Source organism: Antechinus flavipes, chromosome 2 (assembly GCF_016432865.1).
Source record: "Antechinus flavipes isolate AdamAnt ecotype Samford, QLD, Australia chromosome 2, AdamAnt_v2, whole genome shotgun sequence".
In the NCBI taxonomy this organism is placed as follows: Eukaryota; Metazoa; Chordata; class Mammalia; order Dasyuromorphia; family Dasyuridae; genus Antechinus; species Antechinus flavipes.
Window position 1 is genome coordinate 375,811,654 of NC_067399.1, and position 72,089 is coordinate 375,883,742.

The 72,089-nt window shown below is 35.3% G+C and overlaps 1 protein-coding gene across 2 annotated transcripts; it reads right to left on the reverse strand.

Annotated features, from left to right (window-relative positions):
* Positions 1-3,143: 3,143 nt before the first annotated feature.
* On the reverse strand, positions 3,144-47,996 carry DLK1 (delta like non-canonical Notch ligand 1). 2 transcript variants are annotated; one of them, XM_051978362.1, is made up of 7 exons: positions 47,875-47,996; positions 47,281-47,369; positions 46,767-46,868; positions 45,560-45,620; positions 43,109-43,239; positions 20,130-20,271; positions 3,144-4,266 (listed from the first exon to the last, which is right to left on the reverse strand). In XM_051978362.1, the coding sequence occupies exons 3-7, from the start codon at positions 46,834-46,836 to the stop codon at positions 3,516-3,518; spliced, it is 1,155 nt and encodes a 384-aa protein (XP_051834322.1). In that variant the 5' UTR covers positions 46,837-46,868; positions 47,281-47,369; positions 47,875-47,996; the 3' UTR covers positions 3,144-3,515. The 2 variants fall into 2 exon arrangements, with proteins under 2 accessions (XP_051834322.1, XP_051834321.1); XM_051978361.1 differs by lacking the exons at positions 47,281-47,369; positions 47,875-47,996 and adding an exon at positions 46,961-47,197.
* Between the last annotated feature and the right edge of the window lie 24,093 nt (positions 47,997-72,089).

A 72,089-nucleotide genomic window follows, 5' to 3' on the forward strand; every position in this document is an offset into this window, starting at 1 on the left:
TGCAGAAATTCCCTTGGAAGGGCCCGGCACTAGAAATCTCACTGCCCTGGGAAAAGGGACCACACACTGTGGAAGTACTACTGCCCTGAGAAGAGCCCCACTGTGTGGATCAGCAGCTGGGACTAGCAGCTGAGAAGCGAAAGTGTCACTGCCCCTGGCAGAACCCTGCTGCCCGGATCAATGGCTGTCCTGGGAAGAGCTCCACACCAGAAGTGTTTCTGTCTTGGGAAGCACAGCTGTGCTGCTGCAGAAGTTCTATTGCCCCAGGCAGAGTCCTTCTGCTGTGCAGATTTGTGGCTGCTCTGGTCAGAGCCCTCCTGGTGATCAGAAGTGTGATTGCCCTGGGCAAAAGCCCCGTGCAGAATGCAATTGCACAGCTGTGCTGTGGTCTGTGCTGAATCACTTCCAGTGTTGGGTTAGCCAGATCCTGTTGGATTCCAGTGTTTTTTGGAGTACACCCTACCTTTGGCTTTAACTTATCTACTGATCTATAGCTTTGCAACTAAAGCAGAGCAGCCAACCTGTGGTAGAGTCCTCCCTGCAAATTCCCCATCTGCACAAAGACCATCCCTGTCCCTGGCTGCTCAGTGTGCGAACCTCTGATTCTGCCTCCCTGCCTATGCTGGCCTCCTACTGGTGATCAGGACAAACCTTTTCTGGCCATTATCTTCCAGATTATCTTCAGCTGGTAATCTGTTCTACTTCCAATATTTGTGGATTTCACCAGTCAAACACTATTTCTGAGGCTGAATATGGTAATTAGTAGTGAGGGTAGAAGGGAAGCCTAAAATGACACATGTGTCTTATCTGCCATGTTGGCTTTGCCCCCCCACTATTTTTAATGATACTAATTTTTCCCTATCATGTTCAGAAATGTATTTAATAACATAAATATTTAGATGTTTTAGAAATATTTAGGAATATTTCGATGACCTTAGGAAAACATTTATTTTTCATCAGATTAGAGGCAGCATGTGTTATACCAAGAGTAAGTGTGCAACAGGAAACCTCGATTGGAATTTTGTCTCCAACATTTATTTATGCAACCTGAAACAAGTTGTATTAGATCTCATTTTCCTCAATTGCAAAATAAATTGCACTGCTTCCTTCTGAGGGCTTTTGTGAGTAAAGCAGTCTGTAAATCTTGGTGCACTCTATTATTATAATTACTTCTTTAGAGCTAGATTTTGTCTTATGTAAAGTTGATCTTTCAGAAAATTCTCTTTTCTTCCTATTGAGGATTTTTTGAATGATGATGAGCCTTTTGGAAAATAGCCTCACGATTTTTAAAATAGTTTTTCTGCTGAGATTTAAATCTCAAATTTTGGATAAAGATGAAGTAATTTGTCACTAAAGGGAGAGAGAATTGGCACTGTTCTAGCCTATGGGAAATGCAGGAAGGCTTAATCCAAGTGAAAAGAGTGAAGGAGAATTCCAAGATGAACTGACTCCTTTATCATAGTATGTATTTTACTAAAACAATAAGACTTTATAGCCAGACCGCCATAATCTAATCCCTGCATTTGACAGGTAAGGCAATCAGTTCAGCTCAGTAGAGCTAGCATGCCTCATCCAAGGTCACAAAACTTGTGGTATTATGCTGGACTTGGATTTCATATCTTCTAATTCCTTAACCACCCCTATCTCTAGACCTACTTATTCAAATATTCCATGAATTTTTAGATAACAGAGACTTGAGCTACAGAGATTATTAGCACAGAAAAAAAAAGTGCATGGAAAAAATTTAACCAATAAAACTAAATCTTCATATTCAAACTTGTCTTGGAAATGAAATATTTATATCTGATCACAAGTAATTCTTCTACTAGCCACCTTAATGGGAGATCTGAAATAGATGCAGATTAGATAATTTCTTTTATTTTAACAAAAAGATGTTTTAAAATATAATTAGTTCTTTTAAAACAAATTAAGAATTGATTTTTCTCAAATAAGTAAATGATCATCTTGTTCAATGGAAGTGTCTTTTGAACTTTCAAATTTGGACTCAAAAGGTTGCTTGGCAATACATATACATATTATTTGTTACACAACAAGAAATAAGGGGGAGAGTCCATATAACCCCAAAAACAAAGGCATTGAATCCATTCATCATATTCTAAAAGGACCTTAGTAGAATTGGTAAGAGCTGCAGATTTCATGTATGCATTTCCTTGAGGTACTCTGTATGTTAAATGTCCATTGAGATCTTACCACAGTTTGTTCCAGTGATCATCATTTAGTAATATCTCCTCATACCTCCTCTATATGATTATAAAAGGATACTATGACTCTGTTCAGATAAAAACTCATCTTACTATTTTAACCCCCTGTAACATCATTTCACTCACTATATATATGTGTGTGTGTGTGTGTGTGTGTGTGTGTGTGTGTGTGTGTGTGTGTATGTGTGAATGTATTTCTAAGGAAGTTATAAAGCAGTGGGATGATATGGCTATAGATTATAAATAAGTTCTCCCATTTTATTTTCTGAATAACATGTCTACTGCAACAGTTGCTGACAAAATTCACATGTTCTGATACAAGTAGAATAATTTGTCTCTTAGGAGAGGGCCAAACTTATGTGACAGCTAATGTTACTCAGTTTGATTAAAAATTAGGAAGGATTAATTCAATTGACAAGAGTTATATCTAATTCTCATGTCGACTAAGTCTATTGTCATCAGAAATACTTTTGTCCATTTAAAGAAAAATTGCAAAATTATGGGATTTTCTAATTTGAGTGTTTTTTATCTAAATTCCTTAAATTTCCAAGTGAAGAGATAAAGGTCCCAAAAAGATGACCTGGTTCATGAAAGTTAGCTGCAGAGCTGAAAGTAGAACCAAAGCCTTCAGAGCTCAAGGTTAATCTTTTCATTATTCTAAGCTCTCAAATGTACTTTTACATACTCCTATATATTTAGATCATAAATACATTAATTATTGAAATTATAAGCACGGGAAAAAACATTTGCCCAGAATAAGATTACCAGGTATATTCTCCTCAATGGACTCTTAGTACTTATGGAGTAATTCTTCATTCTGAATTAGCAGATCTACTTCACTAACCAATCAACTAAATGGTGAACTGGAAAGGATGTAAAAGAAGCAAGAATAGGGGTATGAACTAAAAGAGGCCATAAAGATCATCTAATCCAATTCCTTTTATTTTAAAAATAAGGGAATTAAAGCTCAGAGAGAGGAAATAATTTATCTGAGATGACAGAGGCAGTAATTAGTAGAGCAATAATTTGTCAATGTATCATTTCCCTTTTGGTCAGAAAGGAATAATTTAAATTTTTTGCAAAATTCCATTGATAGCCTCTCTGTTAGATTCAGATCACTCTCTGAGCATCTCTGTTTGGGTCTAAAACTTTCCCTTACAATATAAATACAATATATACACAGATACAAAGCTATTCTCCTAATTACATAGCACACAAGATAGTAAGATCAATCACAAGCTTTAAAATAAACCATATGTCCTAGACTCCACAGAGGAAGGCTTTGGGGAGGGCTCATATCTCATTCAGGCACTGACTGTATGATTTCAGATTCATCTTCTCAGGTAAGATGATGTTAATGGTGTGCTCATCACCATTGCTGTACCTGAGAAGTGAGTTCTTTTTTTTACGAAGGAGACGGCTGTATTTGGCATTTGAGAGCCATATCTCACACTTGTTGAAGAACACGATGCTGATGGTACCCAGGACAACCAGACATGTCAGAACGCCCAGAATGGTGAAGCAGATGGCTTGGCTTTCATTAAGCAGAGGTTTACTGTTCTTAGTCAACTCCCTCATGGTGATTTTCAGCATTCTGTGGCTGGGCTGATGGGTGGCAAGCCTACCCTGAGTCTCAGGGGAAAATTGATCAGGAAGCCCAGGACCCCTCTTGGTCTTGGTTCCTGGATGGCTATGGTTCGGGTGGCCATGGTTACAAGTGGGGCCAGAGAATTCTGGTCTACAGAGGCATTCAAAACCTCCTCTGGCATGAGGGACACAGGTACCCCCATGCTCACAGGGGCCACTGGCACAGTGGTCCACCACATGTCGGCTGCAGGTCTTGTCCATGAACCCCAGCGGGCAGCGACAGCGAAAGTCCCCACCGATGTCTGTGCATACACCTCCATTCTCACATGGATTAGGGACACAGCTGTTCATGTCCAATTCACAAAAGTTGCCAGAGAAGCCCTCCGGACACAAGCAGGAAGTATAGGAGGCAAGGCCATTGTCATCAATGCAAGCTCCTCCATTCTGGCAAGGAGAACTAGAGCACAAAATGAACAGGTGAGAAAAGAAGCTACAAGATGCTAAGGAAAAGTAAATCTTGTATATTTTAATAACAATCACATAGAAAGTTGATAAAGTTCTTTTCAGGGCAGCTAGATGGTTAGTTAATAGAGCACCTGGTCTGAAGTTGAGAAGACCTGCATCAAATATGACCTCAGATATTTAGTAGCTGTGTGACCCTGGACAATCACTTGCCTCATTTTCTTCATGTGTAAAATGAGCTGGAACTCCTTTGCTAATATAAATAAATAAATAAAACTAAAACAAAACAAATGAAGTCACAGTCTGAAATGACTAAACAACAACAAATAGTTCTTTTCATTTTTTCAGAGAGTCCCCTGAATCACATAATCATAAAATGTCAGAATGAGAAATTATTCAACCCTTTAATAATTCCCCAACAATTCCCTCTGCAACAATTCCTTACAAGTAGTCTTTATCTCTGTTGGAAAACCTCCAGGAAAGGAAGAACTCACTGTCCCAGAAGCAGACCAGTTCTCTATGATAAAGATGTCCTTATATCAAGTTTGAATCTGCCTTTCTGCAACATCTATCCATTATTCCTCATTTTGTCCACTGGGGCCAAACTGAAGAAATATAATCCTCCTTTTACAGGGTGGTACTTTAAATGTTTGCAGAAAACTATCATGTCCTCTCTAAGTCTTCTCCATTCTAAATATCTTTAGTTTCTTTAATCACCTTATGGCCTGGTTACATGTTCTCCAAGAGACATATAGGGCAGATATTTTTGAGGGGGGAGAAAAGAAAGAATTTGGCATGATTTATTTAGAGTTCTCTTCTGCAATATATTAGAATTTTATTTTTATATTGCCTACATTTCCCAATATATTCCTCAGCCCTTAGTTTTCCAGAAAGCCATCATTTATAACAAAGAACCAAAACGTAAGAAGGGGGAAAATAGCACAGCAAACCTTACCAACAGGTCCAAAAATATCTGATGTTATATTCAGTGTTCCATAATCATAGTCAATCAAGTGTATTCTAGTAAATGTTTAACAACCAGGTCTCTTGAGGGGGGAAATGCACAACACACTTCTAAGTTTAACCTGCATCATTACCATTTTTTCTATCACATTTTTAATTCTAAACAAAACAATATATCAAATTCTGATTAGTAGCATTTGCTGATTTCTGAGGTTCAAATGCCCCCTCCAAAGATTTAATAATCAGATTTCCAGAGTTGATATGAGATGATTTCAACACACTCTTTCCACATTCTGCTATCTCTATAATAAAGAAGGAGGGAACTGAAGCAGGTAGCATTGCCTACAAATAGATGAAAGGCTTAGAGGGATTAATCAATTTCTTCTAAGGTCGAAAAGCAATAAGTGACACAACCAGGATTAAAATCCAGATCTCCCATCATATTGGATTCTGTTTTCTCTTTCCCCTATCTTTTTTTTTAAGCACAGTAAAAGAGTTAGCACAAAAGTAATCATACTAAACATAGACATGTGCCTATGAGAGAAATTTAATATGTTCAGTCTCTTCAGTATTTAGATGTTTCTCTCCAAGGGAATGGAGGGGAAATATGGGTCTGTGGTAGACAGGCAATGTTGTTCTTTGAGTTTTGGAAAATGGATGAGCAGAACAGAACTATAAGTTTAGTATGAGCAGAGTCATGAGGAATGAGAATATCCAACCCAAATCACCATCATGAATGGGAAATGGCTTAATTAACAACATACAGGGAGAGAATGTTAGAGTCAAAATGCAAACACAGAGAATTTAGCCACAGACCTAAAGACTGGATTGATGACTGCAGCTCCAAATTCTGAGCAATATGACAGTTGTACTGCAAGACTGTAGACTTCCTCCTCATTCTAGTAGTGATCTCTCTCTCTCCTTTCTTTCCTCTCTCTCTCTCTCTCTCTCTCTCTCTCTCTCTCTCTCTCTCTCTCCTCTCCTCTCCTCTCCTCTCCTCTCCTCTCCTCTCCTCTCCTCTCCTCTCCTCTCCTCTCCTCTCCTCTCCTCTCCTCTCCTCTCTTCTCCTCTCCCCTCTTCTCCTCTCCTTCCTCTTCTCTCTCTCTCTCTCTCTCTCTCTCTCTCTCTCTCTCTCCCCTCTTCCTGTCCTCCCTCCCTACTCTCTCTCCCCTCTCTTTCTCCTTCTCCCTTTCCCTCTCCCCCTCTCTCCCTGTGTATCTGTGTGTGTGTCTTTCTCTTTTTTTTCTCATGATAAATAAGGCTTCAGAGGGGAATGACAAATGACCAATATTATCCTGGCTTGATCAGAATTTTATCACAGAAGCCAGCTGTTTTTTACTAAATGCTTAAATAAGACTAGTCCTCCCATAGCTCTGTCTGCCAAAGTTCTCCTGTCTTTCTTCAAATTCAAATTTAAAAGCCTCCTGCTCAGGATACTCTTTCCTGATACTTATTACTTACCTCTCCCCTGGGTAAAAGAGATCTCTCCCCAAATTTATCATCATTCTTTGGTTATTTCTGCTATGATTTTATTATATTATTCTAATTATTAACATAGAAAGTTGTGTACCTGTCATTTTCCCAACCATTAAAGTATAAGCTTCTTTTTTAAATAAAAAGCTTTTTATTTTCAATATATATGCAAAGATAGTATTCAGCATTCATCCTTGTAAAATCTTGTGTTCCAAATGTTTCTCCCTCCCTTCCCTCAAACCTTCTCTTAGACAGCAGGTAATCCAACACATGTTAAAAATGTGCAATTCTTCTATACATATTTCCACAATTATCTGCTGCACAAGAAAAATCAGATTAAAAAAGGAAAAAAATGAGAAAGAAAACAAAAAGCAAGCAAATAACAACAAAAAAGGTGAGAATACTATGTTGTGATTCACATTCAGTGCCCACAATCCTCTTTCTAGCTACAGATGGCTCTCTCTATCAAGTGTCTATTGGAACTACCCTGAATCACCTTACTATTGAAAAGACCCAAATCTATCACAGTTGATTATCACATAATTTTGTTATTGCTGTGTACAATGTTATTTTGTTTCTGCTCATTTCACTCAGCATCAGTTCATACAAGTCTCTCCAAGCCTCTCTGAAATCATCCTGCTGATCATTTCTTATAGAACAATAATATTCCATGACGTTTATGTACCATAATTTATTCATCTATTCCCCAAGTGATGGGCATCCACTCAGTTTCTGGTTCTTTGACAAAGTATAAGTTTCTTGGGGAGAATTATGTTGTAATAATATAAACTTAAGTACAAATTACAGGGGTAGAAGGAATCAACATGTATAGTACTTTAATCTTTACAAGGTATTTTAATAAATATTTACATATATTTGATACTTATATCAACCTTTTGAGGTAGGTCGCATGACTATCACTCTCCTTATCTGACAGATAGACTCACTGAACTACAATTTCTTTAAGTGATTTTTCCATAATTATCCATTTAGCAAGTGTTAGGATTTGGATCCAAATCTAACACAGTTCAACCCTCTTTTCACTCTCTTGAGCAGAAAGCATACATTCATTGAATTATAACTATCTATATTTTTATAATACCTTATGATTAGATCCCTATGAGGCAAGTATTGAATGTTTATATTATCCCTATTTTTCAGATGAAGAAGCTGAGGCTCACAGTGTACATAGTCCCACAGTCAACAAGTGTCAGTCAGGATCTGAGCCCAAGTTTTAACTGTCCATCTTGTATTTCTTCCTCTATACCACATAGCTTTTTAATGTTTCATCTTTTTATCTTGAGTACTGAAGCCAGTGAACTTCATTTTGTTCAATTTGTTTTTTAGTCATGTCCAACTTTTCATGATCCAATTTGAGATTTTCTTGGTAAAAATACTATACTGGTTTACCATTTCTTTCTCCAACTCACTTTACAGATGAGGAAACTGAGGCAAACGGGATTAAGTGACTTGTCCAGGGTCATATAGAATGTAGCATCTGAGGTCATATTTGAACTAAGGGACATGAGTCTTCCTAACTCCTGGCCCAGAACTCTATGAATTATGGCACCATCTAGCTACCCCAGTAGATATTTAATAATTATGTGTTGGACTGAATAGTAAGTATATTATATTATGACCACTGTTTGGGGGTGGGTAGTAGTAGATTTGCTGTTAGCAGTAGTACTGGCATTATTATAGCTGTGGTTATGTTTTTTTTTTTTGGGGGGGGGGTTGTTTTTGCCTGGACAAGTCACTTTGTTTCTCAATGCTCTAGGCAAATCTCAAAGACTATAAATTGTAGAGAGCTGCCAACCTACACCAGTACAGAAAGTTTTCCCATCTGGCATTTCCATATACCAGTGAAATCACAGTCTAGTTCCTATCCCTATGGGGATGGAGGAAGCACTTATTATTACTATACATTAATGAACATATTGCTAAGGCTCTTAAGGAATTACAAGCCAAAAATCCTTTTTAAAAAAATGCTCTCTATGTGAATTCATGTGATACTGAATCTCTTTGAGGGTACTTATTAAAGAAGATCCAATGAGAGAAATGTGCTGTTTTAAAGTGAAATTGTTTTCTCAAAAAGAACCCAAATAGTGTCTAACATAACTGCTTTAAAAGACATCCTGCCTTTGTTATCTATTCAGTCCTTTAAGCTCTGTAAAAGAAAGGAACTGTACACATATAGGACAAGAGAATTGTTGTTAAAGGAAAGGAATATGATTTCTGCATAAGAATTATCCTTTTAAAGAATTTCAAGCATCCTAGGCTATATTTTGACAAATTAGTTCATACTAATGTCTGTGTCTGTGTGTGTGTGTACATATACATATATATATACACACACACATACATACATATGTGTATATGTATATATACACACACACATACATAAACACTTATATACATATATTATATATACATACACACATATGCATATATACATAACAATAGAAATAACATATTTCTACGCCACTTGAAGTCTTACAAAATATATTCCTCATAGCAACACCAGTAAGGAAGGGAGAACAGGAGTTATTATCTCTAATTTACAAATGAGGAAACTGAGAACAAGGGAAGAGACGTAGCCACAGAGGAAATCAATGACATGATCACTATTGCTGGTTAAATGTGAACTAAATGGATGGAATATGCATTTTCCCTCATTTCCAGACTATCATTTACTCAGCACAGTGAAAAAGAGGGAAAAGCAAGGAGAGCTGGGAAAGAACTGGATATATAACAATTCACATTTTTATAGTCACGTCTACTAGCATTTACTAAGCATTTACTATGTGTCAGGCATTGGCCTAACTATCAGCGATAGAAAAATTAAAAATGAAATAAAAACAATCCCATAAGATTCATAAAATATTTTCCTCACAGCAAACCTTGTTATCCTCACTTAATTGAAAAAATAAGTAAGATTTCAGAGAGGTGATTTCTCCTGATACATTTATCTAATTAAAATCAGAACATAGAGCTTGTGAGTCCAGAACCAGTCCTGGTCCTGCTGTGTTATATGGCAAGATCATTTTTTTGGTCCTTTCTTCTGTATTATTGACACATCTGGAAGATGCTAAGTCAACAAGGATTGATCATGGGGAAAATAGAATTTTTTTCCTCAGGAAGAAACTCTTTCTCATGGTAGCTGTTCAGCAGAAAAGAAGTAAGAATGGAAAGGAAAAACCTAGGGAAGAGAGAAAGCGCTCTACACCCTTCATGAAAATATCCTTTACTAAGCATCAGCCAGTTTTGGGATGGTTATCATAACTTGGACTCTAAATTCAATAGGTTAAGGATCCATGTAGCCAGGTGCCTTAACCTAGTTGACGAATAATATAATTAAAAGTCATGCTTTCTGTAATTATCATTTATAAAGAACCCTGCTTGACAGGTAGTATCCCCATTTTGCAGATAAAGAACAAGAGTTTCAGAGAATTAGAATACAAAACAAAATTGGATTTGAAATTAGGAGACCTGTGTTCAAGTTCTATCTATGTTTTGTAATTCTGCATGAATCAGTTTTCCTTTTGGCTTTATTTTTTCCATCAAAAAATCAGTGAGTTGTGTAACAAGATCTCTATCATCCCTTCTACTTTGATACTTTGATGAATATCATAGAGTAAGAGACCCTCAGAAGTTAGTCTAGTCCTAGTCCACCTAGTCATCTAATCCACCTCCTCATTTTAAAGATGGTCCAGGGAGGTTAAATGCTTAGGCCATATGCATAAGTATTGAGACAAGATTTATACCTAGATCATATAATCCTGGACTATTACAAAGCTGTACTCTTTCCCAGTATATCTACTGCCTCTGTATGTATGATTTTACTGGTAATATTCAAGCCAGTAGCCACAGGTAATTCACCAGTTATGGATGGACATGCAAGAGGACAGAAAAATACACATGCAACAATCCTACTAGAAATCCTTCCTTAGAGGGGAACACATTGAAAGCACAAAGAGGCAAGAGCCTACTCATGTAGCTCTATCCCAACCTTAGAGTCATTTGGAATAGACCCTCCCTCATTCCCCACTCTTCACCAGTTCCCTAGTCTTGCTGAGTCTATGTTCTTCACATTCTCTTCTGATTTTCTCCATCCACAGCATGATGATCCTTGTTCAAGACCATAGAATTGGGGCTGGAAAGAACCTCAAATGCCATCTAACTTAATCCTTCATAAGGAAATGGAGGCCCAGGAAAGTTTACTTTTTTGCCCAAGGTTACACTGGGAGTAGCTGTTAACCCTCAACGCTTCTTACCAGCCTCCTATTTAAATAGCCTCCTACTTTTCTTGCATCCTCACCTTCTATCTCCCAATCCATTCTGCACATGAAGGCCAACTTCAAGACCAAATCTAACCACGTAATGCTCCTCCTCAAGAAGTTCCAGTGGCTTCACATTGCCTTAGAACAAAATACAAAATCCCCTGTTTTATTTCATAACCTTTCCTAATCCTGTCTCTAGCATACTATTCCAGGCTGATTACAAATCATTCCCTCTCACATGCATTCCAGACAAAATATCTTATTTGATGTTCTCTATATAAATCAATCTTTTTCTTATCTCTATGCCTTTGCATAGGTTTTTTCTTATGAAATGAGCTCTCTTCTCACTCCCTCCTCAGCTCTAGTTCTACAACCTTCAAGAGGCCTTTCATGACTTACCAGAGTTTGTATACCTACCCCTGAAATTATTGTATATACTCTACATACATCCAATTACCAAATATATCCATTATTCACTTAGCTGTGAACATGTTGTATCCTTTCGATATGTTAATTTCTTGATGGTGGCACTATTCTTTCACATTGGTCTTTGCATCTGAAGCTCCTAGAAGTACCTTGAACAAAGCAAGGGATTAATAAATTCACTTTGATTAACTAAATGATGTTTTACTGCCCCTGATAGTCCAGTTTTACTCCTCCTTTGTCCTTATTCACTATTTAATGATAAAGTTGTGAGGGTCCTTCAAAGGGCCAATGCCAAGAATAAAGACTCTATTTTCTTTTTTTAATAAAACTTTTTATTTTCAAAACATATGCATGGATATTTGATAACACTGATCCTTGCATAGCTTTGTGTTTCAGATTTTCTCCTTCTTCTTCCCACCCTCTCCCCTAGATAGCAAGCAAGTTGTCAAACATGTTAAAATATATGTTAAATAAAATATGTATAAACATATTTGTACAATTCTCTTGCTGGACAAGAGAAATCAGATAAAAAAGAAAGTAAATGAGTAAGAAAACAAAATGCAAGCAGACAACAGCAAAAAGAGTGAGAATATTATGTTATGATCCACATTCAGTTCCTACCGTTCTCTCTCTGAATGTAGATGGCTCTCTTCATCACAAGATCATTTAAACTGACATCAATTATCTCATTGTTAGAGTCACGTTCATCAGAATTGATTGTCGTATAATATTGATGTTGTCATGTACGATGATCTCCTGGTTCTTCTCATTTCACTTAGCATCAGTTCATGTAAGTTTCTTCAGGTCTCTTTAAAATCATCCTCCTAATCATTTCTTATAGAACAATAATATTCCATAATATTCATAAACCATAAATTATTCAGCCATTCTCCAACTGATGGATATCCACTCAAAATGGATTTCCAGTTTCTTGCAACTACGAAAAGGGCTGCCACAAACATTTTTGCACATATGGCTCTTAAAGGTTCTACTTCTTTGCTTCTTTGTACTGACTGTGGAATGCCCTAAAGTGAGAAAGAAGTTAATGGCTTTCTCAGTACCAGTGGTCTTCTTGCCTCCTAGACTCCTTGTTTTAATACCACCAGTTTGTACAACACTCAGATTAATTATAAAAGTATTCATCTATAAAGAAAAGTGGGAATGGGGAATGGACATCTGTCTAGGAAATAACATGTAAGGGCTATAAGGACCACTTTCAAATATGACTTTTTGTAAATGTACTTTAAATGCTATCTCTAGAATTTAAGAATGAGACCAGGTGGTGCTGATACTTAAACCAGGTATGGTCACAACAGAAAAAGACAATTATCAGATGAAAAAATTAAAACCATTTCTAGTCATATGAAAAAATTCTCTAAATCACTATTGTTCAAATAAATACAAATTAAGACAACTCTGAGGTACCACTACACACCTCTCAGATTGGCTTAGATGACAGGAAAAGATAATGATAAATGTTGGAGGGGATGTGGGAAAACTAGAACACTGATACATTGTTGGTGGAGTAGTGAACTGATCCAAACATTCTGGAGAGCAATTTGGAACTCTACTCAAAAGGCTATCAAAATGTGCATGCCTTTTGATCCACCAATGTCTTTACTGGTTCTGTATCCCAAAGAGATCATGAAAAAAGAAAGGGACCCACATGTGCAAGAATGTTGTAGCAGCCCTTTTTGTGGTGGTAAGGAACTGGAAACTAAGAGGCTGTCCATCAGTTGAAGAATGGCTGAATAAGCTATGATATATGAATGTTATGGAATATTATTGTTCTATAAGAAACAATCAGCAGGATCATTTCAGAAAGACCTGGAGAGACTTACATGAATTATGCTAAATGAAGTGAGTAGAATCAAGAGAATATTGTACACAGTTACAAGATTATATGATGATCAATTCAGATGGACGTGGTACTTTTCAATAATGAGGTGATTTAGGCCAATTCCAATAGTTGTGAGATGGAGAAAGCCAAAAGCATCCAGAAAGAGGTGTATGAGGACTACCTGTGGATCACAATCACTTTTTTGATGTTTGCTCGCTTTTTGTTTTCTTTCTCATTTTTTTTCTTTTTGATCTGATTTTTCTTGTGCAGCATGATAATTGTTGAAAATATGTATAGAAAAATTGTATATGTTTAACATATGTTGAATTAATTGCTGTACAAGGAAAGGGGTAAAAAAATAGAATGAAAAATTTGGAACATAAGGTTTTGCAAGGGTGAATGTTGAAAACCATGCATATATTTTGAAAATAAAAAGATTAAAAAAAACCGAATGAGGTTATGGGAACATTTTAATTGCCTCCATACTCCCATTTAGGGGATAAAGCTTGGAAGTTCAATTTTCTTTTTAATTTCATACAATCTATTTTTGTTCCATTTTAAAAAAAAATGTTATTGATATCTTTTGCTTTAGCATCGCCTTTTTATCCAAATAGATTCCTTTCTTTCCTCAAACCAATGAGTCTTCCCTTTAAATAGAAAAGGAGGGGAAAAAGCAATTTAGCAGAACTAAACAACTTATCACCCAAGACTGATAAGATACTATTCTAATCCCACAGTCTGCAGAGAAGACAAGAAAACATTTTTCAAACAATCTAGGACATAGAGATGCCTTTTTCCTAGTCCTATCAAAAACATCTTCAATAGCGAGCTCTTCCTTTCCACATTGGCGAAAAACTTAGGGTGGGTTACAGTCATTTGCATGTAATAACAATTGTTTCAGTCATTCCAAGAGCAGTCACTAGTGGAGTTAGCAAGACTCTTTGATTAGAAAAGGAGAACAAGGTCTTGATTTGATTAAACCCTTACAACTACATATAGAAGGCAGTATGCTCTATAGAAGTCCAAAACTAAAAATCAGGAGACCTTGATTCTTATATTGGCTTTATTATTGACAAGCTGTGTCACTTTGTACAAATAACTTTTATTCCCTTAGTTTCATCTGCAAAAAGAAGCTATATTAAGTTGAAGTTCCTCATCCTAAAACAAGCAAACAAATAAAGAATAAAACAATTGATTAGTCTCCATTAGCTATAAGTCAATATCTCTCCACTCCTTATCTAAATTTGAAAAAATCCTCTATACTGGGTACCTGCTTTTCTTCTCCTCCCTCTATATACCCTTTTCAATCTGTTTTTTTCATGATTAAACTGCAACACTTTCACCAAAATTACAAGGGATTTTTTAATTGACATCATTTTTTTAAAATAATCTTTTTTAAAATTCCCATCCCAGAAGTATCCTATATACTCTTCCTTTCTGGGTTTTGATATATTACTTTCTCCTGCTTGTCTTCCTCTTGCTTCTTCTTAGTCTCCCTAACTGGGTTTTCATCTAGAACATGTCGACTAATTGTGAATGTACTTTCAACTTCTATTCTGGAACCATCTTCTTTTTTCTCTGTAAATTCTCTCATTTGGTGATCTCTCAGCTTTTAAAGATTTAATTAGCTCCATAAAGATGACTTCTAATATATATATATATATATATATATATATATATATATATATATATATATATATATATATATATGTTTACTTTAACTTAGGTACCAGATCATCAACTGATTCTTGGATATGTAGAAGTAGATGTCCTGCAGGCATCTCCAACTCAATAGATGTCAAACAGACCACATTATCTTCTCCCCAAAAAAAATCTTCCTCTTTTGAACTTTTGAACTTTCTTGTTACCCTTGAGGGCATTGCCTTCATTTTCTCACTCACCCTACATATAACACTTGTTAATGAATCTTGTGATTTTTATTTCTATCATATCTCTCACCTTTGTCCCCTTCCATCCATTCACAAAGTCATAACCTCAGCTATTCATCCCATCTCACCTGGATTATTGCAATAGCCTCCAAATTAATCTCTCAATCTCACATTTCTCCAATCCATTTTTTATAAAGTTGCCAATGTGATTTTCTTCTAGTGTACATCTGACCATACTGTCCCCCTATTCAAAAAATTTGTCACTCCCTAATATAATGCTTTTTAAAAGCTTTCTTTCTTTCTAGTTTTTTTTTTTCACTCCATGATTCACCCATACTTGCTATACATAAGTTTCCATCTTCTGTCTCCCTGCCTGGGCACTGACTGTGATCTCCTTATCCCCTTTTCTGAGAAACTATAGCTTCCTTTAAAGATTCACTCAATCACTACCTTCTGCAAAAGGCCTTTTCTGTCTACTCTAGCTGTTCATGTAAGCATGAACTACTCTAGGATGAATGACCTTGTCACTCAGTCATAAATTAAAATTTCCTAAGTACTTGTTCTGTGTCAGGCATTGTACAAAAATAAGCAAAACCTAATCTATGATCTCAAGAAGTTCACATTCTAATGGTGGAAACAATATGCAATTAACCAGGTACCAACAAGCTATATAAAGGACAAATAAGAAATGATGAACACAGGAAAAGCACCAGAATTAAAAAAGATCAAGAAATATTTCTTGTAGAAGGTAGAATGTTAGACTAGACTTGAAGAAAGACGGATGCCGACTTTTTGATGTATCTTGTATATTCTTACACATGTGCATATTCTCTCCCCAATTAGAATAAAAGCTCCTTGAGGGTAGGATTGTAGAAATTATATTTCATTCTTTTTTATATCCCCAAAATTTAGCACCATTCTGGTACATAGTAAGGTGTTGAAAAATATTTGTTGATTGATTGATTGACTGACTGGCTGATTGATGTGAACAGTTATAATTTGTTCATCTTGACATTGTGCTGTTGTTTAGTTTGGGTGCTTGGGAGCTGGAATAGGATATGGCCAAAACATCTCTGGGGGAAAGTGTGGTGACTTTCCCATTTCTTAGGTATTCAAAGAAGTCCATATCCCTATAATTTATACAACTAATTATTATTATTAAAATTCCCAGGGAGTTCTCATGGTATGATGACAAAAGTCTAGATTTGGTCTCAAAGGACATAGCGTTGAATCCTAGGACCTATGTGACACTGAGGAAGTTATTTAATTTCTCTGGACCTACCTTAGGGTCATAGTTACAAAATGAAAGGTGGGATTATATAATCTCTAAGATTCCTTCTGGCTCACAATCTATGGTCCTACGACATATACGGTTTTTTTTTGTGTGTTTGACCCAACTCATTCATCTATTATATCCAGTTTCTTTTGATCAGAGAGATGATCCTAAATTGTCCCCATCCTCCTTTTTGGAAAAGTTTTCTGCTTTGATTTTTTGAAATTATGGAGATTGAATGTAGATTAAAGCATAGTACTTTTATTCTTTTTTGTTGTTTGCTTTTTCTTTCTTAAGAAGTTTTTTTTTCTTTTAATATGATTTTCCTTGCGCAGCATGACAAATATGAAATATGGAAGAATTGCACATATTTAACCTGTATCAGATTGCTTGTTGCCTTGGGGGGGAAGAGAGAGAAAAAAATTGAAACACAAGGTTTTGCAAAGTGAGTGTTGAAAACTAATTTTGCATGTAGTTGAAAAAAATAAAATACTATTTTTTTTAAAAAAAGAGTAATATTCCTAAATAGTTATAACTTTTTTTTCCTACAGTTCTTTCTATTGTAATGCACACTCTTAGTGCCTCTGGTGTAAGGGCTTACTTAGCTCTCCTAAGGGCTGCTCATCCATCTTTGGTATCCACCACCCAACTTTCACTTATAACTCCAAGAATCTGTAACATACTCAGTAGCCTCACCATGATAAAACCATTATAGATGGGTAAATCAGGCTGAGGGTACCTGGCAAGTCTCAAAGCAGTTGGTGAATTAGAGGGATGTCTAAGTCAGTACATGAAGAGTTTCCCTAATAAAATGGGTCAGGTGAGAACAATTTATTCCAGTGATCATGAAGCAGCTGAAGCAGGCTCTCTGGTATATATAGAGCTTAGTCAGACAATAAAGAGACCAAAGTCATCCATAGTATCCCAGCACCTTTACTTTTGTTCTACCACTGGTCTTTAATGACTCAGGAAGAGAGAGTAAAGATGGAAACTTTGTATAATTCTGCCTTGCTCAAATCCAATTCACCCACAAGTCAAAAATGTCATCTGTGATATCATTGGTCCTCTTTAAAAATAAAGGAAAAAGATAAAACTACAGCAACAACTATACCTTATGTGTTCATTCATGATGACTGAAGATAATAATTATTCTGTTTCAGTATGGTTGCTCTATTAGTGAGATACCAAGTACAATTGGAAAAGCACTGGATGTGGTTTCAATTCATTTAACTTTTCTTGACTTCACCTTTAAAATGAGGGGGTTGGACTCCTATTTTAAATCTTTTCAAAAATTGCATTATAAGTATATCCATTCAAAATCATTAAAGTCACCAGAACTCTATTAGCCATCCATTTCAGTATTAGGTAGATTTTTAATGTCTTCAAGTTTTTCATCTTTTTACTCTTTTGATATTAAATAACTCCTAAACTCTCAATCTTCTTTGATTTAATCTGTGTTCATGAATGAAATAATTTCTCACAATTATCTTACAGTGATATGTAGTATTATTGTATAATCTGGAGCTAACAAAAAGTAATATGAAGTCCTTGCCTAGAGCTGGAAAGATCTGCTTCCAGTTTTATTATGATGTAGTATTAGTGTCTAATAAAAGCACTCATAGCTTCAGTTCATTTCACATACATTCAGAATTTGTTCACTTTAGCTAGTTTTAAGTTAGTCAACACCATCTGCCCCTAAGCATTAACCAGCAGATGGAATAGTATCATTTTTAATTTGTTCTGATATGTCTTATCTACTTGAGGACACAAAACAAGAAATAACACTCACTCCACTGTCAACCACATTAAGCTGATCACAACAATGGTTTTGAATAGGATAAAATATTCTGACCAACTATTGTTATTGTTGCTTTTTGGTCATTTTAGTTGTATATACATATATATCTAACTCTTTGGGATCTCAGATTGAGGTTTCTCAGAAAAGATACTGGAGTAGTTTGCCATTTCCTTTTCCAGCTCATTTTACAGATAAGGAAACTGAGGCTAACAGGGTTGAGTAATTTGCTTAGAGTCACACAGCTGGTAAATGTCTGAGGTCAGATCTGAACTCATGAAGATAAGTTTTCCCAACATCAGACCCAGCACTCTATCCACTGTACCACTTACTGACAAACTACAGGTGTGCCCACATACCATATGCCAGTGTTGCATCATAACAAAATTGGAAATTTATTTAATCCCTCCTTTATATATTATTATGTGCCCCATTTCCAAAATTTTCTTCTTCAAGCTAAATATCCCAATTCCTTTAACCAGCATCCAAAATATGACCTTGGATATCCATATATCTAATCCCCTGTCATCCCTCTTTTGCATTCATTTCACTTGGTCAATGTCCTTTCTAAAACATGGCACCAGAGCTAAGCACAATTTGTGCTCTACAATTTATTCCTTTCAATCTTGTACACCATAGCTTAAAAGATAAAGAATTTAAAGAAACATCACTAGCTTCACCACTTTCATGGCATTAACTAGTCTGGCAAAAACTATAGTCTTTAAAATCCACTTCTTACATTTTAAATGGCAGTTTAAAAGGTAAATACCTTACCAATATTATGTAAATAATTGAGAAATATACTTTGATTCACTGGCCCCAATTTACTTCTATTCATACACATCAGAATTTTAAAGCATATCAAGAATATTAATATCAAATTACTTTGGGCTGTGTCATAGCAAGGCAAAATTCACCTGGGTTGTGTGTGTGTGTGTGTGTGTGTGTGTGTGTGTGTGTGTGTGTGTTTAAAGGCAATTGGATGTCATCCAGAAGCATTGTGAATTACAGTGAACTTGGAATCAGGACACCTGGTTTCTAGCATCTGTTTTTCATTAACTAACAATGTGACTTTTGACAAATTAGTCCCCCTCTTTGGTCTTCAAGTTTGTTAACTTACAATGAAAGTGAAATTGTTCTCACTCTAAAACATATGATTCTGTGATTATGAGGAAATTTCCATCTTAAAAATTCTATAGTTCTGAGGCCTCTCACACTCCAGGTACTATGATGTTATCTACATTTAAGAGTTTATAATTCAAAGCCTCTTTTTGTTCTAACAGTTTATGAGCTATCCTCTAAATGAGTGGTTCTTAACCATTTTGTGCAGTATGAATGTCTTTGACACCTTGGTAAAGTCAATAGATGATGTCTCAGATCAATGTTTTTAAATGCACAAAATAAAGTACTTAGAATTACAAAGAAAACCAACTATATTGGTAAAGATGTAAACATTTTCCATACAAATTCATGGATCTCTTAAAATCTATATGTGGAACGTTGCAATCTATAGGCCCCAAGTTAAGAACCACTGTTCTAAATTCCCTTCCAACTCTAACATTCTATGTTTTGTGACTTTAAGGCTCCTTCTGGCTATAATATTTCATTTTCTATCATTCTAAAGCTATTTTAATCTCTAATATTCATAATTTAAGTTCCCCTCAAACCCTGACATTCCAAAGTCCCTTTTGGCTTTATTATATTCTATGTTATATGATTATTTACTCTCTTCAACCTCTGACATTGTAAGACACTGTGACTCAAAATACCTTTAACCCTGTTTCTTCTATTCCAGAAAAGGAATCCCTAAAGAAAGAAATTCCTGCCATCTGAAACAGGTTTTTACTAAAAAGATCTTTATGGAATGAGAAATGAAAACTACCTAGAACATTCATAAATTGCTGAAAGTGAAGATTTACCCATTAATAACACAAGGTCCTTCCTTAAAATGGCAGTTTCTTCCTGAAGAACCAGGGGCACAAGCACATTTGGAGCCACTTTCCTCAGAGCCAGTGCATGTCCCATTCTTGTGGCAGGATTTGGCAGCACACAACTGGAGATCTAAGGAAATATTCAACATATTCAATATTATTCCCTCTCATCTGGAAAATCCTCCCACCCAAAAGCTCTGCTCCACCATCCTGCTGTTCATTTTAACTCATGTAGAATAGCTGGTCACTTATTATGAAGTTTTCCCCATTCTGGGTGATTCCTTTACACTTTTATTCAAAGCCCATAGGCCAAGGTCTCCCACTGCATCCAGAGTCCTTTCCAGTATTGCTGATCTATATCTGGCCAATGGATCCAGATGGCTCCATAGGAGAAAGTAAGACTGGTAATTTTGCACAGCCTTTCCTCACTTCAATCAAATGATTGATTTGCATGTCATGGCATTACCTCCCTGATGTCATTGCCTCTTCAAGAATGATGTATAAACAAAAACAACCTGTCCAAGCCTTAAAAAAAAAAACAATGGCTTTCGGGTTTGTGCTATGCCAGTCAAAGGAAACAGTCCCCAAAACAAGGAAGCAGCAAGTGTGGGAGAGCAGAAAGAGATGCATAAAGAACAGGGTTCAAAGGAAGGAAAAGTACCCACATATACAAAAATGTTTATGGCAGCTCTTTTTGTGGTAGCAAAGAATTGGAAAATTAGTAGATGCTCATCAATTGGGAAATGGCTGAACAAGTTGGGGTATATGAAGGTAATGTAATATTATTGCTCTATAAAAAATGATGAACAAACTGATTTTAGAAAGGTCTGGAAAGATTTATATTAAGAGATGCAAGTGAAACAAGCAGAACCAGGAATACATTGTACAATACAATACAATAACAGCAAGAATATGCAATGATTAACTATGAAAGACTTGGTTCTTCTAAGAATTGAACTAGATAAACTCTAAGGTCTGTCATTCTTTGAATGATTCTGGTCTGCCATGAAATCACTGAGCAATCCCAATAGACTTTTGACCAAAAATGCCATCTGCATCCAGAAAAAGAATTAAGGAGACTGAATGTAAGTCAATTCTGTATTCACTTCTGTTTTTTTTCCCTCTTTCCCATTATTTTTCCCTTTTGCTCTGATTTTTCTCTCCCAACATGATCTATAAAGCAATGTGTATTAAAAATAAATAAATTTACTAGGGAAAAAAAAAGAACAGAGTTAAAGGAAAAACAGCAGAAGCTAGAACAAAGGAGCTGGAAACAAAACTAAGAGAATAAATTAAGTATAAACTAATATCAGGTAATCATTCATAGCAGTCAGGATTTCTACCTTCAGCAAAGCCTTGAAAGTAGATAGTTCAGTACAGAATTTTTTTTTTTGATAATCAGATCAATAAAAGTGTCTTGCCTTATACCCTAGCTAAAGTTATCCACACCATCTTCAAAATATATTCCATTATCCTGCATTCTAATTTGAGTTCAAATTACTTTAAAAATCTCAAAGGCCAGTCCCCTCTTCTTTCTACTAATCCAGATTCTCTCTTCCCTTCATGCTAACATTCCTGATATGAGTAAGAGTCAGACTAGGTGACCCATAAGGACCCAACCACAACTGAGATTTTTTTTTGGATCTTTTGGATTTTATTTCCCCCCAATTATATGTAAAAATAATTAACTTTTTTTTAACTTTGAGTTCCAAATTCTCTTCCTTCCTTCTCACTCTCCCTCATTGAGAAAGTAAGCAATTCAGTATAAGCTTTATACAGACCACTGAGATTTGATGATGCTATGATCCAAGGTTCAACTGTGCCTTCCATGAAGCTTTTGCTGATAAATCCAGTTTATACTAATTTCTCCCTCTTCTTATTTTTTTTTATAATCTATCCAATCCATTTGAATTTCCCATAAATACCTTATCTGGCACAGGGAGACTTGAACTGGCAATTACAATTTCACTGTTTAATTCTTCTCATGTTAATTTTCTCTCTTACCACTGTTATGAGCTATTTTTGTTTTCTTTTTTATTAATTTTTAAATAAAATTTTATTTTTCCAAACACTTGCAAGATAGTTTTCAACATTCACCTTTGCAAAACCTTGTGTTCCAAATTCCCCTCACTTCCCCCTCTCCCTCCTTTTTCTTTTGAATTTTTTTCACATTCTCTCACAATGTCTAAAGGTTTCATACACCAGATGCTCTCTCTGCCTCATTGGTCTCCTAATGCAAAAGACTTAATATCTTCTCAATGTACCTACCACAGTTACTCTACCCCCCCTAACCCTGTAAGCCTACAACAATTGGTGGAGTACCTGTAAACCATTGAATTCATAAATTTAGTTCAGCCCTCCCATCCCATTCCCATAAAAATACCAGCAAAGTAACCTAAAATATAGAAACATTCAATCAATAAACATAATTTTAAAAATGAGAAATTCAGCATTGTGGGATGGAATGAGTCCTGGACTGGAAGATTTGTTTTTTAATTTTGGGCAAGACATTTTCCTTATTTGGGCCCCAGTGTCCCCCTCCCCCACCTCTGTAGAATAAAGAGTTGAGCTCGATAAATTCTAAGATTTGATATTCTTTGAATGTTTCTAGTCTCAATTCTGCCATGAAATCACTGAGCAATCAGTGAAAGTCACTTACTTCTCTTCTCTGGGTCTCATTTTCTTCATCTATAAAGTGAAAAGACTGAACTAAATAATATCTGGGTTTCTCTCAGTTCTATCATCATATTATTCATAGGATTTAAATTTATCATTTCTGATAAGTCTGAGAATTCTGGGAAAGAGGGAATGGATTTTGCCCAAAGCTAGAGTGTGTCATAGAGCTACTGGTTATGCTCTGCAATTAAGAAATGGCCTAGTGCAAATACTCATGGGAAGTATGTTGGTTAAAAATTTGCCTCTAGGGGTGATAAAGGAACAAGTTGAATTGAGCTGCCCTAGCAGTCAGAATGATTGATCCGATGCTGAGAAGTCAGTGTGAATGGTAGGGAAAGAAAATAGCTAAATATATGGAAGTTAATTTAGCCATTCCTCAATAACAAAATGGTAAAGGGCTGTACATAATTCTCAAAAGAAGAATAGCAAACAATTGACAATCATATGCAAGATTACTCCAAATCACTAATAAAAAAGAAAGGCACAAGATTACACAGATGACAAGAGGAGAGATGACAAAAGATGGAAAGAATCACTTAGCATGTGCATGACACATAGTAGGCATTTAATAAATGTTTATTGAGAGTCAGTGTTGGAAGGAGCAGCTTCAGGGAGATAGGCAAACTAATATACTATCATAAGTGTTAAAATTGGGTCAACCTTCCTGGGATATAATTAGGAATATAAACTTTGTTTTTAAAGTAAATAAAGTAAAAAAAAATAAAAACAGACATTCTTGCTCTTCCCCAGGTTAAAGACTAAAGAATTACCTTATTTACATTGAAATATCCAAGGTAACACTTTTTTGTGCAGTCTCAAAGAACTAGAAACAAAGTAGGTGCCCATCAGTTGGGAAGAGCCAAATAATTAAGGAATATCACTGAACCATTAAGAAACAATGAATATGAAAATTCAGAAAGGCCTGCCAAAATACAAACTGATACAGACTGAAGTAAACACAATTAAGAAACTATATATAATGACAACAATGCAAACAGAAAGAATGTATGTACACACCAACACATAAGCTTGAATGAATGCTGTGTAATGGATTTTAATGATGGCAGGTAGGTGGCAACAAAGTGCATGGGGATCCACTGAAGTCTTTATGAATTCAAATCTGAACTCAGACCCTTACTAGCTGTGTGACTCTGGACAAGTCACTTAATCCTGGTTGCCTCAGTTTCCTTATCTCTAAAATGAGCTGAAGAAGGAACCGTGGGGAATGGAGGAAAAGGGAGGAGAATGGAGGGAAGGGGAGGAAAGGGAAAGGGAAGAATAAGAGACAAGGAAGAAGAAAAGGAAGAGGAGGGGGAAAGGAAGGGGAAAGGGAAAGGAGAAGGAAAAGTGGAAGAGAAGAGGGAAGAAGAGGAACAGGGAGAAGGGAAGGGAAAGAGAAGGGGAAGGGGAAGAGAAGGAAGAAAGAAAGGGGAAGTTTATCTAGTTTAAGACAAGAAGTCAGGTGAGTCAGAAAAGGAGGTTCCATATCAGTTAAACTGAGGATGTGCAACTCTATGAACAAGAACTTTGTAACTGTTTATAAAATTCCCTAAAAGATATTAAATTCAAAAAACATTTATTAAGCATCATGCTACTAGCTAGGGGTATAACAACAAAAGCAAAATACTCTCTATTCTATAAAGACTTGCATCATTTTTAAAGTCAGTTGAGGGAGAGAGTAGACAACACTTACCAAGAAAGATCAATACAAAATATCTAACAAAGTAGCATTGACAGGAAAGGTAAGATGTTAACAACTGAAAAATAAGGATATGGGAAACAACTCTATCTGACACATTTTGCTTGATGTTTTTATTTCTCTTTTCAAATCGTGCTGGCAAAGGGAAAGCTAAAGTTTACCAGGCAGTATTGTGCCATACTTCCATGACTGCATCTTCCCACAAACATTTGTTTCTCAAAAAGGGAGCAAAATGATCAATAAAAGCATAGTTGAATGGCAGGTTGAGTAAGTACATGTTCAACACAAGAAAATATAATGATTATTTATCCATCTCTCTGTGAAAATCAGCCCTTCAGGCTCAAGTAAACAGGTCCTATTTATGGTCAGTTAAGCCTCATGTTCTGTATTGTCTACTTGGGGATTATCTCCTGTGGAAACAAAATGGATAGGTATCAAATCTGGTCAGTTATAGGGTAAACATAGAGCAGGGATGAGAGGGGTAACAGCTCACTCACCCAGCAACCAAAGTCTGGATCTAAAAGTAGTTGTAATTTATTGTAATGTAAAAGTTGTAAAAGTCCTGATGGAGGACTTGGAATAATGTATACATCTTAAAAGAGTCCTTAAAACAATTTGCTATATTCTGTTCCATTTATTTTCAAATTTTTAACCTAAAATCATCCCCTGGAGTAATTTCATAATATAAAAGTTGTTTTATCTTATTAATCTCTAAGTTCTGAAATGCAATGAATGACTTGAGAAGTTCTTTTAGATGCAGATGGACAGAATATGTGTAAATAAACAAACAAATAAACATATTTATATGTGTACACACACACACACACACACACACACACACACACACACACATATATATACACATGAATGAATGAATGTCCTTCCAAGAGTTCTGATCTAAATGCAATTTGAGGTCAGTTTCCTGAAAGATACTAACCTTCCAATTTAGGTTAATAAACTTTCAATCACCTTCCCTTTTTTCAACTTGTCAAATCCCTATTTAAATGTTAAACATGTTTAATATTATTTCAGGATAGCTAGGCAGTTCAGTGAATAGAATACTAGATCTAGAGTCAGGAAGATTCATCTTCTTGAGTTCAAATCTGGCCTCAGACACCAAGTTGAGACCCTGGGCAAGTCACTTAACTCCATTTTCCTCAGTTTCTTATCTGTAAAATGAGTAAAAGCAAATCACTCCAAGATCTCTACCAAGAAAATCCCGAATGGGATAACAAAGGTTGGATATAATTGAAATAACCAAACAATTATATTATTTCAGGAATAATTCAATTAATCTATAATCATCAAGGAACTTCCTCCACATGAACAAATTACAACCTAGTCATACCTTCTCCTCCTGTGCAATTTTTGTCCATATCTTCTTATAAATCCTCCACAGTACTTATTTATAATGCTGAACACCTCCCTTTGCTTCATTTGTTCCATTTTGTTATGTTTTATTGATTTCATTTTAGCAGTGCTGTTTGCAGTTGGGCCCCTGCCATTTCTGACTCTCACTGGATAACCAGTCCATATCTTTTTTAGATTATTTTTCTACCTGATGATGCCTTTCACACTTCTCTGGATACCCAACTCATGCTACTGATGCATTATAGCCATTTTTACATCTTTGGAAATAGGAATCATTTTTGTATTTGTAGCCCCAAGACTTAGAAAAAAGCCTTAATTTCTTTTTTTTTTAATTTAATAATTACTTTATATTGACAGAATCCATGCCAGGGTAATTTTTTTTACAACATTATCCTTTGCACTCGTTTCTGTTCCAATTTTTTCCCCTCCCTCCCTCCACCCCCTCCCCTAGATGGCAAGCAGTCCTTTACATGTTGAATGGGTTGCAGTATATCCTAGATACAATATACATATATTGTAGTGCAGAACTGAACAGTTTTCTTGTTGCACAGGGAGAATTGGATTCAGAAGGTATGAATAACCCGAGAAGAAAAACAAAAATGCAGATAGTTCACATTCGTTTCCCAATGTTCTTTCTTTGGGTGTAGCTGCTTTTGTCTGTCATTTATCAATTGAAACTGAGTTAGGTCTCTTTGTCAAAGAAATCCACTTTCATCAAAATATGTCCTCATACATTATCATTGTTGAAGTGTATAATGATCTCCTGGTTCTGCTCATTTCACTTAGCATCAGTTCATGTAAGTCTCGCCAGTCCTCTCTGTATTCATCCTGCTGGTCATTTCTTACAGAACAATAATATTCCATAACATTCATATACCACAATTTACCCAGCCATTCTCCAATTGATGGGCATCCATTCATTTTCCAGTTTCTAGCCACTACAAATAGGGCTGCTACAAACATTTTGGCACATACAGGTCCCTTTCCCTTCTTTAGTATTTCTTTGGGATATAAGCCCAATAGAAACACTGCTGGATCAAAGGGTATGCACAATTTGATAATTTTTTGGGCATAATTCCAGATTGCTCTCCAGAATGGTTGGATTCGTTCACAACTCCACCAACAATGCATCAGTGTCCCCGTTTTCCCGCATCCCCTCCAACATTCATCATTATTTTTTCCTGTCATCTTAGCCAATCTGACAGGTGTGTAGTGGTATCTCAGAGTTGTCTTAATTTGCATTTCTCTGATCAATAATGATTTGGAACACTCTTTCATATGAGTGGTAATTGTTTCAATTTCATCTTCTGAAAATTGTCTGTTCATATCCTTTGACCATTTATCAATTGGAGAATGGCTTGATTTCTTATAAATTTGAGTCAGTTCTCTATATATTTTGGAAATGAGGCCTTTATCAGAACCTTTAACTGTGAAGATGTTTTCCCAGTTTGTTGCTTCCCTTCTAATCTTGTTTGCATTAGTTTTGTTTGTACAAAGGCTTTTTAATTTGATATAATCAAAATTTTCTATTTTGTGATCAGTAATGGTCTCTAGTTCATCTTTGGTCACAAATTTCTTTCTCCTCCACAAGTCTGAGAGATAAACTATCCTGTGTTCCTCTAATTTATTTATAATCTCATTCTTTATGCCTAGGTAATGGACCCATTTTGATCTTATCTTGGTATATGGTGTTAAGTGTGGGTCCATGCCTAATTTCTGCCATACTAATTTCCAATTATCCCAGCAGTTTTTATCAAATAATGAATTCTTTTCCCAGAAGTTAGGGGCTTTGGGTTTGTCAAACACTAGATTGCTATAGTTGACTACTCTGTCTTGTGAACCTAACCTTTTCCACTGATCCACTAATCTATTTCTTAGCCAATACCAAATGGTTTTGGTGACTGCTGCTTTATAATATAATTTTAGATCAGGTACAGCTAGGCCACCTTCATTTGATTTTTTTTCATTAATTCCCTTGAGATTCTCGACTTTTTATTGTTCCATATGAATTTTGTTGTTATTTTTTCTAGATCATTAAAATATTTTCTTGGAAGTCTGATTGGTATAGCACTAAATAAATAGATTAGTTTAGGGAGTATTGTCATCTTTATTATGTTCGCTCGGCCAATCCAAGAGCACTTAATATTTTTCCAATTATTTAAGTCTGACTTTATTTGTGTGGAGACTTTTTTATAATTTTGCTCATATAATTCCTGACTTTCCTTTGGTAGATAGATTCCCAAATATTTTATGGTATCAACAGTTATTCTGAATGGAATTTCTCTTTGTATCTCTTGCTGTTGGGTTTTGTTGGTGATGTATAAAAATGCTGAGGATTTATGGGGATTTATTTTGTAGCCAGCTACTTTGCTAAAATTTTGAATTATTTCTAATAGCTTTTTAGTAGAATCTCTGGGGTTCTCTAGGTATACCATCATATCATCTGCAAAGAGTGATAGTTTGGTTTCCTCATTGCCTACTCTAATTCCTTTAATATCGTTCTCGACTCTTATTGCCGAGACTAGTGTTTCTAATATGATATTAAATAATAATGGTGATAGTGGGCAACCTTGCTTCACTCCAGATCTTACTGGGAAAGGTTCCAGTTTTTCCCCATTGCATATGATGCTTACTGATGGTTTTAAATATATGCTCCTGACTATTTTAAGGAAAAGTCCATTTATTCTTATGCTCTCAAGTGTTTTTATTAGGAATGGATGTTGGATTTTATCAAATGCTTTTTCTGCATCTATTGAGATGATCATATGGTTTTTGTTTGTTTGGTTATTGATATAGTCAATTATGCTAATAGTTTTTCTAATATTGAACCAGCCCTGCATTCCTGGTATAAATCCTACTTGGTCATAGTGTATTATCCTGGTGACGATTTTCTGTAATCTTTTTGCTAATATTTTATTTAAGATTTTAGCATCAATATTCATTAGGGAGATTGGTCTATAATTTTCTTTCTCTGTTTTCAGCCTACCTGGTTTAGGTATCAGTACCATGTCTGTGTCATAAAAGGAATTTGGTAGGACTCCTTCAATCCCTATTTTTTCAAATAGTTTATTTAGCATTGGAGTTAATTGTTCTTTAAATGTTTGGTAGAATTCACATGTAAATCCATCTGGTCCTGGGGATTTTTTCTTAGGGAGTTGATTGATGGTTTGTTCTATTTCTTTTTCTGAGATGGGACTGTTTAGGATATTTACTTCTTCCTCTGTTAGTTTGGGCAAGCTATATTTTTGGAGGTATTCTTCTATTTCATTTAAGTTGTTGAATTTATTGGCATAAAGTTGGGCAAAGTAACTCCTAATTATTGCTCTAATTTCCTCTTCATTAGTGGCAAGTTCTCCCTTTTCATTTTTAAGACTAACAATTTGATTTTCCTCTTTCCTTTTTTTAATCAGATTTACTAAGGGTTTGTCTATTTTGTTGGTTTTTTCATAGAACCAACTCTTAGTTTTATTAATTAATTCAATAGTTTTTTTACTTTCAATTTTATTGATCTCTCCTTTTATTTTTAGAATTTCAAGTTTAGTGCTTGACTGGGGGTTTTTAATTTGTTCCTTTTCTAGCATTTTTAGTTGCAAACCCAATTCATTGACCTTCTCTTTCTCTATTTTATACAAATAGGCCTCTAGAGATATGAAATTTCCCCTTATTACCGCTTTGGCTGCATCCCATACATTTTGGTATGATGTCTCATTATTATCGTTTTCTTGGGTGAAGTTATTAATTATGTCTATGATTTGCTGTTTCACCCAATCATTCTTTAGTATGAGATTATTTAGTTTCCAATTATTTTTTGGTCTACTTCCCCCTGGTTTTTTGTTGAATGTAATTTTCATTGCATCGTGGTCTGAAAAGGATGCATTTACTATTTCTGCCTTACTGCATTTGAGTTTGAGGTTTTTATGCCCTAATATATGGTCAATTTTTGTATAGGTTCCATGAACTGCTGAAAAGAAAGTGTATTCCTTTCTGTCTCCATTACATTTTCTCCAGAGATCTATCATATCTAACTTTTCTAGTATTCTATTTACCTCTTTGACTTCTTTCTTATTTATTTTGTGGTTTGATTTATCTAATTCTGAGAGTGCAAGGTTAAGATCTCCCACTATTATAGTTTTACTGTCTATTTCTTCTTGCAGCTCTCTTAATTTCTCTTTTAAGAATTTAGATGCTACACCACTTGGTGCATATATGTTTAATATAGATAGTGCTTCATTATCCATGCTACCCTTTAGCAAGATATAGTGCCCTTCCTTATCTCTTTTAATTAGATCAATTTTTGCTTTAACTTGATCTGAGATCAGAATGGCTACCCCTGCTTTTTTGACTTCACCTGAAGCATAGTAGATTTTGCTCCAACCTTTTACCTTTAACCTGCATGTATCTCCCCGCTTCAGGTGTGTTTCCTGTAAACAACATATTGTAGGATTCTGACTTTTAATCCATTCTGCTAACCGCTTCCTCTTTATGGGGGAGTTTACCCCGTTCACATTTATGGTTAAAATGACCAATTCTGTATTACTTGCCATCTTGTTAACCCCGGTTTATGCTTTTCTCCCTTCTTTCCCCTTTCCCCCCCTTCCCAGTATTAAGCTTGTGAGCACCACTTGCTACTCACAGCTCTCCCTTTTTAGTATCCCTCCCCCCGCCTTAGAGTTCCTCCCCCTAACTTACCCCTTTCCCTCCCAGTTCCTGTATTCCCTTCCGCTTAGCTTATTCCTTCCCTTTTCACTTTTCCCTTCTCACTTTTCAATGAGGTGGGAGAAGTTTCACCATAGATTGAATATGTTTTTTAAGATTTTTCACTTAAAGCCAATTCTGAAGGCAGTAAGATACCCACTATATTCATCCCCCTCCATTCTTTCTCTCAGATATAATAGGTTTCCTATGCCTCTTCATGAGATGTACTACCCCCACTTTACCCTTTTTCTGGTACAATGTCCTTTCCACATCAATTTCTAGAACAAGGTATACATGTATTCTTTATACATCTATATAGTCGAAATATAGTTCCCAAGATTAATCTTTACCTTTTTAGATTTCTCTTGAGTTCTATATTTGTAGATCAAACTTTTTGTTAAGTTCTGGCTTTTTCATCAGAAATAGATAAAATTCGCTTATTTCTTCCCTGGAAAAAGATGCTCATTCTCGCTGGGTAAGTTATTTTTGGTTGCATACCAAGTTCCTTAGCCTTTCGGAATATCATATTCCAGGCCCTTCGATCTTTTAATGTGGATGCTGCCAGATCCTGGGTGATCCTTATTGTGGCTCCTTGATACTTGAATTGGGTTTTTCTAGCCGCTTGCAATATTTTTTCCTTCGTCTGAGGGTTCTGGCATTTGGCCACTATATTCCTTGGTGTTTTGATTTTAGGATCCCTTTCAGTGGGTGATCGATGAATCCTTTCAATGTTTATTTTTTCCTCTGTTCCTATGACTTCTGGGCAGTTCTCTTTGATAATTTCCTGGAAAATACTGTCCAGGCTCTTTTTTTCATCATGTTTTTCTGGAAGTCCAATGATTCTCAGATTGTCTCTCCTGGATCTGTTTTCCAGGTCTGTTGTCTTCCCCCGAAGGTATTTCACATTCTTTTCCATTGTTTGATTTTTTTGGATTTGCTTGACTGTTTCTTCTTGTCTCCTCGAGTCATTCAATTCCAATTGTTCAATTCTGATTTTCAGTGAAGTATTTTCTTCACTCACTTTTTTAAAGTCTTTTTCTAATTGTCCCATTGAGTTCTTTTGGTCTGTGGAATTTTTTTCCATTTCGCCAATTTTGTTTTTTAGAGAGCTATTTTCTGTTTCCAGTTCACCAATCCTATTTTTCAAGGATTTTACTTCTTTATCCACTCTCTCTTTAACTGACTTCTCCAGGCTCTTTTGCCAAGCCTCCCTCTCCTTTTCCCATTTTTCTTCTAGCTCCCTTGTGAGAACCTTTTTAATTACTTCTATGAGGTTCATCTGTGCTGAGGAACAGATGATCTCCTCCTTTGGGGATTCACCTGGGGATTGTCTGTTTTTAGTCTCCTCAGGATTTAGAGTCTGCTCTCTATCTGTATAGAAGCTGTCAAGGGTTAAAGTCCTCTTCAGTTTCTTGCTCATTCTGTCTAATAATCAAAGACAAACTAGCAAAGAAAAACAGAAAAAACTGGAGTCTTTCTTTGGGGGAGGGGCTAGGTATGTTACCGAGCTTCCTCTCCAGACTGCGGGGGGCAGCAGTGAGGCACTAGCAGGACTGTGCTGCTCCTGCGCTCTAAGATCCCAGAGCGTGCTGAGTCACTGTGGGGGAGGAAGGGGGGGGGGGGGGCGGCCAGGTATATATATACATATATATATATATATATATATATATATATATATATATATATATATATATATTTGAAGGACCATTATGTGAATGAGGGATTTGACATTCTACTTGTCTCTAGGGAATACAAATAGGAAGAATGAGGAGAAGCTGCTGAGAGGCTGATTAGGGTTTAAAGTAAGCAATGGTTTCCAAAAAGTAGAGCTTTCTGAAAATGGAAAGATCTATTTCATTTGCTACTGAGTTTCCCATCGTTTGGAGGTCTTTGAGCAAAGTCTAGATGACCACTTGCAAAGCTTAATGTAAAGAAGATTCCTGCTCATATATAGATTTGAATAAATGGCCAGGCCTGACCACCTAATCAGTGCAGTACTGGTGGCTTCCACACTTCTCAGCCCAGAAATACCAAAGAAGAGCTGGAAAATTAGCAGAAATGGTCTGTGGAGAGTGGGGCCTCAATTTGAGACCCCAGCAGTGCAATCCCAATGCAGATTGCCCCCAGCTCCAGATCAGACCTCAGCTTCAGCAAGGTTAGACCTCTGAATCAGCAGCAATGCTAAAGGCTTCTGGACCTCTCAGCCCAGGGACCCCAGGGAGGACTCAAAAGGTCAGTGGAGAGGGTCATTGGCAATGGTTGAGGTCTGATGTGCAAATCCAGCACTGCCTGATCAGTGCAGTGCAGATCCAGTACAATAGATCTTACAGCTATAGTGAGGTAGGGACACACCTCACAGCTCCAGGGCAGAAAAGTGGGCTTGTGTTCAGATTCCTAGAGGAATTTCTGAAAACAGCTGCACAAAAACCCAGAAGCTTGGTTTAGATAGTGCACCTTCCATCTTGGAAACAGAGTTCTACTTTAACAAAGAGTATAAAACCAAGTAATAAGCTATGAAAATGAACAAAAAAATGTTTCTAACTATTAAAAATAATTATGGTGACAAAGAAGATCAAAACATACACTCAGAAGATGATTGCAAAGTCAAAGGTCCTACAACCAAAGCCTCCAAGAAAAATAAGCATTAGACTCAGGCCATGGAAAAGCTCAAAAAGGACTTTGAAAATCAATAAGAGAAACAGAGAGAAAATAAGAGAAAGAATTGAGAGAGGTACAAAAGGAAGTACAAAAAGCTAATGAGGAGAAGCATGCCTTCAAAAGCAAAATTGGCCAATTGGGAAAGGAGGTATTTTCCCTGAGGAAAATAATTCCTTAAAAAATAGAATTGAGCAAATGGAAGCTAATGACTTTATGAAAAATCAAAATATAATAAAGGAAAACCAAAAAAGGAAAAATAGAAAAACTGTAAAATACCTCACTGGAAAAACAACTAACCTGGAAAATAGATTGAAGAGAAATAATCTAAAAATATTGGTCTACCAAAAGTCATCATCATCAAAAAAAAAAAAAGATCCTGGACATCATCTTTCAAGAAATTATCAAGGAAAACTGTCCTGATATTCTAGAACCAGAGGGCAAAACAGAAATTGAAAGAATATACCAATCACCTCCTGAAAGACGCCCCAAAATAAAAACTCCCAGGAAAATTATAGCCAAATTCTAGAACTCCCAGGTCAAGGGGAATATATTGCAAGCATCCCCCCAAAAAAATTCAAATATAATGGAGCCATGGTCAGAATAACATAAGATTTAGCAGTTTCTACATTAAAAGACTAGAGGGCTTGGAGTATGATATTACAGGGAGCAATGAAGCTAAGATTACAATCAAGAATCACCTGCACAGCAAAACTGAGTGTAATCCTTCAGAGGAAAAAGTGGTCATTCAATAAAATAGAGGAGTTTCAAGCATTTATGCTAAAAAAAAAAAAAAGACCAGAGCTGAATGGAAAATTTGATTTTCAAATACAGGACTCTGAAGAAGAATAAGGAGGTAATCAGGAATATATATATATAACAAGGGCACAGGTGTGAATTGAATATGAAGGGAAAATATCTTTGTGTTTTTTTTTTTAATGATGAAAATAAGGGGTGAGAGAGGAATGTACTGAGAGAAAGAGAAAGGGAGAAGCGGAATGGTGCAAATTATCTGCCATGAAAAAGAGCAAAGAGAAAGCTTTTACAGTAGAGGGAAAGAGGGAAAGGAGAGAGTGAGTGACTGAACCTTACCCTCATCAGAAATGGTTCAACTAAGAAATAATATATATATATTCAATAGGGGTGTAGTAGGAGGTAGTAATCAGTAGCAAAACAATTTTGAGGAGGAACAGGTTGAAAAGACAAAGAGAATAAGTGGGGGGAAATACAATTAGCAATTGTAATTGTAAAAAAAAAATTGAAGCAAGTTTCTCTAATGGAATCTTATTGTTCTCTGGAAAATGAAAAACAGGATGATCTTAGGAAAAAAAAATCTGGAAAATCCTCCAAGAACAAAGTGAAATATACTGTTTACAAAGTAACAGCAATGGTTTGGAATGATCAGTTGTAAATGACTTTGTTATTCTTAGTAGTACAATTACCCACACCTACTCTGAAGGACTTATGATGAAAAATCCTATCCATACCCAGAAAAGGAACTGATTGAGTTTGATTATATGTTGAAGCATTCTCTATTACTCTCTCTCTTTATTTTTAAACTTAATTTTTCTTGAAGGTTTTTATTTTCATTCTATAATTCATAAATTAGAGATTTATGTTTTCTTCCACAACTTGATTGTTATGCAAATTTTTTGCATAACTTCACATGTTTCTTAATTTTGGGTGGGGATAAACAACCTAGAACTCAAAAATCTTAAAAACAAATATTAAAACATATTGTTTTCAATATAACTGGGGAAAATACTAAATAAATAAAACATTTTTAAAATAAAAAATAAAGTTAGCAGTGATGTCTTACTTGTCGAATCTAGTGACCTATTTTCAATTCTTACTCTTCCTGATCTTTCTTCAGAATTTGAAACTGCTGGCCACCCTTTCTTCTACATTTTTTTGATATTATTCTCTTCTGAATTTTGTCTAAAATTTCTAACTACTCCGAAGTCTTCTCTCCATTTTGAGGTGGAGTTTTTGGATTTTTTTAGTGAAACCATTCTATCTTAGTTTGTCTCCTATATTCCTTCTAAGTCTTCTCTGATGAATCATCAACCATATCCCACTTTGTAACTGTGGATATACAGCAAGACTCTATCCTGAACTCTTCTCTCTTCTTTCTACATTCTTTTAGTGGTCTTCTCAAATCCTCATTAGTTTAATAATCATGCCAAATCTACTTATTTTTTTGGCTGAGGAGCATAAAAGAAGAAGCAATGGGTAGCAGTTTAGGCTTCATTATTAAAGAAATTTCTTAACAATTAAAGGTAATCAAAAGTGCAATAGTCTGTCTGAGAAAATAAAAAAATTCTTCCTCCTGTAATATGAATTTTTTTAGTATGGATAACATTATTATGGATTTCCCTGGAGATTTATGAAAGTCTTAAAGCAAAGATTGAATGACTAGTTATGTATGTTTTCATAAAAACATTTTTTGGATATAAGTTGGATTATATAGTAAATCAATAAATCAATCAATAAGCATTTATGTACCTATCCCATGCCAGGCATTATGCTAGGCATCCCAATTCAAAACTTCTATGATTCTGTAATTCTAACACCTGCTATGGACCATCTTTGCAGAAAAAAAATCTCTTCTAATAAGATTAAGACATTGGTAATTAGTTCCCCTGGATGTAATCCAAGTTTGATCTTTATAAAGTTTATCTTACACAGAAAAGCCATGTTTTATTACATCCCTGTATCTAATACTTCCATACTGTAGGTAATTCCCAAAACAGTAAAGATCACAGGCCAGAGGTGATATGGATAGTGGAAAGAATTCTGGATTTGGCATGAGGACGACCTCATTCCTAGTCCCATGTTAGATATATATTACATATGGGGTCTTAGAAACATCACTTAACTTTTCTATCCCTCAGTTTTCTTATATGTAAAAATAGGAAATTAGATTTAAGATCCCTTCCATTTCTAAATTGATTATTTTATGAATCTGTGGTCTACACATAACTGCCAATCCTGGGCAACTTTTTTCTACATCTCCCAGACAGCCTCCATTGTATGGTCTAACCAATTTGGTTAGAAGTCATCCTATGGGTCATTCCCTATTCTGTGATTGTAACTGGAGTGCATAGACTATCAGTCCCTCACTCTTACTGCATGGACAGGCACCTTCCTCTCCTTCTAGCTATACTTCCCTTTGATGATATCTCTTATACCATTTCTTGTATACATTTATTGCTTTATAACACACACACACACACACACACACACACACACACACACCCATCCATGTTGTCCTTTGGATCACCAAGAAAAGAGTACATATTAGTGTTTAAAAATGGATTTGTATGCCAAAGAGCAGCTTGGGACCATTCAGAATGCTGTGCAGTTTCCCAAATGGGATCTAGTCTAGTTTCTTTCTGCTTAATTTTTGGCCCAGTTCATTATTCATTATCCATCTGCAGTTCCTGAAATCCATATTGATGGGCCAAATTGGCATGCTCCCTATAGACTGCATGTCACAATCTGGGCTGCAAGCCTTTTCCTATCATATATGACATTAGTGTCTATTTCACTAAGAAAAGTTGGTCACATTTAGAGGCTCAACTCAATTAGTACAAGGTTAGCTAGGTAGAACTAGGTTCTCCAGATAACCTTGGAATGAATAGAAAATTATTATTATTTTTTTAATTTGGAATTTCCATAGGATTTCTTCCATAAAACTAGTGAATGCCTTTGGCAAATAAATAGCTCCCTGTCTGATATATTTCTTGATAGCTATACTTGACACATTGTTGAATAGAGTAATCTCTGTTGTCACGTCTATCTTTGAATCTTATATAGTTCTGGCACTTTGAGGAAAGCCTTTAAGGTTTCATTTTGCTCTAGTCAAACAGTTCTTTAAGTCAATAAACTATATTTTAACAGACCAGAAGCAGCAAGCTACACATATAACAGTCATTTCAGTATGACATGGCTCTATGCAATCAGATTATCTACTCATTGGAGGAAAGGACAAAGTAAATACCAAAATAGAAGAAAGGATTAAAGTGAGATGAAGGGACTTGTGTGACTATAGCAGGTGACCTGCTTTTGAAAACTGAGATGTAGATAAAAGAAAAAAAAATTGTATTAAGATTTTTAAAGGAAATTGATTGATGTAAAAATGGTTGTTACATAAATTGTTGCAGAAAGAATTATTAAAACACTTTAACAGTAATAAACAATCTCCATGTGGAATAAAGATGTAGTAACCAAGAGCAGTGTGAATTTACATTACAAGTTCATTTACAAGACACAGAATAGAAAAAAAATGGATTATTAACAATATTACCTCCTCAAACCTCAAAAGGTTATTAGGAAGAATGTAAATAGCTGTGCATAAGAGAGAGTTAAACTAGATTATTCTGAAAACAGTTACTCATTCATGTTGACAACAATTAAACACAAAACAAAACAGACCCTTTGGCATTTTTATGCAGATTTGTTCTTAAATAAGAGAAGAGTGACAACATTTGCACTCAATTCACCCTTATACCCAATATACTGTGTAAAGCAGTGTTAATATAAAGAGCAGGTAGGAAAGAAGGAAGGAAAGAAGGAAGGAAGGAAGAAGGAAGGAAGGAAGGAAGGAAGGAAGGAAGGAAGGAAGGAAGGAAGGAAGGAAGGAAGGAAGGAAGGAAGGAAGGAAGAAAAGACTGAAAAGACATAAGCAACTGCAGAATCATACACATGATTTCTTTATGACACTTTCATGCATGCATCAAAAATAATCTAAGTGAAAACAGATGACAGAGGGATAGATAGATAGAAAGATAAATAGACAGATAAAACAGTGAATTTTGTCTTGCCACTGGCCTTTATTTATTGACTGGGGAAGAGAGAGTGAGGCTGACGACATTGTGCAATTCTGCCTCACTTAAATCCAATTCATGCTTGACTCAAGACATCATCCAGTGGTACCATTGGTCCTTTTCAAAAATGAAGAATGAACAAGAACAACCACAACACGAGCATTTATGAATTGCATACTATCTGTCAGGTACTTTCCTAAGCACCAGAAATAAAAATACAAGCAAAAAAGAAATCTATTTCCTGGCCCCAAAGAACTTATTTATACTCTAATGAGAGAAGACAGTATGTATGTAAAAGGGAGCTGAAAAGGGATGGGGGAGAATGAACACAGAACCTATTTACTTGGGGATAAAGCAGGGAAGTGATCTGGAGTGCCATGGGCTGTTCTGAATTTAACAGTCAATTTTTTGACAAAATTTGTCTACAATGATTCATGTGTCACACAGCTGACTAAGAAATGCAGAGAATAAAAGATTCTGTTGCATATTTAGTGCCACTTATAAAAGTATCCAAGCTATTAAAAAACAACACTCTTAAGGAAAGGGTGACACGTAAGCCAAAAGTGGTCTGTGGATAAACTCCTAAAGTAAATTGATCTAGTCTTAATTGCTTATTAAACAAATGCTCAATTCAAATGATTATCACATACCATAGCAAATCAAATGGATAGTTTTTAATTTGATACTAGAATCATAAATCAATGAATGACAGATTTAGAGTAGGAAGAAATCTCTCACATCATTGATTCCAACCTATTCATTTATAGATGAAAAAATTGAGGACAAGAGAGTTTCAGGGGCTTATCCAAAGTCACAGAATTGAGATTTAAACCACAATCTTTTGACCCCAAAACTTAGATTTTCCCCCCACTATACCCTACTCAGCCTAGAAGTATTTATACTCATAGTCCTAGAGTCAGATTCAGAATCAGAGTGTGAAAGGATCACAGTGACAGTCTTTACTTCACCTTTCATCTCAACAACAACAAAAACAATAAACAAAAAAAGAAAAAAGAAAATACATTTGTTTTATTGCTGCTATCTAGGAAATATTTGCTGATGTGATCATCAACAAAATGTCTTCAAGGAAATTGATTTTAATTGCATAGGCAGATCTTTAACAGAATTTTGATTTAACTTCCAATACAACCATGGCAACTTAATCTAGTATACCAACCTTAGTTGCTGTTTTCACTCTGGAAAGATCTGAGTCACAAAGAGCACAGTGCATTTTCAAACTCCCATATTCAAAGGAATTAATTAAAGATAGAATAATTAGAGAATTATAGACCAGCTCTAAAACAATCACCTTGACAAGAACAATTCTTCATGCTTATGGGAAACTTTGTTAAAGGCTGCATTTGAAAGGAAGCATTGTAGAATGGATACATCCTGGCTTAAGAGTAAGGAAGAACTGATTTGATTTCTACCTCAGACACTTATGTCCTTAGTTTGCTCATCTGGAAGATAAACAGATTGGGTTTGATGGTTTCTAACATCAATTCCAACTCTGTATCCATGACCCTATGAGTTACTAAACCATCAAATTCATAAAAAAGAAAAATGATACTCTTAGTGCATGGCATTGCATCTTCTGCCTTTATACTGGACATTTATCCACATCTTCCTCTTCTATTGTGCTTCAAAGAGTGCCTCTCGTTCTTCAAGAAGTTCTGTACTCTGGTGACTCTGGAGGACAGAGTAAGACTGATGGCTTTGCTCAATGAAATTCAATTCATGAACAATTAAAGACATTACCTTTGTGATGTCAATGGTCCTCTTCAAGAAAGAAGCATGAACAGCAACAATGACTCAGGTACTACCTTATTGTTGTATGAAGTCTTTTCTTATTCTCCCTCATCCAGTGACCAGCAATAGGAAACCAATCACTTGGTGCAGCCAGATGAATTGAAAAATTCATTCTAGTAATGAATGATACTTATGATACTAATAATGAATCTCTCCACATAACTCAATGAGTGTCATTCCCCTCTCTGGGCATCAGTTTCTTCTTCTAGAAAATCAAGGACCTTCAAGGTCCTTTCCAGCTTTGTGAATTTGTTTTCTAAGTGCCTTCCCAAGTGTAGTGAAATAGAAACAATGCTAGGTTCTAATTTCCCTTCTATAGCTTCCTGGCTCTGTGATTTTTGCAAGTCATATTAAGTCTGAGTTTTAGTTTCCTTATTTGTAAAATGAGGAGAGTAATACTCACACCACCTCCTTTACAAAATTGTGAGGAAAATATTTTTCAATAGCACTTAAGTTGTTATTGAAAAAAGAGCTATTTTTATTGTTCTAGTTATTTTTCTCCTATTTTTAAGTCTATTCTAGTTTTGACCTTCTATGGCATGTGGGTGGCTCAGTACATAGAACAATGGGTCTGAAGTCAGGAATACCTGAGTCAAACCCCATCTCACTCATTCACTAAGTAAGTGACTCTGAACCAGTCACAACTCCTTCTTGCCTCAAATTTCATCGACTACAGGATAATAACAGGACCTACATTTGCATGGTTGATGTGAGAATCAAAAGAGATAATTATTTGTGAAGTATGTATCAGTTCTTGGCACACAGTAAATATTTAATGCATGCATGTTTCCTCCCTTTCCCCTGATTCTTACCTTAATTTCAGCTCTGACATTATGTTAAAGGACTCTTCTAACTCCAGCATTCAGTGTCTTATGGGCACAAATTCAATTGATTGTTTGGATAGGTTTACTAAGGGCCAATTTGTAACCTACTGTTCATCACTCTGGCTGCCCTGGAGCATGCCTATGCATTTAGTTGACTACTCTTTTAGAATACAGGAGAGGGAATTTTAGAAATAATTCTGATCTCTTTATTTTACAGATAGGAAAATTGAGGCTGAGTGATTGTTCTAATAACATCTCTCAGTGCCTTGTCTTTCTATAAAGGAACCAACTACCATTTTAGAACTTAACTTCTCCTGATAGGTTTACAGAAAGGCATTTAGGGAGCATGATGGATAGAGCATTGGGCCTGGAGTCAAGATCTGAGTTCAAATCTGGCCTCAGATACTAATAGTTGTGTGATCCTGAGCAAGTCACTAAACCTTGTTTGCCTCAGTTTCCTCAATTGTAAAATGAACCAGAGAAGGAAGTTGCAAAAGACTCCAATATTTTTGTCAAGAAACCCCCAAAGGGCATCATGAAGAATCAAATATGACTGAAAAACAAGCAACATTAATTAATCAATCCCTGAGCTGTTTTTGCCCTGCCTTACATTTCTTAGGTACCTCCCATGTACAGGACAAGCACACAATAGATACATAACAAACATTTTATAATTGATTACCTGCAGCAGCCTTTTTACAATTCTGACACTATGTTAGTTCAGATTGATTTGATCATGTTTAATAATTAGTTTGTCCAAATAAAAAAGACTATTCTTAAATGCACCTCAGAAAAAGTATTTGAGTTGAGTTGAGTTGAAAATGAAATTCAAACAACATTTATTAAGTGTCTACTACATGAAAAGGACTATAGGGGATACAAAGAGGAGCCAGACAGTTCTTCCCTCATTGAACTTACAATCTATTAAGGGGGAAGGACAATATATGCATGTATAATACAAAACAGAACATGGTAAGTGCATAAGTGAGTTACAAAGTTATAAAGAGAGGAGAACCATTGCAAATGAATTAGGAAAGGAATCAAGGAAAAGGTTACATTTAATAAGGGTCCTGAAGACCAGCTTATCATTTTTTTACATTATTGAATGACTTTGTTAAGATGGCATATGAAATACTTGTATCATTTTTGGATATTTTCCTCAAAACAATTTGACAAAGCAATAAGACTTGTTCTTTGACCTGAACATCAACAAACTCAGCTTTGTCTGTATTTTATTACTACTTCTCCTTTTTTTAACCTATTTCTTTTTTTAATATTTAATAACTTTTTATTGATAGAACCTATGCCAGGGTAATTTTTACAGCATTATCCCTTGCATTCACTTCTGTTCCAATTTTTCCCCTCCCTCCCTCCACCCCCTCCCCCAGATGGCAAGCAGTCCTTTACATGTTGAATAGGTTACAGTATATCCTAGATACAATATATGTGTGCAGAATCTAACAGTTTTCTTGTTGCACAGGGAGAATTGAATTCAGAAGGTATAAATAACCCGGGAAGAAAAACAAAAATGCAAGCAGTTTATATTCATTTCCCAGTGTTCTTTCTTTGGGTGTAGCTGCTTCTGTCCATCTTTGATCAATTGAAACTGAATTCAGCTTATCATTTAAGAGACTGAATGACTAAACCAAACTCATACAGGCAGTGAAGAGAAAGAAAGAAGGACAGGGGACAAACATATCAAATAGTATATGCTAGGCACTGTGCTAAACTCTTTACAAATATATCATTTGATCCTCAAAACAACCCTGTGACATAGGTGCTATTATTATCCCCATTTTGCAATTGAGAAAATTGAGGCAAACTGGTTAACTGATTTGTCCAGGTTAGATAGCTATTAGGTGTTTAAGGTAGGAATATGAAATTAGGTCTTCCTGACTGCAAATATAACATTATTTATTGTTGCATCCAGTTACCCAGGGACTACATCTAATACAGTCACCTCTGCCATTTTCTGTAGGTATTCATAAGTATCTAAACTGACCCAAACCTCATCTGTGTCCTCACAGAGTCTTGTCTGATGATTTTGAATCTCTGTCATCTCCCCCTTCCTTCCCTGCTCCTAGATGTTCATGTACCCCACTCATATACACATACCTTCATATTTTTCCCATTTATAAAATCATCCTTATCAACACCTCAATAACAGCTCCTCAAAAAGAAGACTGCTTGATTCTAAAAATGATCTTGTCTTATCCAGAATATCTAGCACAGTCCTGGGCACACAGTGATGTTGAACAAAGCCTCTATGCAAAGCAGAAGTGGGTCATCTCCTACAAAACTGTTAGCTCGCTTGGATCAGTAGATGGCGAACTTGTCCATTAAATCATGAAGAACTATAGACTGTTGCCCTTATCAGTTTGAAAAAGTAAAAATACTGTATTCACAAACCTATGTCACAGAGACTTCCGATCCAGCCATCTTCACAGATACATTGCCATGGCAGGGAACAGCTTCCATGTAGACAGCCAGGAAAGGAAACACACTCATTGCACAGGGGTCCCTGCCAACCAGGTCGACACCTGCAAGAATCCAGGGTTTACTTAGATGAAAGCAAAATTAGTCAGGATATTACATGATATAATTAAACTGAAATTCCATCCAGCTCAGCAATTAGGGAAAAAAGTAGAAGAGATAAAGAAAGGTAAAGAGATAAAGGTAAAGAAAGAACGAAAAGAAAAGGAGGACATCTAAGCAATCATAGAAATATAGAGAAAAAAGGAAAATACTGAAGATCGAAACTTCTAATTGTCTTTGTGAGTAGAATAATAAGGTCCTTAAGGATAGGACTACTTCTGAAAGCATAGCATTTACTTAGCATAGGGCCAACACAGTATCTTTAATAAATGCTTGTTGATTGATGGATGAAAGTAAATGGGGATCCCAAGAGATAGTGAATTAGAAAACTGGGACTTGGCACAAGTCCCAACTATAAGATAGAAAGTGGAAGATAAATACAGCTGTCCATCACCTGCTACCTTGTCTTAGGTCTGTCCAGAGGCAACTTCACTCTCCTCTCCTTGGTCCTCTCAATGCTTCCTATATAGATATACCTATCTCAATACTCTATGACCTCTTCTCTTGGATTCCTGGCCCATTCTTATAACTGAGTTACCTGTAAGACTTCCAAATCACTCTTGTCTCTAATCCATTTTAATTTTTAAATGAAATAAATAGAACTTCTATTTTGAAAGAAAAATAAAAAAGAAGAGAGGAAATGTAGTTTTAATCCTTCCAGAATAAAACGAACAAGAATTTTTTTGAAAAGCAATCTAGAGTTTTGATTTTTGATCAACCCTAGAAATTACTACTAGGCATATATCCTCAGGAAGCCAAAGATAAAAATGTATTTTCCATATGCGTAGAAATTTTCATAACAATACTTTTTGGGTTAAAATAACTGAAAAGCAGAAGCCTATTGATTGAGAATGGCCAAAAACCAAACAAACATAATTCATGTGGCACTGTTGTGCCAAAAGAAAAAATAAATAGGAATAATTTAGATAAGATTGGCAAAATATATGAACATATACAGAGCACAGTAACAGAACCAGGGAAACAACCTATATGACTACAAAAATCTATGTAAGAAGAACAAAAACTATAACTATATATGTGTCATCATGATGATCAAATTTGTCCCTACAGAAAAAGTAAAAAATAATGAACTTCTCTCCTTTCTTTGCGGAGGTGGGGAGCTATGGGTGTGGAATATTACATATATTGTTAGATTTGGTTGATATATTGGCTAGTTTTGCTGAAGTATATATAGTTTTTCTTTTCAAATCACTGTTTCAAGGAATAATTCCATTGCTAGAGGAAAGAGAAAGGATATACTTTGAAACTAAGGTGGAAACAAAACCAAAATCAGTAAAAAAAAATTTAAAAGGAAAAAAAAAAAGATGTATTCTCAGAATACTTAAATACTTAAGGAACAAGTGATTTTATTCATTGTGGGTGCTGCCTCCAGCTATGTAGATAAGAATCCCTTTACTCCCTCAATGGAAGTCATCACCTGGTGCCCAATTTGATGATGGTGAGCCTCTCTAAATAAGGCTGGTCCTTAGAGGACAGATATATACTTCTGCAAGAAGCCCTTACTATCCAACTTGAAAAAAAAAAAAGAGCTTTAATTCGGCATGCATAGACTTTAAAAACCAAGGGTCACATCCACACTAAAATGAGGCATTGGGGGGGGAGGAAAAAGCATTCGACCCAAAAAAAGCTTAAACTCTCTAGTCTAATCCAAGGCAAAATGCCAAAATGGAAAGCCTTTTTTTTCTCTTTAACTAAAGAACTTGTGCATACCTAATAGCTCTTTGTCTAATATGAGCCCACGCTTGGATCATTAAACTGCCATTTCTAGTTGCCAGAAAAGGGGCAGAGATTATTTTGAGAGCAGCAGCTTTGTGACTCCCCCATTCTAGTGGGTCGGACAACTCTCAATGGTGAATCCACCTGCCAATCATTAATCAATCAAACAACAAACATTTATTATATGTCTTCAATGTGCTAGGCACTATATTGGGAATACAGACAAAAATGAAACATCTCTGACCTCAAGAACATAACATGCTATTTATCAAGAGAAATAACATTAGCCATATATAAATATCTGCAAAATATATCACCAAGCATTAAGGACTGACCTCATAGTCATTTTATCCTAGAGGGATATACCAGGTTATCCTAGAGGGAAGCTAGCTAGCTAGCTATCTAAGGGAAGGGAAAGGGGATCAGGGAGTGAAGGAACCCTTGTAGAAAATCTTTGATTTTCAATCTTAACCATATATTCAATATTGCTCCCAAAGACCACCCAGGTCTTAATGCCTTTCTCCTCACCTACACTGGTCCTTGTCACAGATTCCTCTGTCCGGGTGACAGCTGACCTCACATTCCAGGCCTAGAATACAGAAAGTACCCATGAACTCCAGAAAACAAAAAGAAATAGAGAAAACTGGCATTTTTATTGGAGGAGCTTTATAGGTCTCCTTAAGGCAGCAAAAAGATTACCTTTGGGTCTTAAAAAGGTCAAATAGTCCACAAACAGAATCAGAGGAAAACCCTTATTTTTAGTTGGTAAAATAATGAAATTTAACTTTCAAAAACCCTCCATTGTCCCCCAAAGGTGCTAAAAAATATATCACTATGTCACTATAAAATCCATGATGGGCCTTTGTCTGCTGGGCTCCCTGGCATGACTTGACTATGCAACCATCACAATAGTCTGGGAACCTGGAAATGTAGGTGAGAGTTCCAGATCACGCATTGCTTTTAGCCTCTAATATCCTCAGTCTCCTCATCTGTAAAATGGAGGTCTGCAAAATCTACACATGGTTTAGTTTACAATGCTATTGTAAGAAAAAGCACTTTATTTTGTTTTGCTTTGTTTTATTTGAGGGGTTCTCTTACATTCATGAATGATCTGCACATAATATGTTCCTTTTATTTGAAAAACACCCCAAACCTGGCTCCTTTGGATAGAACAGAAAATATAGATACCTATATTGATTAGAGATCTCAAAGTACCTATAGCCTTGGGAGGAAGAAAACTGTTCACAAACAGACAAATAAAGCTCACCCAGAGAACTAGGACATATATTGCATCCCCATTCTGCTCAGGATTAGAATGTTACATGTCAAGAACCTGATATGTTTGCAAAGTTTTGATGTTTAGGGATGCGTGTCCTAGGGGAATTGTCCAAGCCTAAAGCTTCAGGCCCTGGGCCCTGGGCCTTGAATTCTTTCTTAGCCATCAAATTTCTTGACAGTGCCTATATCTTGTACCCTTACACATCCCTCCCCAGGAAGACTTTCTCTAGAAGAGTGGTGCCCTCCGAAAAGGAAGCCCTCCAGACCAGCAGGTGAAGGGAGCATTGCGCCAAAAGAGTACTAGGGAAGGATGGACACATCCCTAGAAGAAATGCAGAGGAAAGAGCACTTTCCCCTCGGGGCGCACAAATTCTGCACCTAAGAAATTGTGAGATGAGATCTAAACTGGGGGAGTTTAACAGGAGGAAAAGCAGAAGAGGCTGGAACAGATGCTTACCTAGAGCAGAGAAGAAGCAAAAAGGTGGCCCAATAACGCACAATAGCAGCAAGGATACCGGGGCGAACATCACAGCACCAGAGGGGGTTGCTTGGACACTGGCTGCGGAAGGGGAAAGAGTATCCGATGAGCCTGATGACTCCACCTTCTCGAGTAGCTAACAGCGGCCACCCGATCTCCCAGATGCTTTTTACCAATTAAGGTTTGGCGCTGTCCAGTCTCTTAGGATCCCTCTTCCCGGAGTACACACTCAGTTTCCCAGTGCAGTCAGTATAAAACCTGCCGTCCCATCCACCTTTGATCACCCGAGTCCCTCCGCGACCGCCCCAGGGTGCAGTGGCGCGCCCAGCCTAGCAAACTGAGTCTGCCTGCACTGAGAGAAACATGGAGCAGAGCGAGCTGGGGGAACCCCACCCGCCGGTCGCCCTCCCGCTGCCAGAGCCGCCCCCGCCCAGCCCCAGTTTACACTCCGTTCTCCTCCCTCGGTCCCGGGGCAAGAAGGTGGCTGTCATACCTCAGTCTGGGGAAGCCGGCGGAACTAAGTGGGCAAGCCCGGATTGAGTGCCCCAGGAACTTAAAGCTTTCTGCTTTCAACACTCATTTCTAAAATCAAACATCGAAAATTTAAGCCTCAGAAACAATACAATCTCACATATGGGCAAACTGAGGCCCAAAGTTGAAGGAGTTGTCCAAAGTCCCATAGGCACGCAGGAGCAGAGCCGGAATTCGACTTTAGTGTGAACTCCGCTTCCTAAAGATCGTCTTCCCTAGAATTTGAGAGAAGCCCCGGCCCCTGCAGGGAGTCCAAATAGAACCTGTTTACTGAGTATCTGTGATCCCTCCTGCCTCCCACATATTCTTCCATGTATCTTGCATTTGGTGCCCAGTCACTTCTCTCTAACCCTTAGGATTACGGAATTTAGTCTGGAATCCCAAAAGCTAGGATATGTTCAGATACACACTTTAAATATTAACACACCTTAATTGTTTAACCTGGTGTTCTCTTCCCTTCTCCCAGTTATCCGAAGCCCTGAAGATGTGTTAATGTGTTCAGGGTCAGTTTTATGAAGCTGGGTTGGGAAAATTTAATTTGTAAGCATCTTCCTACCTTGGCTTTTGATTCTTTGTTCTCCTTAGTGCCCACCTCATAGTCTCTTATCTCGCCCCCTCTCACTGTCCAGGCGCACAATGGCACTTCGGGATACTTTATCCTTCCCCTTAACTTCTCCCAGTAGAAATCACTTTCCTAGCTGATATGATCAGCTGTTATGTTGGAATAACTGAGAGAGAGAGAGAGAAGGGGGGTGAGGGAGGAAGGGGGAGGAGGAAGGAGAGGGGAAAGGAGAGGGAGAAGATGAATGGAAGAGAGAGGAGGAGGGAAAAGGGGAGAGAGACAGACAGACAGACAGACAGACACAGAAACAGAGACAGAGAGAGACAGAGAGACAGAGCAAGAGACAGAGATTTCTACTTTGAAAGAGGATCCAAAGAAACAATGCTAAAAGCAATTAGAATTACTATCCAACTTCAGGCACCTTCTAGATAGGTGAAAGTGGAATGGGGATGAGTATTTTGAGGCAGAAATAGTGGGAGCTGGAAGGCACCCCAGAATTATACAATATAGAATGTCACAGTTGAAAAGAACCTGAAATTCTGTTATTGATTAATAGTTACATGAACTCAAACAAGAGGTGATTGTATCTAGATTGTACATATTCCTTATTACCAATTCTAACAGTAAGAGACTTCAGACTTGCAGGTATCAAAAAGAAAGAGGTAGAATTTCTGATTGTGATTATGAGAAAGAAATGGAAAAACAAAAAGGAAAACAAACAACAAATAATTCCTTTCTTCAAAAAATACTTTATCCCATATCTCCTGTGGATAACTGATCTCAATGTCTTTTCAAGTGCCCAGATTGGAGATATACTTTGAAGCTGTTTAATTAACAAGTAAAGCATTATCCTTTATCCAAAAAGGCATTTATTAAGCATTAATTATGTGTAAATAATTTGCCTAAATACAAGATATATAAATAGAAACATAGAATACTTCTATTCTCAAGAAACTTTTATTCTAATGGGAAGACAACAGATTTCACCTGCAAGTTAAATAAAACATTAATAGCCCTTGGTTGCAACACCAAAGTAGATGCTAATACTGCTTTATTGAGAAGTTCATTGATAAAAATCATAACAGTTTCTGATGTTGAACCATTTGACAATGCCATCAGCTTTGTTGACAAGAACTTTTTGTTTTTTGTGGTTCTTCAGTAGATGTAGCTGTAGCTCCTGCAACAGTAGTTGTAAGATTGCATCTCCACAGGGGTTGCTTCCCAGGATGATGGCTGAGGCACTAGGCTGAAAGCATTACTATTCCCAAGACTTTTTGGGTTCAGGGTCTGGAGCTGTCTCCATCAGAAAGATGTGGACCAGAGAGATCTACTTCAGAGCCCAAAGACTGCATTTTTAAGTGAAATTTTTGATAGAGTGTTGTGGGGAGTGGGGATAGGGGACATGCACCTTAGTGGAGGGAAAACTGGACAGCTTGGTAAATTTAGGCTTCACCTTTTGAGAGCACATTCAATTATCAGTTCAAACAGAAATACTATTTAAGTTTGAAATGACATGAAAAAAGTGTATATGGATATAAATTTGTCCAAATTTCTCATAGGGAAGAATCATAGACCATCAGCATACATTCCAGAATAGTTCCCTGGGGTACAAAAGAAATAAGTGCCCCTCTTACAGACTTTCTAGACATACCCAGTTCCTTGTGGAGAAATGAATTTGAAACTGGGGAGAATCAATTGTGTTGATTTCCATACACTCTCCACTTTCTTGCTTGTCCAGAAAGTTTTAAGAAAGGAAAAACAGATAGTATTCTAGAGTTGAAGAATGAAGGATCATCTCAACAAGTTTATATTCTGAACTTGCTATGTTACACTTTCATGAGATTTCAAGCAAAATAGGCTTCAACCAATGGAAGTCAAAATTAGATTTCTCATTTTGTTGCTTGACATTGGAGTTGAAAACTATGTCAAGTTCACAAGTCTATAATCACACAGTCATTGCAATTTTAAAAGGTCACTTTTTTGGTCTAGCTGCTGATACCAAGTATTAGGAAATCCTATGAAAATTTGTTTACATGCCTTAAAAAAGGAAAATTCATTAGAGAAAGAGACAGAAATAGAAAGAGATCAAAAATCTAATCATCCCTTGTCCATCTAATATATTTTTAATATATATATTGTAATGCTTAATTTGTCTGGCATCATTGGGAAATGTCCTGTTCTACATAAATAGATCTTCCAAATAACCTAAAACAACATGTTTAAACACCATGTATATGGCATTGTTTTAGAAATTTTAATGGAAACCTTTCTAAAATCTGTCACATTTTCCTGCCTTATTTAATATATCAAGCATCACAACCTTCTCTCTATGACTTAGAGTTATCATTATGAAATTTAAACTTTTCCTTATGTTATTACCTGCCTTCTGTACCTCAAAATGCACTTCAAAATTTAATAAGGAACAATCAAATTCTTCAAAAGTGATAATTGAACAACAACAGATAAGTGCAGAATAAATAAGGTAGAATAGAATCACAGATCTCAGTGTTAGGGCTAAAAGAGATCATCAAGATTGTGAAATATAATCTCTTCAGGTTAAGAGACTTAAAATAATAAAATGTCAATAGATAGGGACCTAAGAGATTCCTTCAGGTTAAAATTATGCATTCTTTAACATTAATAAGATAATCATTCTCAGACTCTCAGACATAAGTCTGCAATTATGTTATAGTGAAAAAAACTACCAACTTTTGAGAGAATTGGGTTCAAGTTTTGATATTACTGCTATCTGACCTATGACTTTGAGCAAATGATTTAATTTTCCTTGAAATTAAGTCATCTTTTTCATCTGGAAAAAAATGGGAGGGTTACACCCAATAACTTCTAAAACTCTTACAACCCTAACATTCCATAATTATGATTGTGTTGTTGAAATTCATTTGTTTCAGTTGTGTCCAACTCTTTACAACCCTGTTTGGGGTGTTCTTGGCAAAGATACTGGAGTGGTTTGCCATTTTCTTTTCCAGCTCATTTTACAGGTGAGGAAACTGAAGCAGGAACGTTTAAGTGACTTGCCCAGAATCACACAACTAGGAAGTGTCTGAGGCTGAATTTGAACAGAGGAAAAAGTCTTCCTGACCCCGGGTCCAGAACTCAATCCACTGTGTCAAATTATGATTGTACTTAAGCATTTATGAGTGAATATTATATTAACATCCCCACCTCAGCCAGGGGAAATTAAAATGAGCTGCTGACTAACTAATTTTCCTCTCTACCCTTTCTTCACTATCAACCCTGTTACCTAAAGGTTACCATTGCTGCAAACTAAGAATCACAAAAGATATTCAGAGTTTTAAAAATGCTCCTCAACCCTTCTGTCACTCAGCAAATATGTCACTACTTTTAGATCGTTGCTATCAATATAGTTACTGTGCAAACTCCCATCTTGTCTATCTTCTTTCTTCTTGGTGTTTGTGCCTCCACATTTTCAGGCATCAGTTCCTATGGTGACGCTCTTTGCATGCCTTCTCTCCGGAGGCCTTACCTTGATACTTGGAATAACAGCCACTCAATCAAGGCACAAAAAGGAATTCAACAGAATCAAGTATTGGATTCTCTTAGTACACAAACAATAGCTTCTCATAATTTGGTTTTACTTAGTCCAAGGTCAACTACCAGCCCACTTGCCTTAAAACCAAAAGCCTTAATTGGCCATTTGCATTTTAATTGTCATGATTCATTTTAAAATAAGATTTTATTGATATAAAATATGTCAATATTTTATATCACCTATATTTCTCACTGTAAGCCTTCCTACATCCTGCCCCAAAGAGCCATCCTTATGAAAAAGAAGGGGAAAAAAGTTCAGAAAAGTTAATATACAGAAAATGTCTGAATTTTATGCATCCATGGTCCTTCATCTCTAGAAAGAAATAGGAAGAAATAGCTTCTTAGGAACTGGACCTGTGATTTCATTGCTTTAGAGAATTATTTTTTGAAGAAACTTGGTGCTAATGAATTTTTGGCACATTCTCTGAAAATTACAGTCTTGGAGTTGCTTAGACCATGTGAGATTAAATGATTTTTCCAGAGTCACAGAGCTGACATATATCTGGGATGGGAGTTGGATGCAAGTTTTGTTGGCTCTAGACCAGATCTCTATCTGATACTCCAATCAGCTTCTACTTCTAAATGTTTTTCAGTTTATCATATCCATCATTGGGTTATTTGTTCCATTCACATTTAAAGTGAGGAAATCTCTATGTTTTCCCCATTTGTTTCTAGTAATTTTTTTAAAAAGTCTTTTCCTATTCCAAAATACTTGTCTATAGAATTATTTTTGCTTAAAGTACTTTAATATGACCTATTTCTATAAGTTCTATTCTCTGCCCTCCCCTTCGCCATCTTATACCCCATTCCTATCTGTCAATCCTTTCTATAGTTTGGAAAATTTTTTGATTGATTACATTTTTTTTTCTGTCTTGATTCTCCCTGATTTAGGTAATAAAACCAAATTTGCATCACAGAAAGAATTTGGAAAGATCTCTTCTTTATCTGTTTTTCAGAGTTTAATACTAAAATTAAATGATTGATATGATTCACAAATCCATTTCTTCCTATGTTTGTTTTCCGTTTAAAAATTCATATATGGTTTGTTCTATTTCTTTCCCCCTCCCCCTAATATGGGGTCATTTCTTGTTATTATAAACTGGGAAGTTCATATTTTTTGTAAATGTCAATCATTGTCAGGCTATTAATTTTATTGCCATATGATTTGGCAAAATAGCTCCCAATAATTTTTTTTTCATTTTTGATATTGGTGATTTGATTATCTTCTTTTTTTCTTAATCAAATTACCTAATGGCTTATCTAGCTTCTTTTTTTTTTTCAAAAGACACTTCTTTTTTATTATTGCATCTAATGTATGTGTTTTTTTTTTATTTTGTTAATCTTTGATTTTCAGAATTTCTATATTCTATTCTATTTTGGTGCTTAATTGTTTTTTTCTTTTTTAAAAGCATGTCACCTTTTTATTTTTATTAATAAAAAGAGTTTAAAGAAATAAATTGTCCCCAAAATACTGCTTTGGCTGCATTCCACAAATTTTGGTTATGTTGCTTTAATGTTGTCATTATTTTAATGAAAGTATAGTTTATTTCTATAATTTATTCTTTGGCCCACACTTTCTTTTTGATGATGTTATTTAGCTTCCTAATAATCTTTAATCTTTGCTTCAAAGAATCTTTATTGTGGTGCAGGTAGGTAGCACAGTGGATGGAGCACCAGCCCTGAAGTCAGGAGGACCTAACTTTAAATCTGGCCTCAGACACTTAACACTTCCTAGCTCTGTGGTCCTGGGCAAGTCACTTAACCCCAATTGCCTTAGCAAAAAATAAAAAATAAAAAGAAGAAGAATTTTTATTGCATCTGTGATCAGAATAGAACTCACTTAATAATTCTTCTTATTTGTACTTTTTGTGAAGTTGTTATGCCCTCCTACATGGTTAATTTTTGTGAAAGTACTATATGTGAAAAATAAGAATATTCCTTTCTATTCCCAATCAGTATTTTCCAGAGATTTATCTTATCTACTTTTTCTAAATGCTTTTCCTGTCTTTAATCTCTTTTATTATTTATTTCTTATTTTTTGTTGTTGTTGTTAAAACCTAGATTTGAAGGGGTTAAATTAAGGTCTCCTATTATTATACTTTGACTCATTTACTCATTTAACATTTTCTTTTAAACACTATCCAAATTTGTAATAAAAAAAGAAAAGAAAAGAAAAGAAGCTACTTAACAATTAATACATAGTTAAAAGATATAAACTAAAACTACCAAGAGTTATATTGGGGGGGGAGGAGTTCTAAATCACTAATAATTAGAGAAATACAAATTAAAATAACTGAGGTACCATCTCACACTTATCAGCTTGGCTAATATGATAGAAAAGGAAAATAAGTACTGGAGTGGGATGTGGAAAAAAATAGAACCATTAATATATTATTGGAGAAGTTGTGAACTAGTCTAACCATTCTAGAGAACAATGTAAAACTATGCCCAAAATTGTTATCTAACTCTGGGCAAATTACATAATTACATTGAATGCCTCCATTTCCTCATCTGTAGAAGAGGGACAATAATGGCACCTACTTCACAGGTTTGTTGTAAGGATTATATGAAATAAGATATTATGGTACTTCACTAACCTTAAAGTACTACAGAAATGCTAGTCATTGTTATTTCCAAGCTTATTGCTAGCTTTCCTTGCTACAAGTATCTTTTTAACATCTATTTTTGTATACTCTTACATGTATACCTGTCTCTCCAAAGAATAATAATCCCTAACAAGAGGAATTATTACATTTTTGTTTTTCTGCCCCAGAACTTTGTATAATACTCAACATACTTCTTGTTGTTAAGTCATTTCAATGGTGTTCTACTTTCATGACCCCATTTGGGATTTTCTTGGCAAAAGTACTATAGCAGTTTGCCATTTCCTTTTCCAACTCATTTTACAAATAAAGAAACTAAGGCAAATAGGATCACAAAGCTTGTGAGTGGCTGAGACTAGATTTGATTTCAAGAAGATGAGTCATCATGACTCCAAGCCTGATGTCTGTCCACTGAGCCAACTAGTTGTCCTAGCCTGATGTGGTCAATTCTTAATAAAACCTTACTGAATTATTGATAATGTAATTTGTTATGTCAATTATTTTCCTAATGATGAATCATCCTTACATTTCTGTAATAAATATAACTTGGTCATAAGGAATAATTTTAGCTAATTGCTATAATTTTTGCCAGTGTCTCATGCAATATTTTTGCCTTAATATCCATTCCTGTTATTGGTCTGTACGCTATTCCTGTCTTTTATGACTCCCTGGTTTGAGTATCAGAACCACATTTATTTAATAGAAATTTATTAAATAGACATTTAATAGACATAATGCCTTTCTGTTCTAATTTTTAAATAGTTTATATTGCATAGAGATTTTTTTAAAGTGTTTGATAGAATTAACTTGATCTGACATTTTGGGTAATTGTCTCCCATGGGCATTCATATATAGAATGCTGAATTTAATCTTTCTGAAATTAGCTTAGTACCTCACCTGGCCAACTATTTCAGGAAGGCACTGGCCATGTTTCAGTTTATTCTCTATTCCCTAACTATCTTTTTGACAGCTGCCTTAACACCTGGGCCAAAGACCATGACTGAGAGGTTTTAACTCTTTCTTTTCTAAAACATGTGACCCAAAGTCCCAATGTCCTGATCAATGAATGCCTTACCTGCTTCACTATGTCAGGCAGACCACAGCCATGCGTCACTTTATTCCAAACTTCCTGGACATATACTCCAAGTCACTTTGCTGAAATATGTGAACCTTTCCATTACTCCCTACTCATAATTACGTTGTCATAGTTGCATTAGTAATAGTAGTAGTGGTAGTGATAGTAGTAGTAGTTGTTGTTAGTGTTGTTTGTTCTTCATTCTCAAAGTCTATCATGACATGAGGAGGTGATGCCATGACAGGCAAATGAATTGGATTTGAGTGAGGGAGGGTTGTGCCTCGCTTTCCCCTCCAGAGCCATCTGTGTCCAGTGGCAGATTTAGATCAGGATGACTAGAGATAGCTCTGGATGCAATGGGAGACCTTTGCCTTTGTAAGATAAGGTCTTTAATTAGGTCTTAGTTTGACTAAGAAAATTTCCACTCAGTAATTAAGGCTAGATAAGAAAGAAGTGAGGCAAAAATAGCTTTTTCATCTAGGCAAAAAGAAAAAAAGGAGCCCTCCAAGAGGGGAACATCCTTGAGATTTCTAGCCAAAACAATAGCAATTACTTTTTACATTCAGTCACATGGATGGAGCACTAGCTCTGGAATTAAAAGGACTTGAGTTCAAATCCAATTCCAGACACTTGAAGCTTACTCACAGTTCTATATAACAGATCATATAACTATGATCAAATCAGCTCTGTCATTCTTCAGTCTACTAATCTATGGTTTCACATACCATCTCTTTAAACTTTCTGGAAAAAAATGCTGCTCCTTGACTACCACTTATTTATATGTAAGTTATTTCAGCACAGACTGTCTTTATTTGTATTTATCCTTAGCATTTAACACAAGCACTTTGTACATAGAAAGCACTTAATGATCTTTCATTCATTCAATAAAATTTTTAAAGTTTTTTTTCTGGTTCTTTTTTGCATTTTGTATGTGTATAATCATTTATATTGTTTAGGTTTTCAGACTGTTTGCCATGTAATTTGGTCTAATAGTATTTGATTATCTTCCTAATATCAATTTTCTTTGAGTTTTCTATTTTCATATTATTAATCTGGTTCTGCTCTATTGCAAAATAATGTTAAAGGCTTGAGCAAATAAGTTATTTTGATTACTACAAATACCCAAATTAATTATAAAAGATATATGAAAAAAGATATTATCTCCATCCAGAGAAAGAACTGATAATACACACACATTGTTTCTAATGGTGGTTATCTCTAAAGTAGATAAAGGGAAAAAAGGAAAAAAGAAGGAAAAAAATTTACACTATAACTTTATTATATATTTAAAAGTAATAGCAAGTTGTACATGATTGATTTGTAGTTACATATGCAATTATCTTTTTTATTATTCCATGTCATGAAAATGATTTTGTACTTTTTTGCTAGTTTTCTAAGTTTCAAAAAATTGCAGATAAAATTTATTAGCTTTCTCTTTTTCTCTAGTGTTATTATAATTATTCAGAAGTGAGATTTTCCTGATATCTGCTTTAGCTTTGTCCTGTATTTTGACGTGTTACTTCCTTATTCTTCCCTCTGAGGTTCCTTGTAGCTGGATTATTTTGTATTTTCAAACAGAAGAGGTAAAGGTGATAAATTTTATAAGCATTATAGAGAAGGTGAAAGATCAAATCTATCATAGATCAGTGCCTTGGACTACTTTTTTTTTTTTAGTCTTATTTTTTATTTTTTTAATAATTATAACTTTTTATTGATAGAACCCATGCCTGGGTAATTTTTTATAACATTATCTCTTGCACTTACTTCTGTTCCGATTTTTCCCCTCCCTCCTTCCACTCCCTCCCCAAGATGGCAAGCAGTCCTATACATGTTAAATATGTCACAGTATATCCTACATACAATATATGTGTTCAGAAACTGAACAGTTCTCTTGTTGCACAGGAAGAATTAGATTCAGAAGGTAAAAATAACCGGGAAGAAAAACAAAAATGCAAACAGTTTATATTCATTTCCCAGTGTTCTTTCTTTGGGTGTAACTGCTTCTGTCCATCCTTGATCAATTGAAACTGAGTTAGATCTCTTTGTCGAAGAAATCCACTTCCTTCAGAATACATCCTCATGCAGTATTGTTGTTGAAGTATATAATGATGTCCTGGTTCTGCTCATTTCACTTAGCATCAGTTCATGTAAGTCTCTCTAAGCCTCTCTGTATTCATCCTGCTGGTCATTTCTTACAGAACAATAATATTCCATAACATTCATATACCACAATTTACCCAACCATTCTCCAATTGATGGGCATTCATTCATTTTCCAGTTTCTAGCCACTACAAATAATAGTAGCACTGCTGGATCAAAGGGTATGCACAGTTTGATAACTTTTTGAGCATAGTTCCAAATTGCTCTGCAGAATGGCTGGATGTATTCATAATTTCACTAACAATGTATTAGTGTTGAATTAGCTTTTCAAATAACTTTACAGATCATCATGCTACAGAATCATAGATTTGGAGCTGGCAAAGGTCTTGGGGATCATCTAATATAACCCCTTCATTTTGTAGATGAGGCTCAAGATTAAATTACTTAAATTCACAGCGCCATAGCTATAGAATTATAAGGACCTTCTCCTTTAATCTCCTTCAGCTGTTCATGAGAGAATGGTTGATAAATAACAGTACCTGGTATTTACACAGAAAATATGTTAATGATGGCAACATTTGACTAGAGAGTTTGAAAATCTGGATTCAAATCCTGTTATACATGGAGAGGGAGAGAAAAAGAGAGAGAGAGAGAGAGCTACAGTGACAAAGACAGAGAGAGAAGGAAGGGGAGAGACAGAGAGAGAGAAGGAGAAGGAAAGAAGGAAGGAAGGAAGGAAGGAAGGAAGGAAGGAAGGAAGGAAGGAAGGAAGGAAGGGAGTGAGGAAGGGAGGAAAGGAAGGAAGGAAGCGAGAGAGGGAGGAAAGAACAGAAATCTTCAAGTATTGATTGCAAGGGTTTGGAACAAGAGTTTAAGGGGTGACTGAAGTACTACCTTTTACTTTTCAAGATGCTTTCATAACCATTTTGCTAATTGAATGACTCAGTATTCTTATGAATTAATCAAAGGTGACATTCTCATGTGGCACACAAGAGTTAAATGATTCCCAAGATCACCCAAGTAACAAATTAAATGCAAAAACAATATTTAGTACCTAGCTCCCAAAACTCTAAGTGTTTTGTTTTGTTTTGTTTTGTTTTCCAATATACCATACTACCTGATCAGGTAATTGACCAACATTCATTGTCAAGTGTGAAAAGTATTGGGGAACTATTCAAGGTGCTTTGGATTTTATCAGAGGTAATAGAAGTTTCCCTGTAATTTAGCCATGCATCATGAATCAACCATTGATATATTTTAATACCAGCCCATGAGTTTGAAATTATATAACATTTAGAAGATTTCTTTGAGATATGCCAAGATCGGGACACTGATCTTTCCTTACTGGTGGTAGAGACTGGACTGGCATCAGAAGAATAATAGGGTAACTAGGATACTATCTTACTAGAGTGACTAGGATCTTATATACATTAGGAAATAAGTTTTGAAAAGGAACAGTTAGAAGGCTATATAAAAGGATGTAAGTACTAAGATAGAGCTTTGTGGTTCAATCATGTTTCAGTCACACCCAACATTTTCATGACCTCATTTGGGGTTTTCTTAGCAAAGATACTGGAGTGGTTTGCTATTTCCTTCTCCAGCTCATTTTATAGGTGAGGAAACTGAGGCAAGTAGGCTTAAGTTATTTTCCAAGGTTCATACCACGAGTGTCTGAAGAAAGATTCAAACTCAGAAAACCCATCTTTCTGACTTCAGGCCTGGTATTCTATGTACTATGGTACCACCTAGCTGCTCCTCAAGGTGGAGTTTAGGAACATTTAAAGCTGGAAAGATGTGAATCTGAGCCATGGCCCCCTCCTTTAAACAAAGACTCATGACTGAATAGTTAGTTCCAGACCTTCTGAGGCTCTTGTTTTCTTGAGCCAAAGCAATGAATACATTGTAAGTAAAAAGCCAGTACATAGGATGGCCAAGTATGATATATGACAATATAATATAAAGCTCCTCCACCAAGCAGAACCATTGTCGTAAGTCATTGATTTAATCCATTCTACTCTCTGAGAGGTTGATCAAAATATGAGGACCATAATATTTTCTCCTTTCCCCATGGAAGCAGCTACTAGAATTGGGGAGAGATTGAACTCTACAATCTTACACATCTGTTGGGATTAGGAAAAAATTAGATGTTTTTTCTTCGGAAAATGATGCTACAAATTCTTGATAGTTGATGTAGTCCTTTATTGAACAATGTTTGCTTGCTATTTTAACCAAATTGTTCTTGCTCAATTACAAAAATGAAATGACTCTAAGTGATTTTTTTAAACAGTGAATCCAAATAGAAGAAGAAAGCTTGCTAATGGATGAGAACAAAGGAAACTAAGTAAATTATCTGGATCTGACATAATAGAGAAAGCAGGTTCTTGGTATTTGGTGGGTGGTGAAAGAAGGATGAACCAAATCCCCATTATATTGTTAGTCAAGAGATGATTTATATTTCAGTAAGAATGAAAACCATAATCCATATTGCTTAATCTGTCCTTACTAGCATCTGTGCCATCACTACTACTGGACTGACATGACTTTTTGAATGCTGCTAGCCCGCAAATTTAGCAGCAAACCCATAGTAATGCAATGGATTTCCCATTGACTATATTTGATTTCCTTCAATTTTGCACTTTGTTACACATGATTTAGAGCCACCTAAAAACAGTCATCTCATTTTGTAGATGAGGAAACTGAGGTTCAGAAATGTGTTCTCAAATTATTTTATATGTTGGAGCTTTGTTTCCCCTTCCATTTATTCAACACATATTTTGGCAAAGTTAAGAAGGCTTTGGGAGGTTATTACAGAAATTCTAGCCTTGAATATTGCATTTTGTCTGATATTCTGCATCATAGACCAGAAAAAGAATTAAAACATGGAAGCAAGAGCTAGTAAATAATCCCCAGTAAATATTTGAAAAACAAGTTGGGGATATGAGAATGGGAAAGGGAGGCTAGAGTCCCAGGCTTCTTTATGCTTAGATCTAGAATTTAGATCCAGATTTATCAGCATCCATGACTTTAAACAATTTCCAATATCTATGGCAGTAAGAAAAACCATCTAATTTTTTTCTTAAAACCAATAAATGTGTAAAGTTCTGAGCTAGGGGCTGCTTCCATGACATGTGAAGAGGAAAAGAGCAATCACTACATGTCTAGTCAGTAAGCACTTATGAACTCAATCCTGAAGATACAAAGAAAGGCAAAAGTAACCTCTAACTTCAAGCTTACAATATAACCTGGGAAACTTAATTAACTAGGCAAAACAAGATATAAACAGAGTAGATGGAAGGCAGTCTTAGAGAGGAAGGCAATAGAAATTGAGAGAAGGGGGTAGAAACCTGCAAAAAGTGGTATTGAGTTGAATCTTGAAGGAAACTAGAAAAGGGAAGGGATGAAGTGATTTACATAGGGAAACCATTGCAGGTTCAGGTGACCACCACTGCAAAGATATAGAAATTGTGAGATGGGGTGTTTTATATGAGTATCAACAAAAAGATCAGGGCTAAATTAAAAACAGATTTGTATAAAAAGTGAAAGGATACTAGAAATTGAGAAAGAGGCCAGAACATAAAAGGTAAAGTTCATTTTTTGATAGTCCAATTATCAAGAAGTGATTCCTTTTATTAATTTTACCTCTCCTACTTTGAAGTTTCCAACTATTGTTCCTCTGGAGTCAAACTAGGCTAAATCTAATCCCTTTTATCTTTGAGACTGAATTCAAATATAGTTGTCATTGGTCTACCTCCCCAACCCCAACCCCAGCTTTTCTACAGATTAAACAACTCCATTTCCTTCAGTATGTTTTCCAAGCTTCTCATGATCTTGCTTACCCTTTTGTGGATGCATTGGTTAGTCTCTGACTTTCCTAGAATATGGTACCCTGAACTAGATAAGACTGCTAGATACAGCCTGACTAGGGACCAGGGCAATACAATTATTATTCCCCTTAGTTTGTCTCTCTGTTATCTACGATATATTGGATTAGCTTGTTATTTTATTTTATCTTGATGCCTGTGTCAAATCATTGAATAATTTTGAGAATTTAATTAAAACTTTCAAATCTCTCTATGTCTTTCTCCTTCCCTCTTTTTCTTTTTCTCTCATCCCTCTTTCTTGTTTTTTCTCTTTCTGTCTCTGTATTCTGGCAGGTGATCCACAAACATCTTTCCCCAACACACATACACAAACACACACACACACACACACACACACACACACACACACACACACCCCATACTGTTTCTTTCCTGTATTCTAGGAATTGATTTTTTTTTGCCAATTTATGTATTTTTTTAGTCTTTCTTTTTTTATAGCTTTTTATTTACAAGATATATGCATAGGTAATTTTTCAGCATTGATAGCTGCAAATCCTTTTGTTCCAATTTTTTCCCTCCTTCCCCCCACTCCTTCTTCTAGATGGCAGGTTGACCAATACATGTTAAATATGTTAAAATATAAGTTAAATACAATATATGTATACATGTCCAAAGAGTTATTTTGCTGTATAAAAAGAGTCAGACTTTGAAATAGTGTACTATTAGCCTGTGAAGGAAATAAAAAATGAAGGCAGACAAAAATATAGGGATTGGGAATTCTATATAGTGGTTCATAGTCATCTCCCAGAGATCTTTTGCTGGGTGTAGCTGGTTCAATTCATTACTGCTCTATTGGAACTGATTTAGTTCACCTCATTGCTGGAGATAACCACATCCATCAGAATTGATCATCATATGGTAGTGTTGTTGAAGTATATAATGACCTCCTGGTCCTGCTCACTTCACTCAGCAGCAGTTCAAGTAAGTTTCTCCAGGCCTTTCTGAAATCATCCGGTCATTTCTTACTGAACAATAATATTCCATAATATTCATATACCACAATTTATTCAGCCATTCTCCAATTGATGGGCATCCATTCATTTTCCAATTTCTAGCCACTACAAAGAGGGCTGCCACAAACATTCTTATACATACAGGTCCCTTTCCCTTCTTTAAACTCTCTTTGGGATATACCAGTAGTAACATTGCTGGGTCAAGGGGTATGCACAGTTTGATAGCTTTTTGAGCATAGTTCCAAATTGCTCTCCAGAATGGCTGGATGTATTCACAATTCCACCAACAATGGATTAGTATCCCTGTTTTCACACATCCCCTCCAGCATTCCACATTATCTTTCCCTGTCATTCTAGCCAATCTGACAGATACGTAGTGGTATCTCAGAGTTGTCTGAATTTGCAATTCTCTGATGAATAATAACTTGGAACATCCTTTCATATGGCTAGAAATAGTTTCAATTTTTTCATCTGAGAATTGGCTGTTCATATCCTTTGACCATTTATCAATTGGAAAATGGTTTGATTTCTTATAAATTAGAGTCAATTCTCTATATATTTTGGAGATGAGGCCTTTATGAGAACTTTTGACTGTAAAAATGTTTTCCCAGTTTATTGCATCCCTTCTAATCTTGTCTGCTTTAGTTTTGTTTGTACAGAAACTTTTCAATTTGATACAATCAATTTTTTTTTCTATTTTGTGATCAATAATGATCTCTAGTTCTTCTTTGGTCATAAATTCCTTCCTCTTCCACAGGTCTGAGAGATAAACTATCCTATGCTCTTCCAATTTATTTACAATCTCATTCTTTATGCCTAGGTCATGAACCCATTTTGATCTTATCTTGGTATATGATGTTAAGTGTGGGTCAAGGCCTAGTTTCTGCCATACTCATTTCCAATTTTCCCAGAAATTTTTGTCAAACAGTGAATTCTTATCCCAAAAGCTGGGATCTTTGGGCTTGTCAAACATTAGATTGTTAAAGTTATTGGCTGTTTTGTCTTTTGAACTTAACCTATCCCACTGATCAACTAGTCTATTTCTTAGCCAATACCAAATGGTTTTGGTAACCACTGCTTTATAATATAATTTTAGATCTGGTAAGGTCACCTTCATTTGATTTTTTTTGAAATTCTTGACCTTTTGTTTTTCCATATGAACTTTGTTGTTATTTTTTCTATGTCATTAAAATAGTTCTGGGGGAGTCTGATTGGTATAGTGCTAAATAAATAGAATAAGTAGTATTGTCATCTTTATTATATTTGCTCTCCCAATCCAAAAGCATTTAATATTTTTCCAATTGGTTAGGTCTGACTTTATTTGTGTGGAAAGAGTTTTGTAGATTTGTTCATATAGTTTCTGATTTTCCCTTGGCAGATAGATTCCTAAGTATTTTATACTATCAGTAGTTACTTTAAGTGAATTTCTCTTTGTAACTCTAACTGTTGGATTTTGTTAGTTATATATAAGAATGCTGATGATTTATGTAGATTTATTTTGTATGCTGCAACTTTGCTAAAGGTGTCAATTATTTCTAATAGCTTTTTAGTAGAATTTCTGGGTTTCTCTAAGTATACCATCATATCATCAGCAAAGAGTGATAATTTGATTTTTTCATTACCTACTCTAATTCCTTTCATTTTTTTTCTCAGCTCTTATTGGCAAAGCTAGTATTTCTAATACAATATTGAATAGTAATGGTGATAGAAGGCAATTTTGTTTCATTCCTGATCTTTTGGGAATGGTTCCAGTTTATCCCCATTACATATGATTCTTACTAATGGTTTTAAATAGATGCTACTGGTTATTTTAAGGAAAAGACCATTTATTCCTATGCTCTCAAATGTTTTTAATAAGAATGGATGTTGGATTTTATCAAATGCTTTTTCTATATCTATTGAGATGATCATATGCTTTTTGTTAATTTGGTTATTAATATGGTCAATTACACTAATAGTTTTCCTAATATTGAACCGGCCCTGCAATCCTGGTATAAATCCTACTTGATCATGGTGCATTATGCATCAATATTCATTAGGGAAATTGGTCTATAATTTTCTTTTTCTGTTTTCAACCTACCTGGTTTAGGTATCAGTATCATGTCTGTGTTATAAAAGGAATTTGGTAGGACTCCTTCATTCCCTATTTTTTCAAATAGTTTATAAAGCATTGGGGCTAATTGTTCTTTGAAGGTTTGGTAGAATTCACATGTAAATCCGTCTGGTCCCAGGGATTTTTTTTTAGGGAGTTGATTAATAGCTTGTTCTACTTCTTTTTCTGAGATGAGACTATTTAAGCAATTTACTTCCTACTCTGTTAATCTGGGAAGCCTATATTTTTGGAGGAAGTCATCCATTCCGCTTAAGTTATCAAATTTATTGGCATAAAGTGTGCAAAATAACTCCTTATTATTGCTCTAATTTCCTCTTCATTGGTGGAAAGTTCCCCCTTTTCATTTTTAAGACTAATAATTTGATTTTCCTCTTTCCTTTTTCTAATCAGATTTACCAAAGGTTTATCTATTTTATTGGGTTTTTTTCATAAAACTAACTCTTAGTTTTATTTATTAATTCAATAGTTTTTTTTTTACTTTCAATATTATTAATTTCTTCTTTTCCTTTTAGAATTTCAAGTTTAGTATTTGATTGGGGGTTTTTTATTTGGTTTTTTTCTAGCTTTTTAAGTTGCAAGCCCAATTCATTGATCTTCTCTTTCTCTATTTTATTCAAATAAGCCTTAGAGGCTATATCTTTAGAAGATATAAAATTTCCCCTTTACTGCTTTGGCTGCATCCCACAAATTTTGATATGTCTCATCGTTGTTATTATCTTGAGTGAAATTATTAATTGTGTCTATAATTTGCTGTTTCTCCCAATCATTCCTTAAGATGATATTATTTAGTTTCCAATTACTTTTTGATCTATTTATTCCTAACTTTTTGTTGAATGTAGTTTTTGTTGCATCACGATCTGAAAATAAAACATTTGTTATTTCTGCCTTCCTGCATTTAATTTTGAAATTATTATGTCCTAATATATGGTCAATTTTTGTGTAGGTTCCATGAGCTTCTGAGAAGAAAGTATACTCCTTTCTGTCACTATTCAGTTTTCTCCAAAGATCTATCATATCTAATTTTTCTAATATTTTATTTACCTTCTATTTACCTCTTTAATTTCTTTCTTATTTGTTTTGTGGTTTGATTTATCTAATTCTGAGAATGCAAGATTGAGCTCTCCCACTATTACAGTTTTGCTGTCTATTTCTTCTTGCATTTCTTTTAACTTCTCCTTTAGGAAGTTAGATGCTATACCACTTGGTGCATATATGTTTAGTATTGATATTGCTTCATTGTCTATGCTATCCTTTAGCCTGTCAAGACTTTTAGTATCTTTCTGATGTCATTCAAAATATTACTTGCCCTGTCCTTTATATCATCTGAAGATCTGACAAACATGCTATTCATTTCTTCCATCTAAATCACTGACATTTTTAAAAGTTCAATATCAGAGCAACAAAGACTTGAGTTACACAATTAGAGAGCTCCCTCCAATATAATATTTATTATTGCTGTTTAGTAAACCACTTAACTGTTAATTGGGCTATCGTTCATGGATTACAGAGTTATCTTAAATCTTAGAGGATCTTAGAGACCATAAACTCTAATGCCTTCATTTTATAAATATGGAAGACTAAATGACTTATGTAAAGTTACAAAATAATAAACATCAAAAATAGGAGTATCATCTGGAAATCAACTAAGATAGGGAATTCTCTTGCTGGATAATTAATACTGTGACATATTGTCACTCTGTGGGCTTAAGGATGTTGCTCCAATTTAGAGTGCTTACTGTATTACAACTATTACATGTGAATAATCAAATGTTACAGAAAAAAAAAAAAAAACCTGGATGCTCTAATTATTGAACCACTGCCAATAATGGTTCAAAGACTGTAGTAAAGCCATACTACATGATTAGAAAGGACAAATGGTATTAAGCTATTCTAGGAAGGAGGAAGTAAATCAAGAAAAAAAAATAGGTCAATAAGCTTGATTAATTGCTGGCAAAATCCTATAGTTTCATAAAAAAAAGATGCTCAATGAGTAGTTAGAAAAAAAAGATAATAGCATTTACATAGTACTTACTATGTACCAGTTATTGTGCTAAGCATTTTATAATTATTATATCACTTAATTCTCCCCCAAACCTTGGGAAGTAAGTGCTATTGTTGTCCCCACTTTATAGATAAGGAAACTAAGGCAAACAGACATTAAGTGACTTGCTCAGATCACTGAATTGACTAGATAATAATATCTGAGGCCAGATTTGAACTCGTTTTCCTGATTTCAGTATTGATTAATGCTCCATTGATTATACCAACTGGTGCTCTCATGATTGCACCTAAAATGAACACTATGGTTTGTACTGGGAACAAAAGCATAATCTTGATAATCACCAAAACATGGCTACATTAAGAAAAAGACTAGATTAATATCATTTGTTCTTTAATAATACTACTACATTTATATATCAGGAAGGGGATAGTTTAGTAAGATCTTAAAAAAGAATTTGAGAAATTCAATGACTGGACATTAAAGCATTCACTAGTGGATTCATGTCAACTTAGAAGGTCATCAGAAGACTTCTCCTATAATCCATCTGTATTTAACCCTGTGCTATTTACTTTTTCTCATCACTGATGGATAAAGATATACATGGCATGTGTCAAACTTTCTGATGACACAAACCTCTGTGGGATAATTAATATTCTGGATGACATAGTCAGTATTCAGAAAGATCTCAATAGACTATATCAATGAGCCAAATCTAATAATATCAAATTTAGGGGGGATAGAGGTAAAGTCTTTCATTTGGGTTAAAAAAGCAATATTCAAGTGTAAGATGAGTAAGCAATTGCTCTTTTGAAAAGTAGGGAGGGATGTAGAGCCAAGATACTGAAGAAAAGGTAGCAACTCTCCTGAACTCTCTCCAAAATCTCTCAAAACACTTTTAAATTATATCATAAAACAATTCTTCGAGCAGCAGAACTCACAACAGGATGAGGTGAAATAATTGCCCAGCCAAAAACAACTTATAAAGTCAGCATGAAAGGTCTCTCACACCTGGGTGAAAGTGAGGCAACAGTCCAACATATGTTATGACAGCACAGATCCAGTCCCAGCAAACTAGGAACAAGCTTTGGGAGCCACTGAATCAACATTGGCAGCAGCTACTTTTGAAACTCTCAGACCACAGATAGTAAGAAGGTCAGAAAACTTGTCAGAAAGAGATTACAGGGTCTTTTTACTAGCACTGAGGCAGGACTCTGTTGTTTTGCTTAAACTTAGATCCAAATCACAGTCTTCAATGACAGTTTCAGAGGATAGTCCTAGCACACCAAAGTTTGAGACTGCAGCAGAGTAGGGATCTTCCTTAAAGTTCCAGGGCAGAAAACAGTGTTTGTTCTTGCTAACAGACCAGAGGACAAACTAGGAGAATAGAAAACACACTTCTCCTTAATTATACCACTTTGGAAGAATTGAAAGTGGTGAAAAAGAAGTTCAAAACACACACTCAGAAGAAGAAGACAACAAGGTCAAAACTCCTACATCCAAAGCCTCCAATAAAAATATGAATTGTTCTCATGCCATGGAAGATCTCAAAAAGGATTTTGAAAATCAAGTAACAGAGGTAAAGAAAAAATTGAAGAAGAGAAATTAGAGTGATGCAAGAAAATAATGAAAATCAAATTAACAGCTTGGTAAAGGATATATAAAAATAAAGAAGACTGATAATAACACCTTAAAAACAGAGTAGGTCAAATAGTAAAAGAGGCACACAAAGCAAATGAGAAGAATACCTGCATAATTTAAGAAATAGAAAATAGAGGCACAAAAATTCACTGAAGAAAAAAGTCTCCTTAAAAAGTAGAATTGGTCATATGGGAAAAGAGCTACAAAAGCTCACTGAAGAAAATAATTCCTTAAAAATTAGAATTGAGCAAATGAAAGCTAATGACTTTATAAGAAATCAAGAAATAAAATAAAACCAAATGAATAAAAATTTTTAAAAAGGCAATAGTGTTTTACAGATTAATAAATATCTCAATCATCAACATCCAAAAAAAAAAAAAAAAGGCAAAATATCTCATTGGAAAAACAACTGACCTGGAAATAGATTAGAAATTATTGGATGACCTGAAAGACATGATCAAAAAAAAAAAAGAGCCTAGATATCATCTTTTAAGAAATTATCAAGAAAAACTGCCCTGCAGAAATTAGGCATTGACCCACACTTAACAGCATACACCAAGATAAGGTCAAAATGGGTTCATGACCTAGGTATAAAGAATGAGATTGTAAATAAATTGGAAGAGCATAGGATAGTTTACCTCTCAGATCTGTGGAAGAGAAAGGACTTTATGACCAAAGAACTAGAGATCATTATTGATCACAAAAATAGAAAAATTTGATTATATCAAATTGAAAAGTTTTTGTACAAACAAAACTAATGCAGACAAGATTAGAAGGGAAGCAATAAACTGGGAAAACATTTTTACAGTCAAAGGTTCTCATAAAGGCCTCATCTCCAAAATATATAGAGAATTGACTCTATAAGAAATCAAGCCATTCTCCAATTGATAAATGGTCAAAGGATATGAACAGCCAATTCTCAGATGAAGAAAGTGAAATTATTTCTAGCCATATGAAAAGATGTTCCAAGTTATTATTCATCAGAGAAATGCAAATTAAGACAACTCTGAGATACCACGACATATCTGTCAGATTGGCTAGAATGACAGGGAAAGATAATGTGGAATGTTGGAGGGGATGTGGGAAAACAGGGATACCAATCCATTGTTGGTAGAATTGTGAATATATCCAGCCATTCTGGAGAGCAATTTGGAACTATGCTCAAAAAGCTATCAAACTGTGCATACCCCTTGACCCAGCAGTGTTACTACTGGGTTTATATCCCAAAGAGATTTTAAAGAAGGGAAAGGGGCCTTTATGTGCAAGAATGTTTGTGGCAGCCCTCTTTGTAGTGGCTAGAAACTGGAAAATGAATGGATGCCCATCAATTGGAGAATGGCTGAATAAATTGTGGTATATGAATATTATGGAATATTATTGTTCGGTAAGAAATGACCGGATGATTTCAGAAAGGCCTGGAGAAACTTACTTGAACTGCTGCTGAGTGAAATGAGCAGGACCAGGAGGTCATTATATACTTCAACAACAATACCATATGATGATCAATTCTGATGGATGTGGTTATCTCCAGCAATGAGGTGAACTAAATCAGTTCCAATAGAGCAGTAATGAATTGAACCAGCTACACCCAGCAAAAGAACTCTGGGAGATGACTATGGACCACTATATAGAATTCCCAATCCCTATATTTTTGTCTGCCTGCATTTTTTATTTCTTTCACAGGCTAATAGTACACTATTTCAAAGTCTGACTCTTTTTATACAGCAAAATAACTCTTTGGACATGTATACTTATATTGTATTTAATTTATACTTTAACATATTTAACATGCATTGGTCAACCTACCATCTGGGGGAAGGAATGTGGGAAAGAAGGGAAAAAATTGGAACAAAAGGTTTGGCAATTGTCAATGCTGTAAAATTACCCATGCATATAACTTGTAAATAAAAAGCTATAATAATAAAAAGAAAAGAAAAACTGTCCTTATATTCTAGAACCAAAAAAAAAAAAAAAAATAGAACTTACACTGATTATCTTCTGGAAAAAGATCCCACAATGGAAACTCCCAGGAATAGTATAATCAAATTCCAGAGTTCCCAGGTCAAGTAGAAAACATTGCAAGCAGCCAGGAAGAAACGATTCAAGTATCATGGTGGCATAATCAGAATAACACAAGATTCAGCAGTTTCTGCATTAAAAAATTAGAGGATTTGGAATGCAATGTGAAAGGCAAAGGAGCTAGGATTACAAACAAGAATCACTTATAGGGCAAAACTAGTAAAATCTTTTAGGGGAAAAAATGGATATTCAATGAAATAAAGAACATTCAAGCATTCTTGATGAAAAGACAGAGCTGCATAGAAAATTTGACTTTCAAGTACAAGACTTGAAAAACATAAAAATGTAAAGAGAGAAAGGAAATCATAAGAGACTTAATATGGTTAAACTGTTTACATTCCTGCATGGGAAGATGAGACTTGTAATTCATGAGAACGTTCTAATTATTAGGACAGTTAAAAGGAGTATACATAGAGAACAAAGGTGTGAGTTGAATTTGAAAGGATGATGTCTAAATTAAATTAAACTAAATTAAGGGGTAACAGATGAAAGCACTGGAAGAAAAGGAAAAAAAAGAAGTAGAATGGCATACATTATCTTACATAAAAGAGGCAAGACAAAGCTTTTATAGTGGAGAGAAAGATAAGGAGAGGAGGGATTTGCTTGAGTTTCATAAGTAGTAAGTAGCCTCTGATACTAAAAATACCAATCTCAAATTATATCATGTTGCATCCATCCATCCATCAATCAATTCATTTAACTAGAATACCCTGTCATTGCTCTGATAAAATACAGATTCTCTAAACACTAGAAATGTATTGTCTAAATTTTTCAATACTGGATGCTTGGCTCATCCTGCCAAGTCTTTGATCACTCAATTAGTTGATCCAAGACATATATTCCATTTGTTGTCAACTATTCTTGCTACATGACCTACTCTGTATCTCTTTATGTGATAAATTGTTTCAAATGCATACACACACACACGCACACGCGCACACACACACATATATTAAAGCATACTACTATATTCATGGAAAGTTAGTTACAGATGTTTCTCTTTAGAGAGAGAGCGAGAGAGAGCTCCCTCTTACTTCCTAACATTTCAGAGGAAGCTCAAAATCCAGATGAATAAGTATATGTAATGATTTAGCTATTCTCAGCAATACAATAATCCAAGGCAACTCTAAAGGATTTATGATAAAAATGATTGTCCAAGCCCAGAGTGAGAACTGATGATGTTTCAATACCTATTGGTACTTTTTTTTACCTTATTCTTCTTGGAGGAATCTATGGGGTTTTTTACAATATAATTAATATAGAAATGCAAAAGCATGACTACACATGTATACCTATATCAAATTCTTGCCTTCTCAATGGAGGTAAAAGATGTTATAAGGAAGGGAAAGAATTTGGAACTAAAAGTTTGGTTGCTTTTTTTGTACTTAACTGTAATTTTTCAATTACATGTAAAGATAGTTTTTCAATATTCATTTTTGCAAGATTTTTAATTGTAAAATTTTTCTCCTTCTCTCCCTTCCCTGCTCCCTCCCCAAGATAGCAAGTAATCTGATATGGATTATACATGTACAATCATGTTAAATATATCTCTACATTATTTAGGATATGCAAAAAGAATCCCAACAAAAGGGAAAAACCATAAGAAAAACCACTTTAAAAAGTAAAAATGATATGCTTCAATCTGCATTCAGGCTCTATAGTTCTTTCTGTGGATGTGGATAGCATTTTCCTTTACAAGTTTTTTGGAATTGTCTTGGATCATTGTTTTGCTGAGATCATGGTTGATAATCACACAATGTGCTTTTACTTTTTACAGTGTTCTATTGGTTCTACTCACTTCATTCAGAATCGGTTCATGTAAGTCTTTCCAGATTTTCTGAAATCCACCTGCTCATCATTTCTTATATAATAGTTATATTCAGTAATATATCACAAGTTGTTCAGCCATTACCCAGTTATATATATATATATATCTTTGTAAATGTGGGCCCTTTTCCTTTGAGATATAGACCTAGTAGTAGCGATATTGCTGAATCAAAGCATAAGCACAATTTTATAGCCCATTGAACTAGTTCCAAATTTCTCTCCAGAATGATTGGATCAGTTTACATCTCAACCAACAATGCATTGAAGTTTCAATTTTCCAAATCTCCTTGAACATTTATCATTTTCCTTTTGTATTATATAAACAAATTTGATAGGTATAAGATGGGACTTAAAAGTTGTTTTAATTT

What these genes read in the sequence shown, in the direction of transcription:
- DLK1 (XM_051978362.1), bottom strand. Translation starts at nt 46,836, where the DNA reads ATGTTCGCCCCGGTATCCTTGCTGCTATTGTGCGTTATTGGGCCACCT. An exon ending in TGTGACAAGGACCAGTGTAG is followed by an intron (nt 43,240 to 45,559) that starts GTGAGGAGAAAG and finishes GGATTCTTGCAG; the next exon opens with GTGTCGACCTGGTTGGCAGG. An exon ending in CGGAAGTCTCTGTGACATAG is followed by an intron (nt 20,272 to 43,108) that starts GTTTGTGAATAC and finishes ATATTTCCTTAG; the next exon opens with ATCTCCAGTTGTGTGCTGCC.